The following is a 67,361-nucleotide window of genomic DNA, read 5'->3' as shown; positions in this document are numbered from 1 at the left end:
AAATTATTACTGGCAATCACAGGCAGCGACGGTAAGCGCTTATTGACATCGACCGATTTAACCTAATTCAGGCACCTGATTTACGCGGAATGGGAGGAAGAGGTTATGTTCTCCAGGGCGCACCACGCAATACAGCGCGAAGGTTATGGATTATTTTGGAGATTCTATTTCGTCAAATCGTATAACGCCCCCATAACCTCTACGCGAACAGTTGGAAAAATACTCTTGCGACGAGACCCAGTATTAAATTCTTGCCACGCGTGTGCTTGGATCAGAACCGATAATTTGCGGGAAAATCATTTACACAGACAGTCAACACAAAAAGCGCCATGTTAAAAGATATCCGGCAGCGAAATCAAAGATGATATAGTTAAAAAAGTACAAAGTGGATCGGGTATAAAAAGAAAACGATTGAGAAGATTAGTTCAGTCACAGAATAAAAGACGGAAAGTACGAGATATATTTACCGAATGAGAAAATGGACCCCCATTCGTGCCCCTGCACTAAAAGTGAGTTGGATTTATTTAGTACCGTTTCGACTCAACTCGCTATCGACAGTACATCGGAAGTTATAGTTCACCCAATTGCGACAATTTCTGACAGTCGTGCACCTATTGAATTTTATGTATCCGGTTCTGGTGAAAATTATATCGACTTACATTCAATTTATCTGCATGTTCAAGTAAAAATTGCCAAAAAGGATGGAACAGATGTGGGAGCTGATGAAAAAGTTGCACCTGTTAATTATTTTTTAAATAGTTTGTTTTCACAATGTACTGTTTTTCTAAACGACAAGCAAATTATTTCAAATGTTAATTACCCATATCGGGCGATTTTAGATGCCCTATTATTTTATTCAAAGGATGCTCAAAAAACATTTTTAACAAGTGCATTATTTTATAAAGATACTGCACAATATATGGATTCGATAGAAGAAAATAATGAGGGATTGACTAAAAGATTTAATGTTGCTAAACAAAGTAAACTAATAGATTTAGTAGGACGATTACATATTGATTTGTCGCATCAACCTAAATTGTTAATTAATAACGTAGATTTAAGAATTAAATTGGAAAGATCTAAGGATAATTTTGCTTTAATGGCATCTAATGATAACTATAAAATTATTATTAAAAATGCATCTTTAAAAATTAACAAAGTAGATGTTAGTTCATCTGTTCAAATAGGCATAGAAAAAGCATTGCAAACGGGTGTCATAAAAATGCCATTTCGAAGAGCAGATATAAAAGTTTTTACTTTAAGTAGCGGAATACAGTCTACTAATATCTCAAATGCAGTAATTGGGCAATTACCTTATAGAATGACTATCGGTTTAGTTTCTAATACCGCATTTAATGGAAATGTAAAATATAATCCTTTCAATTTTAAAAATTACAATTTAAATTATATATGTCTATTAAAAGACAACCAAATGATCCCATCAAAACCGTACACGCCCGATTATACAAATAGCATATACGCAAGAAATTTTATATCATTATTTGAAGATATAGGATGTATTAATCACCATAAATTTACAAATATATCCTACCGGGATTATAAAGATGGCTATACTTTATATTCTTTTGATCTTTCTCCCGATCGTTCGGCATCAGAATCGCATATTAGTGTAAGCGAACAAGGAAACATATCAATTGAATTAAAGTTTGCAACCGCTATATTAGAAACTGTAAACGTTATTTGTTTACTTGAATATAATAACACTCTTGAAATTGATCACTCAAGGACAGTATTTGTAGATTACTAATGAATACTATTACGTTATGGAAATTGGCCTCCAGTGACCAAAAAATTAAAAGAACTTTCGGAGGAGTTTTCGCATCCGATGATTTACCCGTTTGCATCGGTAAATATAAATCATTTATAATTAATCTAGACGAAAAAAATAAGCCTGGAAGTCATTGGGTATCCGCATTTTTCGATGGAAAAACCTGTTTTTACTACGATAGTTTATGGATGAAACGCAACTAAAACAAAAATTATTAACATTTGTTAACGAAATTCCAGAAATCTAGCTGTTGGCAAATGCCTAATAAATTGTTCATGGAAACAGAGTTATTATATTGCAGATTTATGAATTAGTAGGAGACTTGAATTTTGTCCTGTATTCCTATATAGCCAAAATAAAATTAGAACCAATATGCTTACCTAAAAAGAACACTCTGACTGAGATATAAAAAGTACATCAAGTACTAAATTTTAGATAATGATAGAAATTTGTAAACGACTCTTGATCGACAGGACATCCTAGGTATAAATTTAGTCGACTGCGCGAGACGGCGACATATTAATCGCGTAATATTCTTGCAAGTCAATTTTGTCTCAGTGAATTTACAAAGTGTATATAACATTTATTTATAACTATTTAATATAAATAAATTGTTTTATGTTTTTTCAATAGAACACAGCTAACAGTTATTCTAAAAATCTTGTCTCGAGTTGATATTTGCATAAACACTATAGCATTTACAATAAACTAAAACTAAAAAATATGAAATATATATAATCATATTTACTTAATTTTATTACATATACACTACTTTACACGAATAATAATAGATTAGTGCTACTTTATCCTTGACACTCCATGATCATGCAGTTAAAATGCTTTGAGACGAAGAAAACATAGCATAAGACTGTCGAATCTTTGAGTATGCTAAAACATTACGAGCGAGTGATGAAATGGGTCAAAATTAATTCCGCCAAGTAGTAAAATACTGTCAACAATGCATAAGGGCTAGCGATAGACCGAAACTATATTTTGCAAAGGAATCATTTCATGATGAAGGGATACAATTGGGCCTCCTCTTTTATTCTCAGTTTTCACGGAGCTAACTGGCAATAATCTGCGGATATATTTTAGTATGATAGGGACGCGATTAATGAGTAACTCGAATTATTTGAAGATTTTTGTGATTTCTTTCGCACACATCACACCCGTTTCTGTTTACAAGATCAAAACTATAATCTTTGGCTGTAAATATACTTAACACATTGAGAGAGAGTATTTAGTTTTCTCGTAAGTTGATAGTTCAAATTATAATTTTTTCAATTATTCTCACATAGCTTTTATATAGTAAAAAATTTATTTAATTTTAAAAATAAATATTGAGATATATAAAATTAATTATGCCACACATTATCACTTATTCTATACATCACCAATTCTTTTTACGGAATCGGTAGTGTGTTATACATTAATGCTGAAATTATATATATCCATGTCGAGATACACAACTTATCAATTGGCCAACATCCTGTTACACATTTGTTGATTTTTAATTAGCATAAACTTAAATCTTTATAAAAGATAATATTATTGTAATCATTATAAAATTCACACTCATACGTTATTTGAATATTCATTTCTACGATGATATTTTGTATGCACACAAAGATTCAAGAGTTGTCTGGCATAACGTATAAACGGTTAAAGGTGTCCATAGGCATCTATTGGTGAAGAGCTTGTTCAATAGTTCTATAAATGTACTGCTGTGTTCTGGCGCTAAGATTCCGACAACTTATAATCGCGTCCCATCACATTGCAGAGGAGATTGGAAATCTATTTTATATAGTTATGATGATGTAAATCTAGGTACATAAATGAAATAGCAGAGTAAATAAGTAGTGATTAGCATCTATGATCTTTTAAATATAAATTTATTGGATTAGCTCACTATTAACGTAAAATCGCACAAATGAATTGAAGTATGGACGTATCAGATTCTTTAGTACTCGCTAACGCGTCACTGAATATCCAAAGAGAACACTAGGTGGGGCGATAATCTAAAATATTTCCTCTAATTGTGATTATATTAGTTGAATTAGTAAGGTGAAAACCATTAGATAGGTAGTAATAAGAAAAAATAGTAACTGTAGTATAGAGGAAGAGATTTATACTTTACAATGACGGGATCAATTGTGTTAAGAGTCACAGATTTCTTATATCGGATGTTTCCGCGGATTGCGTGGAATGAAAACATTATATAAGCCGGAAAAAATTTCAGTGGGGGGTCGCGGGAGTTGGCAGGGGAGGGGGGAGCGTTAAGTTGATAGGTGGAGAGTTCTGGAACTGAGATTTTCCTATCCGGAGCCTCCCTAGGGTTGCTCACTATTGAAGACACTAATAGCGAGCTAATATTCGCAGTTGCTCTTTCCCGTCTTTTCGCTTTCTTCCACATGGCTTTGATCCTTTCTTCCCTTCTTTTCCCTTATCTTCGCCGTCGAGTACATAATAGCAAAACTGCGAGGCTGAGAGTTCACCGCCTTAATACTTTCAGTTTCACCGTAGTCCCCCCACTGGAATTATGAGATTCGCATGTCTGTCGTCTGAACACTTGTTCTCTGTTCTTTGGGTATAAAAATAATTATGTATATCCAACAAGATGCCTGTATGAGGAAGTGAGCCGCGTGTTGTTAATCACGGAATTCGTTCACTGTCAACTAATGTTTTATTATTCAAGAAAAGATAAAACAGAAACTTAGCTAAAAACCTGGCGTCACATCATGGGCAACGAGCTGACCCGAGATCAGGTACGATCGAGGCTGTCGCACTTCCTTCCTAGCTCCTTGTCGGTTTTCAATTAATAAGTTCAATGTGCGTCGCCAGGCATCATCCTGATCATCATGCATCTTCTCTGGCTTCTTTCTCTTCGTTCTTCTGACTTCTTCTTCTTCCTTATCCTCTGTCGCTACGGTTTTTAGGTTCTTCTTTCAATCTAGATGCCTGGGTATATAAATTTACTCTTGGTCATTTATCAACAATTTTTTTTTTACCCCCTACTTAACTTGTATTTAACTGAGTTTAGATGTTTATATGAGAAGTTTGCAGCTCATATCGATTAAATTAAATCTTATTACGATATTTCGGAGGTAACTCGCACTTAATTAGTATTTTTTAATAAATTATATATCATAAAATTAAAAAAATCTAATTGTAATTAACATATGTATTACTTAAATACTACATCAGGAGTAACTCATACGAATATAAGAGCATCAATCTCTCACTTGGAGAGAGTAATTAATTAAATCCATTATACGTACTATACTTGTATACCTTAGAATCATATAACACATTCTCTATCGGACCTTATATATCATCCACATAAATAACTTATATAGTCAATCAATTTTACTATACTACATTATACAGGAGTCATCCATAGTCTTGTCATAACTATCTCCTGATGGCTGTTATAAAATATAAATATATTTACAAAAATACAATCAAAAACTCTAATAGATATAAAAATTCATAAGGAAAAAACTTATATTGACATAAAAATAGGCACAGCAGGTTTCTCACAAGTTTAAAGTAGAAGTCGAAAAAATTCAACTTAGATCTCATTTATTCCCTGTCTAAACTGAAATAATACACGTTCTACTATAAATCATTCCAAAATTTTAAATTATACTGCATATGCAAACGTAAATAATATAATCTCTAAATACCTAACTCTTTACAGGAAAGAGACAATTTAATGTCCTGCTATGCAAGGAATTTGAATTTAACCATACTGTGGTACCTTTAAATAAAATGACAATAATTTTATATAGGACGATAGGGAATTGGTATGTTTTGTGAGCAGATTCTAAGATACATATAAATGTTTATGTGACAAATACTCATGAGCAACAGATACTGCACTAATTTGAAATTAGTTGATCACTTATTAATTCTTTTTTTCTGAAATTTTGATCCTTTGGCTTCACTTGTATTAGATTTATAAGGTTATGTTCTCATCTTTCTTAAGTTTATACTATCGCAGCTTGTAGTATTTTGTTGGACATTACGCTATCGGGTGGATCTAAATCTTTTTCTCGGGCCCCCGTGAGATATTCTCAAGTACGGACAGCTAACAACATTCTTTAATTGCACTTATTACACTGAGGATCCCCTCTTTCAATTCTTATGATCCAGAGACCTCTTTTCATGCATCACGAACTACATAACGCCCAAGAATAAATCTATTTCATAATTTAGGTCACAGCTGTTAAAAATGTCGACTCCACCAAAGATAGAAATCTATTTCATAATTTAGGTCACAGCTGTTAAAAATGTCGACTTCCAAATCTTCCCACCGCATTTATAATATGATATGAAGAGGCTATGTTTCCTGTAAAAGTCATAATTATTGATGTCAATATCAAAATGTACTCTGCTTCTATTCATTTCAGATTCTCATACGCATAGTCCTTTTCAGTCAACTGCTTACGCTTTCAGCACTTCTCACAAGATATATATTAAATATACAATAATTTACCTAATCACTAAAAACAATGATCATCTTCAAGGCTGGGACTTTTGACACAAAATGGTTGTGGGGTCTTAAACTCTAATTATATCAGTAAGATTAATGTAGGCACCTTCCCGCACAAAATTTTATATGGTACATAGTTATTTTTTACAAATATTGGTCTAACCGGCCACGACTGCGAGAAATGAGAAATATCTTTAATTACTTCGTATCATTAATAACACGTAGCCGCTACATGGGACCTCAAAGATATCCAAAAGCCAGTTTGACACGGTCCTTCTACTAATATATTTTGTATAAAAGCTGTAACTCCAGATTGAGAAAAATATCTTCTACAAGACTTCCAAAGACAACGAATAAAGCATCATGTCGTCTGCTGATGGTAAATATTATAATTTTTATTTAAAATATTTTTAAATGTTAAAATTACTTAATAAGTTAATATTACTTAATAAGTTACTTAATTACTTAATATTTATATAGAATGTAAATTTGATTTTAATATGAAACAGAATGTGGGCAAAAAAGAGGTCCAAAACCTAAAAATGTCGAAGATGAATCAAAAAAACAAAAGTTTGAACCTAGACCTTGTCACAAGATACTGCACCAAATGTTTCTAAAGAGGAGTACGGTTAATTATCTCCAATTTAAGACCATAAAAAGATACAATTGGAGCGAGGTACAATCTTAAAACAATGGTATTAGTCACTTTTTCGGGCGAATATCAATAGTACTAGATTTGGTTATACAGAAAGATGGTATATATTTCATTAAAAAAGTAAAAATATCAAGAATAGGTGACATCCACCAAAGACTTTCTACATTCGCTTGACTCAGATGACTTTCAAGATGTGACAAACAAAGTATTGCAATAAAATAACAATATAGTGTGTAAGCGGGGATGGTTATAACTTATATCTATGGTATGTAAAGAAAAGTTTTGTCGGAAGCTATCGCGATCTATTGATTCGACGAACATTTAGATCAGATATTCGGTTTAATTTCAAGGAATAATAGATTTTAAGAGGGTAATAGACCCATCGGGTGTATATGTGTTTGTCGGAGCTAATATTTATTTTTACTGAAAATATTATAGATCTCTAGCTGCTCTGGTGAATGTTTTTGTATATAAAATAAGCAGTCAGAGATAGAATGCTTTATGATATATTTTTTAGTATAAATGATAATTTTTGTTTGTGAATAGGTGGATATAAATTTAGAGGAGTTGATTTGAAAAAAGTACATGAATGTATTATAAAAAATGTATAGAAGAAGATTGATATTATAGAGTATCAAGATTGTACACTGATGTCGTATTTCTACGCCATAGGATCATGCAGGCGAGTACTTCTGTCCTCATATATTTAGATTTGGTAGAGAAGCTTATAATTTACATCGAAATTAGCATTTTGAGGAGTACAATTTCTAACAAATTTTATATTGATATAGTATGATAATATTATCATAATATTCTATCGGCTTATTCAAAGAGAGAGAGAACTACTTTAACACAGTGTTTAAAATTATATTTATCAGATGTCAAAATATAATTTGGATATAATTATAAAAAATTGTAAAATTGATGAGGCTGCGGCCATAATTAAGTTTCACGATCTCTTAAAACATCCATAAGTTCCTTAATCAAAACTGAGGATTGTGTATTAAATTATGAGACAGGCTGCCTCAACGAATAACCAATGTTTTTCTATTATATCTCGATTAGATTCAACTATTTTTAGGCCTTATTGTGACCCATAGCTATATTATCAAGAGTAGCAACCTCAGTTGAATTGGAGAGTTTATTTATATATTTTATTGAGAAAATATTTAAAATATTTAAATTTAAACCGTTTTAATAAATTTCCCATAAAATTGATGTAAAAAATATTCTACACATTTGGAGAAAAATCATTTGTCTAAGGTATTCATGTATATGGTTCAATGAAAAGTCTTAAAATTAATTATGTATCCACATATCATAATTTACTAACACTTGATGTTAATTCTTCTTTAATTATTTGGAAAAAGAAATTAATTTGTATTGTATAAATCTTCATTTTTTTTTAATTCCGGAGGGAGTTATTTTAATAGACTAATGTCTGATAAATCATCATCGAAGACTAAATTTTAGTGTAAACTCACTGTATTCAAAATGTGTTATTCTTGATAAGATATATAACACTACCTGGGATAAAAACGATCATGTATAAAAATTTTGATTCTAATCATAAATATCAAAAAGTATCTACTCCAAAAGGAGACAATTGCCATATGGCACGAGATTACACCTACAATATAGTAAAAATATCCAAAACTGAACACAACTGAACAAATGTCATTTAAAATTCAAATATAGCATATAACTGTATACTATATGCACTACTTTTGAATCAATTTGGAGAACAGAGAATCTTCTAGTTATTGAAATAGAAACCCTAAAAGATAAGTTGTATTCTAAATTATATTAGTTATTAGGAATATGGTCATAAAAACCTATATGTTAAATTATCACATTAGATAATTATTATGAAAATGTAGGATAAATAATAATATAGCTATTTTTGATTGTAGGAAGTTATAATGCTTTGTTTAAATACAGTTAATTTACCTTTTAAAATTGATATTAGAGGAAAGTTATTATTCTATCATGAATTTCCACAGGTGACTAGAATAACATACTCATTTTACATGTTAAGAATTAAAGTACCAAATCGCAACGATGTGAATAATTAAATCCTTATAATACCTGTTTCCGACATAATTATTAAACATTTTGTGTCATATTTGTAAAAAAAAATTTGTGAATAATTGATCTGCGTGTAATGGATCATGATCATCAGACAGGTCTTTTCTCCGCGGGGTGGGCCCATAATGTACGGCTAGGGTGCTATTCAATGGATCACGATCATCAGACAGGTCTTTTTCGGGGGTGAGCCCATAATTGCTGCAATTTAAATTACCGACTAAAAACGTTTATCCCCATTATATTGCACAATTTTTCAGGTTATGATTCGCATTTAATTTTTAAAAATATTCCCTCTAAATTATTTTCCAAAATCAAAATTATTCCTATAAATTCTGAAAAATTTACAACATTTTCATTAGATTATTTTAAATTTATTGACAGTTTTCAGTTTTTAAATTCTTCTCTTTCAGTTTTGACTGACAATTTAAAAAATGCAAATTATAATTTTCCAATTTTTAATCATTTTTTTGTCGCAGCAAATATAGAAAATTATTAAAAAGAAAAGGAATTTTTCCTTACTCTTTAAAGATTATACATGTCGCAAATATTATTTCATGACCGTCTAGAATTTTCAATGATTTTAATCATCTATTTTATATTTCACGTCGCAGCAAATATAGAGAATTATTAAAAAGGAAAGGAATTTTTCTGTATTCCTATTTTAAAAATAAGCAAATATTAAATGAAATACAACTACCCCCAAAAAAATGCTTTTATAATTAAGCAAATATTAAATGAAATACAACTACCCATTTTCTACATCGAACTAATTCACCTAAGGCACAAAAAAATGCTTTTTATAATGCGCATAGATTATTGGAGTAGAAACACTACATCTATACAGATGAAATAGTCTTACATAACCTATCAGTCAATGCACTAAGTGTTGGGTGTATAACGATTATAACTTGTAACAACATGGTCAAGAGAATCTATTTAAAAATATTAAGCACACCAATATGATTTGATTACACATTTGACTTGTAGATTATCCTGGCACGATTAGTGACTATTGAATTCAGAATTTCAGAGGAAAAATTAACGCGTTCTCCTTGGAAAAACAATATTTATATTTATTTTGCGAGTATATTCCCTGGGTAACTTAGAAATGAATTACAGTGTACACTTAACTACGGCCCGATTTTAAAACATGGAGAGTCTAGAAATGAGGTGGTTTAAATAATAGAAACACGTTGATCTTAAAGGCTCACAAATGTATGGATATTATTATTAAAAGGTCTGTAGAGTTATGATATGATACTCGTTCCAGTTCATTGAAAGTGGATAATCAGGATTGAGCAGGCGAGATAAGTAGAGGTTTAAGCGGGAAAAATGATTTGGCGAACAAAGGCGAGAAGCCATAAATCCGGTCAAAAATGAAAGCAAAAACTCGTTCGATCACGCACAATTTGGAATTAATGCATAGTATAAATCAACCTCATAACAATTACGAAGTAGTACTTGTCGATAGATGGAAATAACCTTTTCTACGGTTGACTTTCAGGAAAAATGAGTGCATATTTTATACACCACTGTAAATAACCTTATATCGGATGGCTGCACAACACTACGATGAAATCAGACTGCTCTAAGTTACATGAACCTTAAATCATAATCAAAGTAAAAATAGTACCATCGATTAGGATATATCTTCGAGAGGTTGATTTAAAGGTAACTGAAAATATAACCCTGAAACTCTCAATATATACATTGAAGACAGACATGATATAATGCCCGTACTACAGCGGAAACCAAGCCGGCAGCTGGCTCTCGCGATATTGGCACAGCAGCTAGAGAGACCTCGATCTAGGGACACGGAAATGATTAAAAAATAAAGCAACTATGTCTTCGCAATTTATAAATAAAATTTCATAATCACAATTACACGTTACAGCAGCAGTTTACGATATAAAATTATGTATCCAATTACCAAAAAAACAGTCTTAAAAAAATTAAATTTAAAATATAGTAATAATAAAAAACTAATTCCTACTCTTTTTGATAAAACAAACTATGTAATTCATTATAGAAATTTAAAATTTTATTTAGAGGAAGGTCTAATAATAACCAAAATTCATAGAGTATTGGCATTTTCCCAAAGTGCATGGCTTAAAAAATATATATATTTTAATAATAAAAAACGGCAAGAATCGACTAACGATTTTGACAAATCATTTTTTAAATTAATGAATAATAGTTTTTTTGGCAAAACGTGTCAAAACGTAAGAAAACGTATTAACCTAAAAGCAGCCACGACATTAAATCAGTATCGCAGATATCTAGCTAAGCCATCTGTAGAAAATTTCAAAATTATAAATGATAACCTTACTATTTTTAAAATGAAAAAACCTAATTTAATTCTAGACAAAACCAATTTATATTGGTTTTTGCGTATTAGAATTAAGTAAATTGCATATTTACGAAACATTTTATAAAATATTTAAAAATAGAATATGGCAAAAACGTACATTTATTATTAATACCGATACGGACTTCACTAACACTTCAAATATATACAAATGATGTATTACGAAGATTTTAAATCATTCCCGGATATCTTCGATTTTAGTAATTACCCTAAAAACCATAAATTATATAACGAAGCGAACAAAAGTAAACTAGGATATTTTAAAGATGAAACATTATCGAAACCTATAATTGAATTTTGCTCATTGAAACCAAAAATGTATTCCTATATTTTCGATAAACAAAATAAGAAAACTGCCAAGGGAATTAAAAAATCTGTTGTAAAAACATTTAATCATGATAAATATAAAGAAGTTTTGTTTAATACAGAATTATTAAGGCAATCAACAATATGGAATTCAAAGCACAAAATCATATAGTAACAACATATCTACAAAATAAAATTTCCCTTTCTCCATTTTACTGATAAAAAATTTATTTTAGATAATGGAATAGATGCACTATCATTTGGGCACTACAATTTTTACTTTTAATTTTGCAGATTCCTCATCATTTTCCACAATATGGCTTTATAATAGTATACAAAAGAAATATGCTAGTTATATAATACATAGTATTTGTAGTAAAACTTACTCGTGTTTAAAAACAAACATGTAATAAAGCAGCATCATTAAAATTACCAAATAATAAAATATACGAATGTAAATTTTTTGTAATAAATGATAAAATAACATTACCAATATTTAACAAATATTTCATAAAATGTAATTGTATGAAATGTAATATTTTATAAAATATAAATTTAATATTAATGTTTATAAATGTAATAATAAATATTTTATTTTCTAGAAATTGTATATTTTAAAAAATTAAGCGAGGCTGCTAAAATTCCCACTAAAGCTTCAGAGGGAGCAGCAGGATATGACATTTTTTGTGTCAAGGGTTTTGAAATAAACTCGAATGAACAAAAAATTATTTTTATTGATCTGGCCATCGAAATACCTAATAATAAATGTTATATCAGATTGGCTCCAAAATCTTCTTTGTCGCGTTTAATTAGACTTTTAACATATGAATAATATTAAACTAGCAGGTCACTCAATCTTGACTCTGCCGAGCTAATCTGTGGAAATTCATTCTAAGCGAGGGAGTGATGATGTATTTCAATGAACTCTTTCGCAGCCCCCTATCAAAATAGAATGTTGAATGACACGTGGAAACTGCCAATTGCATTAAAGGCAAATTATCTTTCTGAAAAAATATCACTCCAACATCCAGTTATTTTTAGAAATTGAATCATTAAGCGAGACAGACAGAGCAAATGAACAATAAGGGTTTTTGGGCGACTGTACCTTTTCCTCAAAAAATAAATTTTGATGTATTAGATGATAAGATAAATTACTGTCTGATTCTGATACTGAAGACTATAATATTACTAAAAAGAAAAAGTTAAGTTTTTGAGAGTAGTAGACGAAATTATCTGTATCTAGAGAAGATTATAAAAAAAGCGTAAGCTGTATAAGGCCAATTTTGATGCATTGTATCTGAAAAAAACATGAATACTTATTTGGACACTTATTAAAATGATCATTAAAACATAACTGTATGTCTAATCACCAAAAAATTAAATATTTGGCTGATTTATTTAATTAGATAAGTAATCATCAAATATAATATATGTAATCCTCATTTTATACTTCAAGAATGTACACTCTATATATGTATATAACAATTAAAATGTATACTTGATTAATTTAAGAGCAGGCAATATATCATAATAAGAAAAAAGATGTGTTGTATAAATTTAGAATATCTGTACTAGAATTATTTATTCTACTTTGATTAATGTACTTATACATTACAATATAATATCATATGTAATCCTCATTTTAACAAGCTCGAACAGAATGTTAACAATCTCTCTGAATATATGTGATGATCTCAACGCAAGTCGTACACTGTTCAAAATGGAAAGTGTATTAACAGAAAATATGTACTTAGTTGAATAAAGCAGCCAAATAATATAAAATGTTTTATTTCTTTATAGCCGCTACACCAATTGACTGGAAAGCTTTCTCAAATCTATCGGCCCATCAGACGAAAACGCGTATTAAACGTGCAATTTCAAAACTATAGTCCAAGACTGGGAGATACAAATTATGTAACGACTCAGAACAAATCATTGTAATGTTATCTAGAAGAGTTTTATTAGGGAAAATTCGCGAATAAAATTAAATACTATGAGAACCTTTAACATATGGATCACAAAATTACAAATTTACTACGCCTACATTGGCGTTGTTATTAGGGAGCATATTAACGCATTGCGAGGACAATTGAGGATTTCAAAATGTTCTAATTATCAAGTAATATTTAAAAATTGATCATTTCCAATTAGCAACTTTTTTTCGACCATCTTGATTGGAATAAAAGTAGCCGAACACCAAATTCTTTCGGATGCTTTTATTATTGGCTACGTACATAAATTTGATATTAAAAAACTCTTAAAATACCAACAATTAAAAACCTCAACTTTACGTCAAATACAAGACTTCCTAAACTGGAATTTTGTTTCCCGTTATCAAAAGCTTGACCAAGAGTTCATTGACGAATTTCAACGTCAGCTTTCTTGGTGTTACATTATAAAATATCAAAAATTAGATCGTAATTACATCATTACCAATCGTGAAAATTTATTCCTATACTTAATGGCAGAATTGTGTCTTGGTTTAGAAAAACTAAAAGAAAAAGTGGATACACTTAAATTGTAAAATTTAAATGATTTCTCTGTAATTAATGAAAGTAAAAATAAAAAATCTTTTAAAATACTTTCAGTGTCGGGCATTATTAATAACGTAGAATAATTGCAAAAACACCAAAACGTTATTACATATAACACTTATTTACCTAAAAATTACTTATAAATACAACAAATTGAATTTACTTGACAATTTTTTGTGATTCGTATGTGTCAAATTTTGACTACTTTTTCATTAACAATGAGCACTTATCGTATAGTAAAAATAGTTAATACTATAAATTATCATTATTATTATATTATTAATTGTATTTATTTTATTGTAATCAATGTATTGTATCAATGATTACAATTGGTCAGTAATTAATCAATGTAAATATTTCTTTATTTCTTATGTTTTTTATATAAGATATAAAGTTTGTCATTCAACACTATTTCATAAAAAAATATATTTCAACCCTGATTTTGATGTTATTAAAAATAAATTTTAAACCCCAATTCAAAGATTCTTAATCTAACAAAAAAATAAGGCCCCATTGGACTTCGATAAGCCCTAGGCCCCGAAAAACCTAGATCCGCCCCTGGCTCCTGGTATTTTATTTTGTCCAGTATTACCTGCATGTTGTTGGAAGTTTTTTCATATGACCAAAATGAGCGACCGGAACGGACGAATGTTTGTTGCTATTATGTAGCAAAGCTCCTTTCAGGCAGAAGTTGATAAGTCAATAAAAACCACCACTCGCAGGATTCTGTGGCAGCTGAAGCTCCTCCAACAAATGCGATATATCATTGAAAAAAACAGATTGTCCTTTATTGAAAAAAATTTTACATTTCCTAATTCTGTCTTTCGATAACAGGGCACCTTCTTTCTCCAAAACTTTCCACTACAGTTCAAACAACAGTAACAGAACGTTTCTCTGGAATAGGCATTTTTCAGAAAAAAAAGAAGAATTTTAAAAACACTTTAGGTAAAAGAAGGTTTTGGACTTCAGATTCATATTTAGCATACTAAAATACATTTTAAAAAATTCACATTTTCTTTCACCGAAGGATTTTGGACAGAACAGTGTTATAATTAGATTGTTAAAAAAATTTAAAATAATAAAGAAATGAGACTGCATCATTTACCTTACTCGTCTTTCTGCTTTGGATGACATCATTTAAATTTTTAAATAAGAGTTCCGTCGAAGGTAAACCAAAGAAACCTTTTATTTTATCCATGATTATTCGAAATATAGATAAAATCACTTCTAATTCTCTAAAACAAACTAAAAAATTAACAAGTTTAAACTTACTTATTTCTTCTTTCGTATTATAATAATGAGATAAATAACGTATAGTAGCAAAGCAAAGTATTAATTAAAACAATACTACGTCTACATACAGCTCAGGTACAGTACATTTTATCAATTTCTTAACATTTTTAAACCATCTGCGCTACCAGATTACCAGTAAATAATTATCATTATAAGATGTTTTTATCAGTCGAAAAACAGGCTTTTAGCATTCTACGTGTTGGCTTATAAACCAATGCAAATATTAATGCTGTCAAGCTTAACGGTTTTATTGAATATGGAAAATTAAGTTAAAGTGGACAAGACAATCCGGAATGACGCTCGTTATATATAAGTTAAAACAATCATACTAGGATATAAAATGTTTAATAGTTCGTCTTCTCATTACCAAACAGATAATGTAGTTGTTCCGAATAATTTGTTGTTTTTTAGGCACTAACATTTAAGCTACAGTATGCATGTCGTATTCTAATCGCAATGCTTACGATACGATATAACAAATAACATGCAGTGATAAAAAGATTTCTTCTAAAGAATTCGGACAAAATTTACGGTAATAAACAAGAAATGAATCACAACACAACAAATTTATTGCATTGTTAACAAAGTGAATTAGGATCTGTCAATGTTCATAAACACTGACTTTTCTGTAAATGGAGGATTAACGGGCTACTGATATTGACGTTACGCGACAGCGTTCTAATCAATGTTAACATAGTCGCTTTTTCTAGCCTGGTTGGCAACCACAGCCAACGAATAGAAAAGTGGTCTATTGCAATACTACTTTGGAAGTCTGTTTCATCGAACTGATTGAGCAATATCACCCTTTATGGAATGTCTATTTTAAACTATCTTCAAAAAACAAATATTAAGACTTGATGAGAAAATTTTGGTATTGACAGTATCTGCAATGGCGTAACTAGTGTACTCCATAGTTACACCAGTGCCGTCGTAATGAAAAAGTCTATACAAATGCTAAATATTGAAAACATAATTTAATTGTCGAGTTAACTACTGACAGTAATTTACACATATTTGTTATAATCCATTACGTCAATATTAAAAGCGAAAATTTATTAAAATGTGTAATGATCGATACTAGAATTTATCTTACGCCTCCTCCTTTCACGTGAAATCTGATTACGCTATTAAGTTACTGGTTTGCAAAGTTATTGGCTTTGTGTCAGATACTGTCTTGCTGAGGACTATTCATTTCCGATTTTTTAATTACAGTTTAATTAGTTAAAGAACTTAGCCTACTGCAACATGTGAAATGAGATAAAGAAAAAAACTTTACAATCGTCTATCACGTCATTACCCTAGCGCGATTGGTTTATATTTCCCATGTCACACAACCGTTACACATTGTCATCTTCAAAATGCAACATCAACAACTGCGGTTGCCGGCGCGCCTAGAAAGAGCAACCATATAAACAGTTTTAGGCTTTCTGCCATAGGAGATGATTGAAATCGATGATATATGACACTACGATACCTCTTCTAGTACCAGTTATCAATATATTTCAGACGGATATCCCATTTTTTTTCACTCGAGATACTTTTCATAACGTCGACACGTGATTCTAATCGTCTATTAAATAGCATTGAGGACGTAACTTGAAACTTTTCCCAAAGATTGCTTTGTTTGTTGTTATATTGAATTGTTTGAAATGCAAATATAAATTCTCTTACATAAACATCAGGCGAAAAGTGTTATACAGTGAAATGTTGGTATAACGAAATTGAGGGGACCATCGAAATATTTTCGTTATATTGAAATACCGTTAAAAATGAAGGGATAAAATAAATTTATTGATAACGAGCAATTACTTATTTTGACATCGTCATAATGCCGGGCTGCAATTTTTAATTATATTTTCATTTTTAATATGCTCTCCACTTCAAATTAGTAGTGGCTTCCCCTGTACATCATATTTTTCCTTCAACAGTAGAGTCGTATCGGTCATCTAACCCCTTTCTGGTGAAATTTTTGACTTGAAATAACGTGACTTTCAGTTTGCATCGTAAATGCGTATATAGTTAATCAAAGCTTTCTCTCCCTAATCTTTCCATTCTGGTTTCAGTTTTTATCTAACTAATTCCTTTCTTGAGATTAAGGAACGACAGAAGAACGGACAATTGGAGCTCAATAACAATTCGCTTACATTTTAATTAAAGTAAGAAAGTTTTAAACGCAATTTGTCTATTAGTATTTATATAGAACGAAATTTCACAGTTTCAGAAGTTTGTTATATTAAATTAGAATAAAAATTAATCTGTAATAAAAAAATTATCAAAAAATATCACTAGCAAACGACTACAATGACGATTTAGTAGTACCCATTAGATTGGAACCGTGTCTCTTTAATTGTTATTTCTACATAAAGCCATTATTTTCTGGTAAAAGAAGTCTAATTTTGTGTATTGTTTCATTCAAGAAAGCTTTTCGATAAAATCCGGTACTATGACACAGCATTCCAGTAAACCGTCAAGCAATTCTATTTGCTTAATTTCTTTTTGCACGTCATCTAATATGTTATTATTCTCTTCCATAGAAAACTGCACTCGTTTTTTATTTATCTCTAATTTTTCTCATAAAGTTAAAGGAAGTAACCATGACTAAGGATTAAAATTAATGTTGCCAGGTTGTGTGACATAATATTCATCATTTACTATTAACGAATGATCTGTTCTTTTATAGATTTCCTTCTAATAAATCTATTCTTTCGTAGCAAACAGATTTTTATCAGGTTGAACTGAAATTTTCGTTATAATGATATTTGTTGGCGTTCGTTATACCGACATTTCACTGTATTGAGAGAAACGTACTATGCATAACTTTAGATAATAAAAACCAATAGACATTCATTCTACCAGAGAAATTATTAAGTGGGAGTTGCCTGTACAATAGAGTTCGATTGTCTCAAAATAAATTATCTGAAAAAAATCGGTTATCTGAGATTGTTCAACTTCGTTTATCACATAACCGAATTTTTTCGTACTGCAGATCGTTGATTATTTCGGATAATCAACGCTCTTCCATACGAGTATTTGTAAAAATAATCGTACTTACGTATTAGCCAAACAGTTTTTGAGGAAACGGTATCTGACGAAATATATTTCACATTTTTGACGAATATATCTTCAGGATTTTTTTGAATATTAGTTCTAACGCCAAAAGCAGTTCTTCCGATTATATCCATCGTTAAAGTGTGATACATGGGGAATATATTAAATTCTTCTTTGTTGTTGGCTTTCTTCCAGATGATGTCTAAAAATACTTTAATCGCATCTTCCACCAAAGGAACTGTCTGCAATTCATTACGTAATAAATTTAAAAAGAAGTAATCATCAAATTAAACAAAAAAATAATTATATTATTCTAAAGAACATTGATTTTATATTATCAGCATTTTCATCAAACGAATTACTGTTTGGTGTAAATTAATTTGAGAATTTTTTTTTATTGAAACCCAAAAATGGGATATGATTTGGAATAGATTTTTTTCGCCAAGAAATCATCGTGAAAAGAGCTATATCACCGAATTGAAATTGGAACTAGTTGGACTCATAATGGAATCGCAAAACATGGACGAAATCTATTGTTGTCCAAACTGTTGATCAATTAACTGATTCACTAATCAGTCAGATTAGTTAATGCCAAGTATCAACACATTTAAGTTCTAAAAATTACATTAACAAAATATTCGGAATGAAATGATATCGAGAATTGCTGCTAAGTAGTGTCAGAGACAAATGCTTGTATCTCGTTTTCCCTTTTTGAAACCTTTGCGAAGCGAAAAACTTTAGTTTAATTAAATTTTGTGCTTGTTACTCGAAACTACATTATCCTATATAGTGCACTACTTCAAGAAAAACCCCGATTTCAAATAAACCCTCGGAATTTTTGAAATTGGGGGTTTACCATTAACTTTTATTTTACTTTTTAACATCGTCACGAGATTTATTCAAAGTCCAGGATTTAATCGCTGGAATACGATATATCGAAACTTGCTGTCGTTTCAATCGTTTACATCCAACTCTAATATATTTTACGAACGTTACTCATAATATTGTCTATCAGTAAAGTATTAAAAAAGTATACTGTTCTAATTCGTTAAAAGGTTCTCACATATAGTACGCAAACAATTCAAAATATTTGTCGTATATTTTGCTCGTTCGTGACACACAGATTCAAAGTTTAATCTCGAATTATTAATTGAACTATGAATTTGTCATCTCGAATTATTTTTGAAAACTTTAGTATTACATAAAATTTAATTTTAAAAATTTACTTTTTTTCTCAAGAGACAAATATTGACCCTACTCCTGAGATCTGTAGAAACGTTTCTCGCTTTGCAGAAAATAACAAGAAAACTAATTCGTACAGACAGATGATTTTCAAATAGAGGTCCGCGGCTTCCTACTGTTCCACGTAAAAACATGTCTATCTGCAGAAACCTCTACAGGAAAAGTGAAATCATAAATTTTACAACATATCAATTTTTCTATTATTTCTTGTTATTGAAATAAAATAACTTCCCATAATTTACGCAAAACTGACAAACGTGATAAGGCGCTAGATAGGAGGGAAATTGTCATGCATGCGCCAAGCATTTATATTTTTTCGTGGTCTTCTGCAAGGAAGATTAGAAGAATTTACAGAAATCTACTGGTTGCTAGCTGGAAGAGTTCAAATAGATCTGCATTAAACTTGTATCGCAGTATTTTTCATATCGATATATTCACACGAATATTTCGTCAATAAAAGTAGTTATAAAAACCGCTCTTTCTTTTCTAAATAGTAATAAAAATTGACACACCTGTTTTAGTTTATTTGTGCTGAAACCTGGTGACAAAATACTTCGAGCATTTTTCCATTGTATTCCTTCTTTCAAACTTAAGGTTTCTCTACCGTATTTGTGAGGGATTCCGCCATCCGAAATGAACAGCTGAAATAAACAGTATGTTGTCATTAGCATTAAACAATTTTTAAAAAGTTATTCATTTTTAATCTACTGTTTCCGTGAAAGCAATCGATGAAATAGATTAAAATGTCAAAATTTATAACAACACTAAATGAAATTTAATTTTACCAACACTTAGAATTGTTTTATTCGATTTAAAATAATAGATTATCATCAACTTTATACATATATATAATTTATGAGAAAACGTCAACTCCAACAGCACATAATGACTTCCGACAAAACACAATGATTCAGTGAAACCGTGTAGTCCAACAGACTAACAAGTTCTTAGAAACAGTTCCGTCAGAATAGTTTTGCAATCAGTTTTAACAGTTCTAGTTGCAGAAGCGAAACTGGAATTTTTCCATCTCTAATCCATAGTTCAAACATTATATTAATATACACTAATATAATTGAAATAAGTTCAGTATTGTGTTATTTAAAATTTTGTAGAAAATAAATAAATAGAAAAATAAAGAAAAAAATTAAAATTAAAACGACGAACACAACGATAAGCGGACATTTTGCGCAACGTATCTTTATTGACAAGAGAAAGAAAAGAATTTTTAACTGAAATAAAAAAATACATAAAAATTGATATCTCGGGAACAAATAGACGGAATTCAATAAATTTTGATACGTGGGTCAAAACCACAATTCGCAAATGATGCCGATACTCATATTTTATCCGGATGACGCATATATCTTAAGTTTTATTTTAATAAAATGTGAATTCGGATAGACAGATTAATTCCAGTATAGTAATGTACGCTTTGTCGTTCGTTTGTTCGCTCTCTTGATCGGTTCGTTTTACAAACTGATACGAATCCCTCACGTAGTTTAGTCACGTCAGGCATTCGAACATGGCAATAAACATATCGTAACGTAAAACCAGTGGTGATATTCGAAATATTTAACAAAGGGTTCGCTAGCAGAAAATTTTTCCCTGACAATCACCGACAAACGAAATGGAAGTTTTGGCTAGAAATAAATACAATACCTTTTCTTGCGATATAGGCCCTATCTAATAATCAGTGGCGTATTTGGAACGTAACGAGCCCAGGGCGAAGACCAGTAACGATAGTATATTAGTGCTGTCGACCGTTTTTTTTATAGGCAGAGAAATTTTTAACCCCAGCGAAATGAAAAGGAAAAAGGGTGTGAAAATTTTTCACACCCTTTCTCCTTTTTATTTCGCTGTCCATAGCCCGACACGTCTTCCACAGCCATCTTGTATTATCTCACGCGCGTGAGATTGTGGGATCTCTCTTATGACTGGATCTAGTTTCAAGAACCTCTCTTGAATCGATCGCGATTAAACCTCGTTTCGGTCGAGATTGAAACGGTCGAGAGAGATCGTACCAAGACATAGTCCCCGACCTTGCTCACAATCTAGATTGAAATGCTCGGTGCGAACGGGGTATAAGGCTCTGGTTTAGTAGTATTACAGAGTATAATACGTATATTTTAATATATTTTTTAAAAAAACAAAAACCACTGAGAAATGTTCCATGTGTTTAACAAGGTTCGGAAAACTGAAAATTTTACCAACGGGTTCGGCCGAACCTGTGCGAACCCGCTGAATATCACCACTGCGTAAAACTACTTAGTTTTCCATTACGGGTTAGTTTAACACAGCAAATTTATATATACAGTAGAGCGTCGATAAGTGGAACGTCGTGACTGGTTTCAGTCGGACTGTGTCGTGCTGAATCGAATGTTTTTGATACTAAATTTACTTCTAAAGTATAATTTTCATGTTTTTTATATTCTTTAATATATTTATTTTGTTTGTACAAAATGCAGAAATAATTTTTAACGATACGATAGCCTCGATGGTTATTATAAAAATTTTCGTTAGGCTTAAAATCGACGAAAATTCAACACGAAGCGACACGCAACGGAGAAAAATTTGAGCATCGGACAGGTTAATGTATTTTTTCGTACAAAATCGGAAACTGGAACAAATCATTAACTGGAAGGACCCCAGTCCCCAATTGGTTCCACTTATCGACGCTCTACTGTATTTAAAAAACGTTTACTTACATCACGATCCACAAAATTTTCGAAATCTTTAATCTGCACTAATTTCCAAAAATCCGAATCCGATACTAATAATACCGGTTTAGCTCCCAAGTAATATCTGTAATATAACATTTTTATCGTTTCTAATTAAAAACAGATAGGTTACAGTATATTATTACGAATAGAAGTTTACGGGAAAGAAATTAAAAAGAAAAATTACAAACAGACTAATAAATTGTTTTCTACTTTTTTTTTGTCAGCCAATTGAAATATCAGTAATGACAAAATAATGCCCGCTACAGATAATCAAGTTCGGATCAAGACTTGCTCTGTTGCGCCGATTCATCGTATCATTCTGAAGGACAAAGGGAAAAAATGCTCTTCTGTCAGTAGTTATCAATTGGGACTTCAGTAAAACGACTCGTAACATTACAAACAATATTTCCACATTTATCAGACAGCATTGTTGCTATGATTACATCCATTGTAAATATCGGCAGAAATTTATGGGCATATATTTACTAACAATTATACGCCTTTTATCTTGTAACGGTATTCTGTAAACCCCTGGAACCAGTTTTTTGTTTACGGGTGCTTTGTCATTTCTTAGCATTTGAAAAATCGTAGGGTTCCTCTTGAAGGCTATTTTCTTATTACTTGCTATACCTATTTTCTTGTATATGCTGGTTAGCGGTGCCCTGTACTCCATTACGGTGAACACCCCCCTCTTTCTTCTTCTCCTTGCATTCAATGCCCATTTTTCGTGCTTTCTGTACTAAGTCTTTTAGTTTACTTGCTTTATTCCTGCCTCTCTTGTTAGGTTTGCGATGTACTCTACTTCTTTTCTTGCGTCTTGATTCTTGCTACAGTGTGTGTATGTCCTTTTAAACAGCGCTCTAAATGCTGCTAGTTTGTAGTTTACTGGGTCATGTGACCCCCATGGTATCAGCTCCGGCACGTACGTCGGCTTTCGATATACTTTAGTAGTGATACGCCCTTCTTCTATTATCACATCAATATCCAAGATATGTATCCTTTTTTGTCCTTGCTGTTCGAGCTCTAGTTCTAGGCCATATTGATTACTGTTTATATCTCTTATAAATTTATTTATGTCTGTTATAGTCCTTCCAGATAATAAAGACGTCGTCTACATAGCATGCATATAATATTATATTCCCTTCATATTTCTGTAATACGTTATTCTCTAGAGCAGTGTTTCTCAAACTTTTTGGACCGCGACCCCCCTTCTGCACTTAAAAATTTCAAAGGACCCCGAAGAATAAGTATGTGTCAAAAAACATCCCGGAGGGAGGGGGTTAGGCTCGTATTTAAATATTTATATTATTTTTATTATTTATATGTGCAATTTATTTAAGTAAAAATTATTTTATATATTTTTTATTTCTATTATTTCTAAACATGAATCCATAGTAAATTTATAAAATATTTGAAAAAATTGATCTGGCGTCAATTTTTCAGCGACCCCCCAAATATTTTTCACGACCCCCTTGGGGATCTCGACCCCCACTTTGAGAATCACTGCTCTAGAGATCTTAGTATCATCTCGTATAATAACCCTGAAACCGGGCTTCCCATTGATACACCCTTGTGCTGCGAGTATGTAGTACCTTCAAATGTAAAGATTGACGAAAATGTGTACATGATCAAATAATATTTCCTTATTAATTAAATAGAAGATTTAAGTTATGTTTAATATTAAAAAATAAGTAAAAACTATATCTTACCCTACAATATTTCCATATTTCTCTATCCATTCCAATTGGCATTTTTCAAATCCCTACTCGTACAAAACAAATATAAATCATTATATGTAAGTGTAAAATTGCTTGAAAAAACGAATTATACAAAAATACAATTAACATAGATAAACAGACTTTTATTGGTTTCTGGGGTATGCATTTCGGACAATATGTCCCTCATAGGTCTTCTTTTAAATTTTACAGCAATCTTGATGACAGAAATGACATGTACTGTACGTGGTAGGAGGCGTCAAAAGTTAAATCTTAATTATGTTCCTGTATGATTCGTTCTCTCAAGCAATTGTTTGCTTACTCAACGAGAACAAAACGCATTCTAGTAGCCTACAAACATAAATAATATAATCGTGCTTATGCCTTTGATAACTTTAACTAATAATCGATATAAGAGGAAATGTCGTTTCATCTCAAAAAGAATTTTGCTTTTTCTACCAAACATTTCAATAATGACAAATATATAACATTGTTATATGCGATTTTTAGAATGTTCTGTCCTTGCATATTTCGAAATAAATTCACGATTATATTGGAAATTGTATTATTCACGTCCTTCCCAAAACACTCATCTCGACATACTTCTGAAGTTACGAAATAAAATCTATGCTAGTTTATATAAGTACACAGTAATCTGTTATTCTCGAAAAATTAATGTGTGATGTTCGGTGACCTGAGCTATTGCCATCTTTCGTAAAATCCATCTGGTAGTCCTGTGACAACACGAGAATAAACAACTCGCTCAATCGCGGGCATAAAAGGAACACAGGACTCAATGTTTAAAGCGATTGCTAGACAGAGATGTGTGAAAAGATTGATAGCAGGCCAATCTTTAATTGCTATGTTATTCATAATATCAATCTTAATTCATAATAACTATCCGGTGTCCTGCATTCAATGTAAGACACCGGATAGTTATTAGGTGTACGATGTAAGCTATAACTTTTTGAAAATCGAGATACAATTTTAAATGCTCATTATACTATAATTAAACAATGAAAAAAATAAAGAGCAACGTTTACAATTCTGCGAGAAACTCAAGGTAAGTACAACAAACACGGACACGTTAAGGAATTTTCATTATATTGATGAACTTATTTATCTCGCAGATTCCTATAAATTTACAGGATAAACTGCACTTAGCAGAGCTTATAATAATAATAATAAAACTTGAAAAGACCATAGAAGTCTAGTGGTTTAAAAAATTATTTTTAAAATGTCTGCAAGTGACCATATTAGAAACATCGTACTTCTACTATCATGATACAGACGACCATATTGGGTCGTGTTTATCAGTAATTTAGAAATACAGGTTTGTAAAGAAGAGTAAGAATTTTTTTTATCGGTTGTTATTGTGAAATTGTTAAATAGTAATTGTTTTACTGTATGAGATACAAACTTACAAAATTATATCATGTTATTAAAACTGAAAAGTTTTTAGTAATTTAGACACTTAATGGTCATATTAAGAACCCAAATAATGAAAGAGTAAATAAGTCATAGATATAACGAATTTTTCTAAAGTATCATGTGGTTTAAAACTACTATTAAGCAAGAGGAACGCCCAAAAAACCGAATGTGATTACCTGCAGCATTGATAGAATAAACAGCGAAAGAAACTTGTATCTTTATAGTAAACCTGTCAAAAACTTTTGTGTCTCTGCAATTTCGTGGTTAATCATTGTCATTATGGAAACTTCTCTTATGAATGCGCATTGATCGAAGCTATAATCTAGTGAATACCTCGGTCAAAAACGAAGAAACTGGCTTGTGGTTATGTCCATATTTGGTACACTTACCTTACAATTTCAAGTAATTTACATAGAATGTATTTTTAATTTTATAGATAGTTACTTAATTATTCGCATTCATATCTCACCTTTTCAGTATACTCAGAAAGATTTCCTGTTATGAAATGTGGTTTCGGTCCCGGTATGTTCAATCTTTCAAAAAATGTCATGTCGTTCTTACGCTTTCTGTAATAAATATTAATTAGATTTCGTTATTGAGGTCTTCCAAAAAAAGTAAAGATTTTAATTAATGAAGCATAAATATTTTTATATTTGATGAAAAATATTGATCGCATAAAATAATATTTAATATGTAGTTCTTATAACATAAGTAATTCTCTTGTGCACAAGAAATCCTTATAATTACCGTAGTTTACTGACAATAAAACAATCGTCTCTTTTCATAATCATAAAATTAGTTACAATAACAAATCAACATGAACAAAACATCCACTGAACACTGTTTGTTTTGGCGCCTATTTCATTTAATATCTCAGGATGGTTTAAGAAACGAAATTTGGCATGGTAGCTTGTGTGTAAAAGGCATTAATACTATTAAATTTTGGAGTTCGGAATCAACGGGGTAGTGCTATATCGACTTAACTAATGGGTCGACTTAACAAAATTTTATCTCGTTATTGACATTCACAATATTTTTTAAAAACTTCTCTACCCTCAAAATTAAGCCTCTGTTCCCTATTTATGATAATTAATAATATAAAATTTATTTTTAAATGACCTCTCATAACAGATGGTACAACATACAATTTTAACTTGAGCAACTGTCATAATGTTTTTAAACTTAAATATTTTGAAATGGAGATTTTTTTTATCATAATTCAACAAAATTTCCGTTTTTTAAACTTTTGCTATTATTTAAATTTTATATTGTAGTTTAATTAAAAATTAATAGACTATCAGATGGTCCCTTTAATCTTCTGTTTGAATGCTCACAAAGTCAACCAAGAACCAGCTTTTCGTCCCTTTAAAAGTATAAATAAATATGTTAGGATCAAAGACCGAAATCCCTCATTGAACAAAAAAAAAAAAAAAAAAACAGGGCTGTGGAGTCGGTAGATTTTTACACGACTCCGACTCCGACCAGGGGCGGACTTGTTAACAAACTAGGCCCGAAAATTCTGACGTCATCACGTGACATCGGAACATTAGCATCAATAAATATAGTTCTAGTGGCTAATTCAAAACGTCCACGACACGAAATTCGCGTCGTGGGTTTCATGATATTTGACCACGACGCGATGTGGTGATTAAGAAAAGTCATAACGCGTTCTGAACGTTAGCTGATGCAACCACGATACGAAGGATAGTTTGTAACTTGTCAACGAGCACATTGCAAACACTTGCGGAGTTTGTATTGTGTTCATTCTTAAACAGTGCTGCCGTTTCTAGAGTAATTATCCTTTTCTGGAGTAATTTCAACCTCTCAGAGTAATGTTTCGGGTAGTATTATATTTAGGGTAAATCTAGGATAAAACTATTCTGTGTTCTATGGTCTTATTACTCATCGCGTCACAAGTTTTGTTGGAAAAAGTTTTAGCCTAAAACCATTCTGTTTTTCCCTATAACTGGAGGGTTTTACGATAGGACAACAGAAGCTAAAGAAGTAATGCAGACTGATGCTGGGTACAAGAGCTAGGTACACTGTACAGTGATACCTCGGCTTTCGTCGATAATCCGTTCGAAAACAATCGGCGAAAATAACTCTGCAACATTCTCGATTCTCATAAAAATGACTGATTTATTAATAAAAGTTCCTGACAGAGTAATTGTTTTTAGTAAATTAGTTGTTAGAAAACGTTGATATCTCGAGCACCGCAACATGTTTTCCTGAATGATTAAATGTTGAAAAGTAACAAAGTTACATTTCTGTATGTGATGAATAATTTTGTTACCTACTTATATAAGATGATTGAAGATAGATAAATCATAATGAAAAAGAAAGTATTATCATCTTATCATCACCTCGTTATTAGTTAGCATCCAGAACGTGTGGTGGCTTTTAATAAATCCGTCGGACAGTGGTTTTTAACTTTAGCAGTTGATTTTTATTTCATCGTGTATAGTATATCACCTATAAGTAGTTAGACCTTTAGCACTCTTTAGCAAAACAAAAGAAATAAATGTGTATTTTTCTCCATACATTTTTCTTTAAAATTTTTTTAAGTATGAAAATTAAATTTCTATGAAAACTTATAGAACTAATGTTGTTCGGCGTTAAAAATTGTAAATAAAAATATTTCGAGGTTAAAATCCATATTTTAAAGTTACAAACTACTGTGCGTCATATGATCCTCTATCGTTGTTCTATCAGCTAACGTTCAGAACGTTAAAATTAAGAAACTAAAATTATTCAAAGGTAACAGTAACATTCTTCGAAAAACGACAGAGGGCACGTGCTTTAGTTCTCCTGAATCTGTCTTGAGCAGCTTCATATTCTCAAAATCTTGAATACGTCACTGGCGTCATCATTGCGGCTAAATTGGTAATTACTATTATGCCCTATTGGTGAGACATCACAATGATTGAGCTTCTATGAATTGCTACTGACAAAATTCTTATTATGATTGAGTTCTGTTATGGAGAAATCGGCGCGAATGAGCTTTTTGAATGGTTTCAATTTAGTTTATTACAACAGATAAGTGATCGAAAGTTTACTTACATTTAATTGTATAAATAAATATAAAATTGCACGTTTAACAAAGATAAATATACTTCGCTTCCATTATTCATCCTTCGTTTGCTCCAGTTGACAGTCCACAAATTCACAAACACAAAAACGTTCTCTGATGCTATCGCCATCTTCACATAAAATACATTTTTAAGTAAAAATAAATATAAAAACATGGCCAACAGGACGTTTTTACCATATTTGCATTTTATTGCAGAGGCAGTAGCCTCATAAGAAAGTGTTCGTGAAATTGTGGATTGTCAACTTGAGCGAACGACGTATGAATAATGGAAGCAAAGTACATTTATCTTTGTTAAACATTGCAATTTTATATTTATTTATACAATTAAATGTAATTAAATGTAATATTGTCGGCCATGTTTTTGTATTTATTTTTACTTAAAAATTACAGTTTATATTTACATCATTTGGCTATTCCAGAGAATTTGTAACTAGTGAGTTTGTTTTTTACTATTTAATTGTAAAATTAAAATGTATTCATTCACTAGAAACAGTGTTTTCACCTCTTCTGATAAGTTTCTTTTGTTTTTTTGGCATTTACAACATTATGGCATTGCACGCTTCAATTATCATCACGAGATCATCTACAGTATTTTGTATTACACTTTAGAGAATCCGTATTTTATAAGAATGAAACCGCAGTAGATATCAGAAAAAGTTTGAATCAATTAAAACAATTTATCTCAGACAACGAGACATATTTTCGACAGTCTATCGACTATCAGTAATATTCGTAAGTTTTCCTTAACAAAATTAAGATTATAACTGATAGTTAATACAAAATAACATCGATAACTTTTTATCAGCATTACTGTATAGATACGTCAGGGATAAAAATAATTTTTTTCTTCAACTCTCGAGTGCTAGGCAGTATTTAAAATAAATTGTTGTGGGGTGCCGAGCGAGTTCTAAACCCTTGGAGGTGACGCCTTTACAGAGTCGATAAAAAAAATATAGTAGTGGTCCAGTATAGGGGATTGGAAAACTTTTCGTAACTTATTTTATTTACGAAAAGTTAATTTTCATAAAAAGTAATAATGTATAAATAACATATTTGAGTACGTTTATGCAATTATAATAAAATAACGTATTTTTTGCTTTGCTATGGAGATACTGTTACAATAGATATGGCAGAATTATATTAAATCAGACGATTTGATATGTTAATTGTTTGACAAGAGTCATTACCTTTTCGGATTGAGACCTTGAAATTTACGAATGCTCTCGATCATATTTAATGTTTCCAGATAAACTGTATAATAGATTCCTTAAATCCAACAATTAAGTTTAATATTCCTTTATCGTTTTTTGTATCTAAACAATCTTGAAAAACTTTAAACCTTCCGAGATAAAACATTTGATATTTTTATTTTTTGTTAGAGAATTTGCACTTTGAGTATTCTTACATAAGACAAATGTAGATCAAAATGATTTTTTAACCGAGTTGAATTAAAATTGAAATCATTTTTATAATTATTCTCTATTACTTTTTAAATTTAGAATACCGTAAAATCTCAAGTCGAAATTTAAAGAATAAAACTAATTCGAGTTAACGAGTTTAATACTCGATTCTCTTAAAGTTTTCTAATGCCCTAAATGTCCCGTTATCAAACCGTTTCTCAAGAATCTGTTCACAAAATGATTACTAAGTTGAATACAGTTTATTGCGCGTTTGAATGAGTTGTCAAGTTTCCTTCTCTCCTAGTCAAAATTCTAGTAATATACTGTATCAGTAAAAGGATGTCAAGGCGAGGTTGTAATGGCGTGATGTTGTGTTCAGCATGGAGACGTAGTCTTTCTTTATCTTAATAGTCTCTATTCACACGAAACATTAGACAAAAGAAGATCACAGATCGGTCAAAGGACGGAGGATACATAGAAAAATAGGTTTGCGTTAAAAGCCCTGATAATTTCGACTTAAGGAAACCATGTTGTATCAAAAATCCTATATATTGTGCCTGGGACCTGTAGACTGCTTCGAATTAAAGAGGTTCGACTTAGCGAAATTTTACTGTAATTTTAGTCGAATTTTAAATTTATAATTTTGAAATCGTCAGTTTTACTCAAATTAGGCTATATAATTAGAAGGCTACTTTCAACGGTGTATTAAGACGAATTATTTGCTTATAATATTCATCATTATAGTTCTATTATTATATTCATATTTTTCTGTCTATTCTAAATACATTAATAATTTTACAAAAAGAAAAAAATACTTACCGATACCACAAAAATACGAAAAGAAATAACAAAGTGAAGAATATTGCATTTTCAATCATGTTTTTCTATATTTAATTAAACCGATTCTATTCGTAGGCCTACAGACAATTTCGCTTACAATATTATAGAGTATTTGAGATTGTTTGACAGCGTCACTGCCAGAAATTCAATAATATAACATCATTATCATTAAATGAAATCCCTATATTTCGATAAGATAATTCACGTGACGATCTTATCCAATCGTAATGAAAACCTACAAATTTATGACATGACTTTATAAATAGCTTTCGTCTTTTATACTATTTGTGCGTTTATTTTTCAAAACAATGTATTTTTTATTTATACCAATTTTTTTATAAAAATATCATATACGACTTTCATTTTTCAATCGAATAGTTTCTAAATGCTTGAAAAATTGCATAAATAAAATTGGAAAGTTCAATAAACTGTTTATCTGCTCATTTTTTAATCATTTAATTAAAAATTTACTATTCTGATATTCTGTGATAGATGAATGAATAGATCAGACCGTGTTAAAACAACACGGTCTGATCTATTCCATTCTTTTTCAGATTATACTCATTCAGTCTTTTAGGTACTAAGAGGGTCTTTTTCCTCATTATCATCATAGGTTCAGCCGGATGACGGGAAACGAGCCAGACATAATATCCAGAGAGGACCTCCTACGTAAAATCCTAAGGTTTCTCGACCGCCCAGTGGTCCCCAGAGCTGTTTAAACTGACAGCTTTCGTATAACCGCTTTGGTTATACGACCGTTTTTCCTTCTGTTCTACAATCAAAATATTCATATTCTAAATCAAATGTAAGTCTACATACAACACCACATATAGCCATTTTCAAAATATGCCACGGAAATACAATTTTATCAGTATTTCTCGATCGTGTAAATTTTAAAGGATGTTTTCTTTATTTCTCTTTCCGATCAAATCTGAAATTAAATGTTTGAAAAATTGTTAATAAAAGTTTGAAATATAATATTAAATTTACTTTTTTTATAACTCTCTCTACTCTGCGGTCATTAAGGGTGCACATTTTAGCAAGCCCATTATGGGTACGGCCTGGCCCACCATGAGATGGCCGGATGGTGAGGAACGGAACCCGACCACATCTCTGGACAACCCACTCCCGAAAAGTTCCTGGTTGTGTTCGAGAATTAACCGTTCGGCTATCTGACCGTGGTTAAATTTACTTTTGAATTGATGCTAATTTAATATTCAAGAATAGAAATGTTATATACTTATTTTGTTGTTTACAAGAAATATTAGAATACCAGAATAACTCAACTAATTTCAACTAATGAAGTACTTTGCAAAAAGCTAAGTAAATGCATTAAATTCAACAGAATAACCACGAAAAAATGCTTTTCTTAAACCCAACATAAAGATTAAATAATTTGATATTGTGAGTAATCGGGTTCAATAAAGTTGAATTATCGAACGTTTAACGGCTTTAAGTTCGTATAACTTATTCTCTATGTCTAAGGATGGTGATATTGAGTATTTTAATTGTTTTCCTGAAACCAGGTAAGATAGAAATTTCGCGTCTTATCTCGTGATATTAAGATATAAATAAATTATTTTCCGAGGAGGAGGAACTTAGGTTCCTTCATAAAGCATTCGGCATATAAATAAATCGAAACGAGGCCAATTTAAAATTAAACGAACAAAATTTAATGGATATAAAGTGAATACAAATCCCTATTTAAAGTCTAAATAAAACTAAAAATTTTCTTATATATTAGATAGAGAGAGAGAGCTAGCTTTGGATGTCTTACACAGACTACTAGAAGAGATGATCTGATTATGCGACAAGCACGAACAGTTGTAACCCAGCAACAGTGTATTTGACCACCATCCAAAAACAGGTAGAACCTCGTTACAAAATTCCATCTCTTTCTGTACCATTATCAGGTGACTAATACAGACAAATTTACATGCACGGCGACCACTGCCCGTCTTGCCTTTTATCGTTCTAACATCGTCGGCTTTTGTTTGCGATGGCGCTGTCACAGAGAAGCGTGCAACTAACAGCATAACGTGTTTTAGCGCCCAATCTCAGTTCTGTTTGGTAATGACTACTTCAGGCTACTATAGGTGTTAGGATGCAAAAAAATAGCCAGTACATTAATTTAGCCTTTATTGTTGAGCGGCTCACTGCGCCTACTGTTGACGTGTTATTTTGGGAAGCTATCAGCCTGGACAATCGATCATCCATAGTAGGATGGCAGGGACAGTAATGGCACAGAGATGTGGTCGGGTAAACTTGAGCCTTCATTGGGTTGCTTCTCTGGTCAGGACTGCGAACGGACATTTTGCATCAAGATAATGCTCTGTCGCACACAGCTAAAGTTTCTCGGGAATGTCTCCGTCACGTTGCCACATTCTCTTGCTCTGTTCAGTTTTCAGATATGTCATCCATCGAATTCTGTGGGGCCAGATGAGATGCCAGCTTCGGATATCTACGCGTGTGACGGATGTGGAGCGGCAACTGCAATATCTGCGGGATTATCTGTCGTAAGATGTAGTACCTGTATCCTGCACATCCGACCGTATCGCCGCTTATATCAAGGAAGTGGAGATCGTATAAATTTAAGGTTTTTTCTCGGTTCTTTGCTTGTCCCGGATTTTTCGAGAAAAAAATAATCTGTTTCCCGGGATACAGGACATCCCGGGATATAATTAATTATTTTTCAGATATAAAATAAATCTGGAAATCGAATGATATAATTATTTTTTAATTGTAAGTAATTTAATACATCCTGCAACCTCCAAAGTAATGATATTTGAATATGAATTAAAAATTACTTAAAATTTATTAAAGTTTGTTGGAAACTGTTTACAAAAAAAAGAAAAAAAAAAGCGTTTGAATTGAGTTAAAATTTAAAGAAAATAAACGAATTTAGATCAAACTTCTAACTTAGAAGGTAATTTTCCTTTTTTAAATAAAACATATTATAAAAATTTACAATAATATTTTGTATTAAGATTTTAAAATGCAAACATGGACAATACTCCGATCACTCAATTTGGTTCTTATTTTAGAAATGAAAAGTTCTACTACCGAAAACACCCTTTTCGATTCAATTGATGTGAATGGAATCGTCGTCTTTAATGACAGACGTTACGTGGTTTTTCATCTGTAGCCTCGAATATTTCTAGTTCGTTTTCGAGATGCGTTGCAGTACTTCTTTTGCCATCTAGTATTCTTGATTTGTTTACCTCGACTGTTTTAATAACGGCCTCAAGCTTATAGCCGATAATTCGGCAGTTCGTTTAGCTTTAATAATCAGGTTTATTAAGAAAAACTTCATACTTGCGTACTTCGTACTCGTTTGTATCCTTGCCTAATTTGCACAACCTATCATAATGCTATATATTAAAGCTACTGGGTATGGTTAAAAATTAAGACAGCAATGGCGAAATTATTCAAGATATTACAGGTTCTGACAAGTAAAGAATTTTCAGTCCTCCCACAAATAAGCTACATATTGATTATTGACCATTTGTGACATGCCATAACGAGCAAAAATTAAAAAAAACTAATAAGTAGACTTAAAATTAATAAATATAAATATCTTCTGACAGTTTATACGTTAATTTACTTTCTATTTGCAAAATTTCTTCAACCTTATCACAAAATAAAAAAAGTGACCTTTTAAGAAATTTGCGGTATTTCTCTGGTTAAAAAACAGCATCGATTGCCGGGATCCCGTTAGAGAAACTTTATACAAGATATTAAGGTTTGTTTTAAATTGTATAGTTGTTGCACAGGACGTTTTTGTTAACAATTGTCGTTGTTACACTCTCTTTACCATGATTTTGTAATTACGTATTTACATGGTCATTACATTTGCACTAATAAAGTTTCGTTCGATTTAATCGCCTCTTTTCTGGTCGACATGATGAGTAAATTAATTGCTCATTAATTAATTAATGAGTAATTAATTTAATTCCTTTAAATTCCGGAACACTCACGAAACAAGTATTAGCATCAAACTGCACGGATGCTAATTTGTTTTCTGTCTAGCACATCGAGTTTACTGAATTGGCAACGTGTAATGAATAAGATGGCGGCATTTACGGAATATGTTCGGACTTCTCTAGACAACATCAAAACAAAAGAACGTGTGCAAAGAAAGGTGAGAGTAAAGTTGTCACAAGAATATCTCGGATAAATGTGATTGACGTAGATATATTTACGATTATACAATTTTTTAACGAAAAAGAATCATTATCGTATGATAGTTTCTCGGAAATATATATTAGTATACCTAGTATATGAGATTACTGTAATTATGTTTTATGATATTTGATAATTTATGAATTTGTAACAATTCATAAATCATAAAATGCTATTTTCGAGATATTCACCATTATCAATGTGAAGTACTCTACCTGTGTTGCATGAAAACCGATTTTACAACACAAATGATTTGATTAAAGGGTACAAGTCCTTTTGATAATTTAAAAGTAGCTTCTTTCGTCTCTTTGTTAAGATCGTAGAATAATCGATAAATGCGAACGAAAAATGAATTTATTTCCATATCTGTTACACAGGATGCCATCTCTATCCAGGGCTGTCGAGAGCCCGGAGTAGACCGGCTTCTTTAATCTTGCAGCAGGCCTTCTTTTTTGATACATTGAAATATCTAGAATGCTTCCTTAAATTAATAAAAAGTTGTATTAAATTGTTTTTATTTTTTGTTAATTCAATAACATTCATTTATGATGATGTGAAGTGATATGGGTCCCTAAAACAAAGAGGGTAACAAGATCCAGAGTCGGTATAGCGAAGAAGAACGTACAGTAGGTGATCGGTTAACGAACATAATCCGTTCCAAGATTTTGTTCGCTATCCGAATTGTTCGTTAACTGATTATCGATTTACCATAGGTTTTTATAGGAATTTGATTAATTCGTTCTGGAGACCCCAAAAATAAAAATATATATATATACTTTCTTACTACATTTATTTATATGTAATAATAAAAATATATGCACAGCCTATAGAAATGTAAAAGCAAAATATATATAAACAAGTCCAGTATATGTATTATTCGTTAACTATAAATTATTCTTATTATTATTCATTAAATACTGAAATTAATTAGCAGAATACTCGATTAATTAATAACAAAAAGCGAAATTTAAAATATACAAAATCGATTTCACTAGGTAAATTATAATTTCAATTTTCCGATGCTTAAAATTTTTCAGAAAATTTTCTAAGTCGGGATGAGGATCTTCAGACGGAAACCATTTTAAGGTTAATTCCATTCAGAGGTTTCATTTGGAACAATCGGAATTCCAATTGCGGCGGATCCTGTAAATGTATATATTCAAGTAACAACTTATATTAACAATAAACAATAAATTACCGTAAGTGAAATGTTTTCATTTCTGGGAAGCCAATATTTTGCCCAGCTGTGAATCCCACGGGACAAAACGTAAAACTATGAACGTCCTAATCAAGTTTTTTTTTTCCTAAAATTTTAAGAAAATAAACACTTAAGAAAATGTTATAAGGGTAATTTAGGGAAGGAATTCTCCGAAGATCAACGAATCAAAGAGATAGCGATGATCGGATAGATTGTTACATAACTCTCGTATTTAACGGGAATGCGTTCATTTTCATACATATTCATGGTCCGATGGTTGAGGTAATTAAAGTGCTAGTCATCCTCTCAGAGAAACTAGATTCTAATCCGGGTAACCAACTCCAAGAAATTTTCATGGTAAGCTCTTATGACATATCGGGCTAGGAACTGCCAGCTGATAAGATGCCTAATATATCAGGCCCCTCTTATTACTTGACACTCCTAGCGTAGGCATGGCCGAACACATGACGACCATGGAAAAAAGATCCTTTTACTGCGCATAGGTAAATATTTGCGAAGATTGTCTTGACCCGAAAGTTATCCGGTTCTAAATAATTTAAAGAAGGACTTGTTTCTACATGGGTAATTGCTATTAATAAATAGCAACACGTCGTCAGCATGACTAGAAGTTCATCCAACCTGTCAGTTTAACCTGTAGTTTATTTCTTAATAAACCCACATAGACCGTAAGCAGAGCTAGCAATAAGTGAAAAACATTTTAAAAAAAGCTCTTTCCTGGGGAATTAACAGGAACTTCTTAACAAGCTCAATATGGATTCGGCTAAGCCCACGATAGTGCACCAAGCTGGTGAGAAACAAGACCACACATTTTTCGACGACCATCCCTGAAAAATTACTGATGTTTTTCAACCCGTCCTAATTCGATCCTGGGTCTTTCAGAATGGTAGGCTGCACCATAAGCGCTCAGCCTGTTGATCGGACAGTTAACGTGGCAATTTGGAAAGCTGTTATTAGGTTGTAGATAAAGCTAGCGAATAATAAAACAGTTATACGAAAACCAATTTGAATCGGAAATGATGACTCAAAATTACTGCTTGTTTGGCTATATTTTACGTCATCATTTCCGATTTAATTTGTTTCTCTAAGAACGCTTTGCTAACTGATAAATAAATCGCATTATGTACAGTACGACGTAATAATTTCTTTGACTAGGATGCTAAATGAAGTAACCAGTTATTTAAAAAAATGACAAAACTGGAAGATGAGAGGATACGAAAACACGACGTATGGTATATTAAATTCTCTTTGTTGACAAAATGTTATTTATCGTTTGGCTAGTCCCATTTATTGAAGTCGCCGAGAGGTTAAAATGTCAACCCTCGGGTGATAAAACTTCAGTAACAAGAAAAGTTCTCGAGTCATTAATCGGAAGACATAAAAACAGATTAAACTACCTTTTCAGTGTTTTCACCGGGAACGAAGCGGAAAGACCGAAGAAGCGAGGCCAAGATCATTTTCATGACAAGAAAAGCAAATCTCATCCCGATGCAGTTCCTCGGTCCATTTCCAAAAGGTTGATAAGCATAAGGGTCGATGGAATCTTTCCGTTCTGGACTAAATCTATAAAGAATATTTCGGTGTTATCAATATAACCATCGTTGATTTTAATAAGAATTCGTTTACCTGTCGGGATCGAAACTCTCGGGATCCTGCCAAATTTCTGGATCTCTCTGACTCTTCCAGATAGCCTGTTGCAGAGCCAAGTCCTTCGGAATCGTCAAGTTTTTATAGGTGAACGTTTTCCCTACTTTCCTCGTCGTAACTCTGCGCGAAAGGAAAATAGATATGATTGTTAGGAAAACAAAGAAAGAAAAGTTAACGAATCTATCATTTTCATTAAAACGACATCACAATTTTATTTTGAAAGCGAACATTTTGCAAAAATATTTCGGCGAGAATGTTGGTGCTTAACTTTTTTTCCCACTTGCTAAGAAAGAACTGGGCCGATTTCTTAACAACGTTTCTGCTAGATTTAAAAAAAAAAAAAAAAAAAAAGGAATGCCGGTTTTTTAAAATTTTTTCTGTCCTGTGAGCATTCAGAGGTCTTTTTAGCAAGCCCATTATGGATTTGGCCAAGCCGACAGTGGGCGCCCGATGGTGAGAAACGGGTACTACATATCTGGACAAACCATTCGGATTCAATCCCGAGTCCACCAAAGCGGCAGACTGCCATCTCAACCACCCGGCCATCCGGCAGTCAAATAGGGGCGCCGTTAAAACTAGCATGTTTTATCAGAAGTTCAAGAGTTTTTGATTATTTGCCAAGCAATGACTCAAATTGGCGGTTTTATTTTTGAAAACCCAATTTTCTGATATTATAAAGTAAGTAGTGTATTATTCTTCAGTATAATTATTTACCTTAACCTAATTACTTTTAAAATATTTTTAAAACCGCTAAATCGAATTACTGCATTTTATCTTCTGAATGCTTAACATCAATACGATTAAACTATCTGGCAGGAAAGTAGGCTACATTGGCTTCAATCCCATGTGGATTGAAGAAAAGCATGAGCGTAGCGTAGTTTTATGTTTAATGACCAGAAAATTGCAAAAATCTTCATTTTTCTGATGCGTCTGAAACAGTTTAATAATCAATAATGGTTAAAAACCACAATAAACACCCGTATAATTTTGAATCCCTGAAAAAAATTTTCTGAGGCACCCATCAATCTACGAAAACTGAAAATCCTAACTTTTACAATAGTCTTTCTCTTTCTTTCTTATATTACAATACAATAAATTTTCATATAATTTTTAAAAATAATTATCATTATTTTACGGCATTTAAATAATATATCAATATAAATTGTTAAAAATAGTCCGGACAGTAATAAATAGCTACGATTGTTTCGCTAAAGAAAAATTCTTCAAAAGACGACGACGCTATGTTATAAAGTACTCGATGTACTGAAAACGCCACTTAAGATGCAAGAAAATAACTTAGACTTACGTTAAAACGGGAGGATACAATCGAAGCGATTCCGAAATGACTTGGTTCAAATACTGCATCTTGGATACGGCGGAGTAACTCAGTTCCTAAACGAAAAACGACATCTTAATTCTTGAATGCTGCAATTTTTCCTTCGACAATTTCAAAAGACGAATATTTAATTTTAAAAATATTCTGGTCTACTGTATTAAATTAATGTAGTGCGCGAATCCATTTGCATTATATTAATTAATTAACGTAGATTTGTCGACTCAAACGTTCATCTCCGAACACATTTCCGATAGTCTATCATTGCCTTAACACATAATAAAATTTTGCAAAAATTTCGCGTTAAATGTATGAAAATGTTCAAATTGATGAAGTATGGGCGTAAGATTATTCGAAATGAAACGATGAAGTCTTTCCATTTATGGCGCTGCTTAGAAGGTCCGAAGCACACGTACTGTACGTTTGTCGTTTAAATATTTTACTTTTCTTCCATTGCTTATTCCTCTGAGTAAAATAATTAAATTTGATTTTTTAAAAAAATTTTACCTCATTTTCGAGAACGACATTAATTTCTTTCCTAACTTTTTCTTGTATTTCCGGATAATTCATCAATAAATGTGTGACGAAAGAAAGGGTGGCGCCCGTTGTTTCGTAGCTGAAAATAAAGATCCCACACCAAATTATAACAAAAGAAAAGGCTTTATGTTTCTCTGATTGTTAAAAAAAACTAACTTTTAAGATTAAAACAAATGCAGATTTTACTTTGTATTCTGTTTTCCTATTAAATTACTAGAAAAAAATCACTAATAAATTATATCAAATTAATGGATGAAACTCACAAATATGTAATTTATTTTTTATGCAAAGAAACAAATAAACTTTAAAATATTTTTCAAGAAATTTTACATTTAAACAGAAACTCATTTATTTTGTTTCCATGTGTAAAATCTATTATAGATTTCAATGGAGAGAAAATCTGTCTTTCATCACACGAATAATTTTTTAACGCATTGGCTATCATTAAGGTCCGGATTTTTGGGTCATTTTTAGAATGGATTGGGTGCTTTTTCCCCGTTTTGGGCGCTTTTTAATGCTGTATTATTAAGACAAAAATCAACAAGAAGTATTATATTTACTACATAGTTGTTTATTACAATTTACACATAAAGATGAGCATTGTAATTTACAACAGAAACCATTTCAATGTCAAGTTTTCTCGTTTGGAGGATAGAATGTCTATATAAGGAAAAAAAACTTTTTACGTCGACCTAGACTAAAGGGACATGTTTCATTTTTACTCGAACTTCTAGTTCAGCGCGATCCAAAATATTTTTCAAATTGGGATTTTTTCATAAACTATATCCGAGTTTGTCCAGTTAATAAACGCATTAATTTTTTCAAAGTTCTCGCAGTAGAATTCCATACTGTTTATCCATGACCCCCAAAGGGTGACCACTGGCTAGGTGGTAATGGCAGCCCAGTTACGTCTTGGTACAAGCGCTACTGACTAGGGCACTTGAGAACAACCAAGGCCTTGATATATTCTACACGAATACGTTCACATACACGGTGTAGGGCATGGGAAGACAAGTCATGCTTTAGGTTGATGTAGATGCACTTCAAATTTGAGAATGCTGACATGTAGGATGCTTGATCTGTAACAAGCTAAACCTTTTCGTACTGGGCACCATTTGGCCACAACTCGACGCAAACATCATTGAAAGCTTGGAAAACTATAGTTGAGTTCGTATTTTCAAGTTGGTACATTTTGAACAACATTGGTTGTACATAGCATTCCGTCGGTGTTGCAACAAGAACGTTCAGCACGTACCGTTTTGTGGAATCCGCACTACAGAATTGTCTTCGACAACGTCCAGGATTTTAGATATTGTTTGATCATAAATTGGTTTCACGTAGTTTAAATTTATCTTTGTATACTAAGTACATTTATCAATTAACAGGACTTATTATACTGGAAAATTATGGATGCAGATATTTAGTCTTACTGATCAGAAATAATATTTTTTATTTAGTTCACCTGTCTTAGGTGATCGTCCTCCTCCAACTGAAGTTGCACTTGCAGAAGCTGGCATACTTACTGGTAAGCTCAAAGTTGGCAATTTTATGGCTTCCATTTTACATTTCTTTAAATACCATATTTCTGTTTTTAAGTTTATTATTTCTTCAACTGTATTCCCTATTCTCTGCATTTTCCAATTTTCCAGAAATTCGGCTATAGATTATTAAATATCATTCAATTATTGCATTCAATTATTATATCATTCAATAAAATGCAGAGAATAGGGAATACAGTTGAAGAAATAATAAACTTAAAAACAGAAATATGGTATTTAAAGAAATGTAAAATGGAAGCCATAAAATTGCCAACTTTGAGCTTACCAGTAAGTATGCCAGCTTCTGCAAGTGCAACTTCAGTTGGAGGAGGACGATCACCTAAGACAGGTGAACTAAATAAAAAATATTATTTCTGATCAGTAAGACTAAATATCTGCATCCATAATTTTCCAGTATAATAAGTCCTGTTAATTGATAAATGTACTTAGTATACAAAGATAAATTTAAGCTATAATTAAGGACACAAAGGCATAATAATTGGTTTCACGTAGTTTTTTCTGAGTGCTATCGTCGAGGACAAGATTTCCCGTATATTTCTGGAGAAATGATTTAAAGGCTGGATTGATTACCTTATGTAAGAATATATTTACCTACAGAAGAGCAGTCGTTAAATCTGCATAAAACGTATTATTATTAGCCTTTTGAGACTCTTTTCCTCTTTGAAACGAAGCTCCTATAAATGTCTGCCCGAAATTCCTTCTTTTCTGTTTGCCTTCTCTATGCTTTTCTGAACGCGTGTGTCGCCTGATTTTCGTTTCTTAGTGTTTCACATCAACCGAAATCATATAATCGCAAATGGAACAGCGATGAACTTTTCCGTCTGTGCATACGCCTTCATCTTTAAACTTATTTGCTAAAATGTTTAGTTTAGATGCGAACAATTTTGTCATTTTCTAATGTCGCCGACACCGAACAAAGGAAATTGGAACTGTTGCGCTCACAAGTCAGGATTTTCTAGATTGTTTTTTTCTCAGAAAAAAAAAACGTGTTGCAGATTTTCAGTGAATCTGTTTACATTTTTAGAACAACCCTAATGCTTAATTGTTTAGTTCAGAAAATTCCCCTTTACCTCCTTTAATATCAACAAGAGAAGAGAGTAATCTAATTATCGTATTTTTTCCTCAGCATACGTAGTCCGGATTAACGAATTTGTTTTTTCCCCTCGAGTAAATGAATAAAACCCATCAAAAAAGAGATAATTGTCAACATATTCTTTGAAAATGTAAAAAAGGGGGAAGTTGGATGCAAAATATATAGCTTGGGTGCTAGTCACCGTTTTGAAAGCAGGTTTGCGTTTTAGGTGCATTTGGGTGCTAAACAATTTAGCAATGAGTGGACCTACTGCACTAAACCGATATAGTTTGTCTTTTTACATTCTGCCCCTTTCAAAAACCGAGTGGGTGCAGCACCCAAAAATCCGGACTTTAGTTATCATACGAACTCAATTGAATTTAACTTGTCTGCGCATCAATAGTATAATTGTCATTGAATATTTTAAAAATACTTTTCAAAGGTTTTGTGTAAATTCGTACTACCCGTTACATAATAAATACAGGGTGTCCCATAAATTTATAAATAGTTTAAAAATTCATAAAAGTTAAAAGAATTGGTATATTTGGATTCAGTTTGCATAAAAGTTATTCTCACAAAGAGGGATATTTTTGGGTAGAGAAAAAGAAAATAGTTCAAATTTTTGTAGACAGAGGGCGCTGAACGCAAGAAAATCACTGGAATTGTGCAAATCTGAGTCTTATAAAATGCAGGGTGTACCATTAACAGCTCATTTCTGAATTTTCCTGTTACTGGCGCTGACATACTGTTTTCATTATGATGTTGACATTGGTGGATAAAGCACTATTGGTAAAGTTTTTTTTGCCTCAGCTACGAACCACCGGCTGAAACTTTACAAAGGTTTAGGACACAGAAGAAAATGAAGGTTCAGGTCCATTGAAGCTACATCGAACATACGAACCTCTGATAAACGTGGTGCAACACTGCTTGGGTGCAACACAAACTTCCCGTGGTGCAACACAAACTTCCCGTTTCTTTGAAATGTCGTACTAAGGAAACCAATCCGGCAGGAGTGATTGAACCTGAACCTTTCTTCATTCTCATCTGTGTCCTAAACCTTTGTAAAATTTCAGCCTGCGATTCGTGGCTGAGATAAAAAAACCTTCACAAATAGTGCTTTATCCACCAATAATCAACATCATAATGAGAACAGTATGTCAGCGCCAGTAACAGGAAAATTCAGAAATGAGCTGTTAATCGTACACCCTGCATTTTATAAGACTCAGATTTGCACAATTCCAGTGATTTTCTTGTGTTCAGCGGCCTCTGTCGACAAAAATTTGAACTATTTTCTTTTTCTCTACCCCAAAAAATCCTCTTTGTGAGAATAACTTTTATGCAAACTGCATTCAAATATACCAGTTCTTTCAACTTTTATGAATTTTTAAACTATTTACAAATTTATGGGACACCCTGTACATAACATAATAAATGGCGACTCGAATTGTTTTATTGTTACAATAATAAAGTAAAAAAGATCTTAAAAACAAATTTTCTTATTCTCTGGAAATATTTTCTAAAATATATTTTTAATAATACAGTAGAAACCAATGAGCTAGAATATACTACACAATGGGGCTACCGCAATGCCATGTTTAAAGAAAAATGAATAAACATCCGCCATTTTCCTTTTAGTCAAGGAGCGTGCCATTTCTGTTGTGTAAAGCGCTCGAAGTGGCAGAAATATTTATTACGCCAGCAGGAGCGGATCTACATAGAAACTAATAGGACTTAAGCCCTGGGCCCTAAGTGTCAAGGACAAACACAAAAATTGAATTATCATAAATTTTTAACACTTTTTCCTTAATAATGAGCATTTATCGTATAGTAAAAAAAGCAGTTAATATTAATAACATAATAATAATAATGATGATTGATAGTATTATTTGTTTTATTGTAAATGGGGCCCCATTAGACTTCAATAAGCCCTAGGCCCCGGAAAACCTAGATTCGCCCCTGTACGCCAGTATAGCAGTATTAGAGCTATTGGCAACGTAAGGACCAGTACATCTATCGACTCTGATAGTACAGTACCTATCGTTACTACTAAGAGTCACAGCCAATCTATGTAGTATATTCTATCTCATCGGTAGAAATTGTACTTACCCTGCTACCATAAAGACAGCGGAATTTGCCATGATTTCTGGATTAGTCAAATAATGCAACTTTGACGTCGAATCTAAATAAAATAGAATTTCTGTATTAATGAGTGTGATATTTTTAAAAATATCAAATTTCATTAAGATCGAAAAATGGGACGATAGTAGATAAATTTTCCAACGCTAAACTGTGCCAAACCTTTATATATGAATATACAAATACGTTCATAAATGTTTTTCGATTTACTTGTAGAAATTTTCAAACAAAGAAAAGTAAAACTTTATTCATTATTTCAAAACTGTTTTTTTTTTATTAATATACGAGGGACTGAAGAATATTGTATCATAGTATTGATATGCATAAACTAAAAAATTATGCAATTTTTAATACGTAGTCATGAAGCTCCTGGCATAATCATCCTCCATCTCAATCACCACACCGAATCCGGTGTCTTCAAATTTCACAAAAAATAGTCATTTAAATGTAGAAATATATAACTCGGAAAGGATCTTATAACGAATTTTATTAATTAATAATCTTTTTGTTGGCTTTAGATACCATTCGCTGATCATTCGAAAATTTTTTCGAATAAACACATTTTATGTACTTCCGAAGGACAGCTTCAGAAGAAGCAGACAAGTTATACGTACTATTCGGACATGTGACAAAATTTAAACTATTTTCTCTCTAACATTAAATTTAGACAGAGGAGTATTAATTTCGTACGCTTCTCGAACAGATATAAAACGGTATGAAGAAACAAAGATTTCGTTTAACTTCAGGCATAATTACAATGGCAAAATTACGATCGTTGTCAATTTGTACATTCAGGAGTTACACTCTCTGCAGTAAAACGATTAACAAGAGTTGAAAGGCACTTTCAACTCTTGTTAATCGTTTGGATCTCTCATCCACTTTCTCATTGAGTGGCGGTCATTTTCAGCATATAGGGGCAACGGGGATGGAAGTACGTCTAACGCTATTGCCCTTCAAAAGCTGGCAGTTAAATCAGTACAGAGAGACCTTAGGTGGATCATGTTAGCTGCATTTACACTATTCATACAGATACGCCTCTATAATTGTTTAACCTGCTGAAATTATAACTGTAATTTCATTGACGCGTATCTATTTCAAACGATGCACAAACATAAAATTAGACATTTCTGACGAACAAAAATGAATCAATGAATATTGTCTTACTTGAGGTTTGTTTAACCGTTGATGATTTTGAGATATTATCAGGGTTTAGACTGGCAGTCAGCTTTTCTCCAGTTATATTTTGTAATTCTTCCGAAGAAATATTAGCGTCGAGCATAATTTGAAGCAAATCTTGACGAAAATTCTAAAATAAAGTATTTATAATTAAGTGTGTAATATAAATTTACACAAAATATGAATCTGTTATACATGTACATGACGTGACGTATTCTTTTTAATCCATTTTATAATAAAAAAACTTTAAGAAATTAAGCATTCGCTTTGGTAAATGAAATACAAAATTTATGATCGAACTTAAGTGAATTTAGACTATTTTACAATTTAAATAAATAAAAAAATTTGAAAAAATATAGTTTTTATATCCATTTTATAACTTCACATATTTAATAATTAACGAATAATAATTCTGAACAATCGATATGAGATTTAATACACTGGCATTCTGCGCCATTTTATGAACCTGGCTATTTGATTTCTTCGTATGGAATTTTGTTTTTAATCTTTAAAAATCCTAAATATAAACAAGAAATGACTCGACTTAATAATATAGAAATAATTTATTTTATTCAGATTACACTGTTCTGTAAAACAAGAAACAAAAATCCGCTTCCGTGAAACATTTTCACTGATCATGCTGAATCTGAATCTAGTGACATCGTTAATTACCTAACATCCATTTTTGAGAGAAATAAGGTTTTTGAAGTAAAATCTTTTCTGTTCAAAATATATTTATTGGCTACACACATTGCTAATTGGCTAATTGGATAAAATAAATTTATGTTAATTACTCCGTTTTCATAATTTAGGATAGATTTAAGAACTGAAACACTTAATAACATGTTTTTTTTCCGTTTATGTTATTTTTCTGAAGTCTCTCGTTGTAGAGTCCAGCAACAATTCGTTAACATGTTCTCGTTCCGTCTTCCGCTATACCGTTTATATATTTGAGAAAGAGCATGTTGGAAGCTTTCTCCATGTTCAACAGCTGACGGGAAAAAATATAAATGGAAATGCAGGAAGTGCATCTTGAGTAACATATTGCAATTTAGTGTTTGGTAGGATGAACTTCAACTATCAACGTCTTCACTATTTCCTCATACTTGTTATCTCGTACTTTTTCCAAAAAATTTTTGCTCACGTTTTCGAATGCCTCCCACGCTATCCTTTCCGCTGAGTTGTTATTCCTTAAAACTAGGATCATTCTAGAGCTGTCTCACTTCGGGACTAACAAATTTTCCTCCTTTACTTTCACATAGTTCAGATGCTTTGGTTATCTGAAGCTTTTGCTTCAGATAAGCAAAGCATTCTCCCTCTCTATCCATAGCTTTCACAGTTTTTCATCAACCGAACTTGACATCAAGAGGAGGTAACAGAATTTCTAGTTTTCTCCAACAGAGCAAAAGATGCAGTATCCTTCTGAACTTGTACGTTTGTTGCACAATTAGGCCACTTTTTTTGCAGAGTAGTGACAGTGGTGAGTTCATGGAGCCCAGGAAAATTTGAATTACCGACCGCCTGGTACAGAGTTGACTTCACACATTTTTCTTCAAAGAATTTTTTTGAGAAATAATTTTTTTATAAAAGATTCGTTTAGGCTCAGTTAGTTGGGACCCCAGACATTTGCCTTTTTTATCCATAGGATTGCGCCACTGAGTAGTGACTGGTTCTTGACCGGCTCTCTCACTCACTTAAACAGTAGACGACAACCTGTTAGCAACGCAACAACTTTCAGGTCAGCACAAACATTCCACTTATGCTCCTGGTATTTTATGTTGTCCAGTATCACCTTCATGTTATCGGATGTTTCTTTCATATGAACAGAATGAGCGACCGGAACAGACGGATGTTTGTTGCTATTGTGTAGCAAAACTCCTTTAAGGCGGAAGTTCATGAGTCAATGTAGAAATACCACTCGCAGGATTCTGTGGTAGCTGAAGTTCATCCAACAAATGCAATATATCGTTGCAAAAACAGATTGTCTTTTATTGAAAAATTGTCACATTTTCTAATTCTATCTTTCTATAACAGGTTACTTTAACTTCTTTTTCCAAAAGTATTCACTACAGTGCAAACAAGAGTAACAAAGTTCATCTGGAAAAGTTAGAATTTTAAAAACACTGGTAAAAGATTTTATACTTCAGATTCATATTTAACATACTAAAATACATTTTAAAAATTCACATTTTCTTTCACCGAAGGATTTTGGACAGAACAGTGTTATAACTACATTGTTAAAAAAATTTAAAATAATAAAGAAATGAGACTGCATCATTTACCTTATTCATCTTTCTGCTTTGGATGACATCATTTAAATTTTTAAATAAGAGTTCCATCGAAGGTAAACCAAAGAAACCTCTTATTTTATCTATGATTATTCGAAGTATAGATAAAATCACTTCTAATTCTTTAAAACAAACTGAAAAATTAACAAGTTTAAACTTACTTATTTCTTCTTTCGTATTATAATAAAGAGATAATTAACGTATAGTAACAACGCAAAGTATTAATTAAAACAATACTACGTCTACATAAAGCTCAGGTACAGTACATTTTACCAATTTCTTAACATTTTTAAACTATCTGCGCTACCAGATTACCAGTAAATAATTATCATTATAAGATGTTTTTATCTGTCGAAAAACAGGCTTTTAGCATTCTACGTGTTGGCTTATAAACCAATATTAATGCTGTCAAGCTTAACAGATTTTATTGAATATTGAAAATCAAGGAAATGTGGATAAGACAATCCGGAATGACGCTCGTTATATATAAGTTAAAACAATCATACTAGGATATAAAATGTTTAATAGTTCGTCTTCTCATTACCAAACAGATAATATAGTTGTTACGAACAATTTATTGTTTTTTTAGGCACTAACGTTTAAGCTACAGTATTCATGTCGTATTCTAATCGCAATGCTTACGATACGATATAACAAATAACATGCAGTGATAAAAAGATTTCTTCTAAAGAATTCAGACAAAATTTACGGTAATAAACAATAAAATAAATTACAACACAACAAATTTATTGCATTGTTAACAAAGTGAATTAGGATCTGTCAATGTTCATAAACACTGACTTTTCTGTAAATGGAGGATTAATGGGCTACTGATATTGACGTTACGTGACAGCGTTCTAATCAATGTTAACATAGTCGCTTTTTCTAGCCTGGTTGGCAACCACAGCCAACGAGTAGAAAAGTGGTCTATTGCAATACTACTTTGGAAGTCTGTTTCATCGAACTGATTGAGCAATATCACCCTTTATGGAATGTCTATTTTAAACTATCTTCAAAAAACAAATATTAAGACTTGAAGAGAAAATTTTGGTATCGACAGTATCTGCAATGGCGTAACTAGTGTACCCATAGTTACGCCAGTGCCGTCGTAATGAAAAAGTCAATACAAATGATAAATATTGAAAACATAATTTAATTGTCGAGTTAACTACTGACAGTAATTTACACATATTTGTTATAATCCATTAAGTCAATATTAAAAGCGAACATTTATTAAAATGTGTTATTGTTATCGTCCGTATTAGAATATATCTTATCCTCATGCTTTTACGTGATATCTGGTTACGCTATTGGGTAAGTTACTGGTTTAAAAAGTTATTTACTTTTAATTTGTATGGGTGCTGTATAATAATCATATCTTCTAAATCAGTTTAATTCCTATTATTAGGTAGATTTTTCTCACAGCAATTTATATTGCTGTGAGAAAAATATGCCTAATTAATATTCCTACCTAATCTACCTAATAAATCTACCTAATTTAGAAGATATAAATATTCGTTTTGTTTCAGATACTATCTTGATGTGGGCTATTCATTTCCGATTATTTAAATACATTTTGATTAGTTGAAGAACTTAGCCTACCGCCACATGTAAAATGAGATCAAAACACATTCCAATCGACTATCACGCCGTTACCCCAGCCCGATTGGTTTATATTTTAGATGTCATATACAATCTGTGCAACCGTAAAAACATTGTCACCTTCTTCAAAATAGAACAGTAACAACTGCGGTTGCCGGCGCGGCTAGAAAAAGCATCCATATAAACAGTTTAGTTTTCTGCCATAGGAGATGTTTGTATTATATGACACTACGATACCTCTTCTAGTGCCAGTTATATTCCAGAGGGATATTCCATTTTTTCACACTGTGGGTACTTTTCATAACGTCGACACGTGATTCTGATCGTCTAACAAATTGCATTAAGGACGTAACTTGAAACTTTTCCCAAAGATTGCTTTGTTTGTTGTTATATTGAATTGTTTGAAATGCAAATATAAATTCTCTTACATAAACATCAGGCGAAAAGTGTTATACAGTGAAATGTTGGTATAACGAAATTGAGGGGACCATCGAAATATTTTCGTTATATTGAAATACCGTTAAAAATGAAGGGATAAAATAAATTTATTGATAACGAGCAATTACTTATTTTGACATCGTCATAATGCCGGGCTGCAATTTTTAATTATATTTTCATTTTTAATATGCTCTCCACTTCAAATTAGTAGTGGCTTCCCCTGTACATCATATTTTTCCTTCAACAGTAGAGTCGTATCGGTCATCTAACCCCTTTCTGGTGAAATTTTTGACTTGAAATAACGTGACTTTCAGTTTGCATCGTAAATGCGTATATAGTTAATCAAAGCTTTCTCTCCCTAATCTTTCCATTCTGGTTTCAGCTTTTATCTAACTAATTCCTTTTTTGAGATTAAGGAACGACAGAAGAACGGACAATTGGAGCTCAATAACAATTCGCTTACATTTAAAAGTAAGAAAGTTTTAAACGCAATTTGTCTATTAGTATTTATATAGAACGAAATTTCACAGTTTCAGAAGTTTGTTATATTAAATTAGAATAAAAATTAATCTGTAATAAAAAAATTATCAAAAAATATCACTAGCAAACGACTACAATGACGATTTAGTAGTACCCATTAGTTGGAATCGTGTCCTTTAATTGTAATTTTTGCTTAAAGCCATTATTTTCTAGTAAATACCGGCTTGAAGTCTAATTTTTGTGTGTGTTGTTTCTTTCAAGAAAGTTTTTTCGATAAAATCCGGTACTATGACACAGCATTCCAGTAGGCCGTCAAGCAAATCTTTTTGCTTAATTTCTTTTTGCACGTCATCTAATATGTTATTACTCTCTTCCATAGAAAACTGCATTCGTTTTTTATTTATCTCTAATTTTTCTCATAAAGTTAAAGGAAGTAACCATGACTAAGGATTAAAATTAATGTTGCCAGGTTGTGTGACATAATATTCTTCATTTACTAATAACGAATGATTTGTTCTTTTATAGATTTCCTTCTAATAAATCTATTCTTTCGTAGCAAACAGATTTTTATCAGGTTGAACTGAAATTTTCGTTATAATGATATTTGTTGGCGTTCGTTATACCGACATTTCACTGTATTGAGAGAAACGTACTGTGCATAACTTTAGATAATAAAAACCAATAGACATTCATTCTACCAGAGAAATTATTAAGTGGGAGTTGCCTGTACAATAGAGTTCGATTGTCTCAAAATAAATTATCTGAAAAAAATCGGTTATCTGAGATTGTTCAACTTCGTTTATCACATAACCGAATTTTTTCGTACTGCAGATCGTTGATTATTTCGGATAATCAACGCTCTTCCATACGAGTATTTGTAAAAATAATCGTACTTACGTATTAGCCAAACAGTTTTTGAGGAAACGGTATCTGACGAAATATATTTCACATTTTTGACGAATATATCTTCAGGATTTTTTTGAATATTAGTTCTAACGCCAAAAGCAGTTCTTCCGATTATATCCATCGTTAAAGTGTGATACATGGGGAATATATTAAATTCTTCTTTGTTGTTGGCTTTCTTCCAGATGATGTCTAAAAATACTTTAATCGCATCTTCCACCAAAGGAACTGTCTGCAATTCATTACGTAATAAATTTAAAAAGAAGTAATCATCAAATTAAACATAAAAAATAATTATATTATTCTAAAGAACATTGATTTTATATTATCAGCATTTTCATCAAACAAATTATTGTTTGGTGTAAATTAATTTGAGATTTTTTTTATTGAAGCTCAGAAATGGGACATGATTTGGAATAGATTTTTTTCGCCAAGAAATCATCGTGAAAAGAGCTATATCACCGAATTGAAATTGGAACTAGTTGGACTCATAATGGAATCGCAAAACATGGACGAAATCTATTGTTGTCCAAACTGTTGATCAATTAACTGATTCACTAATCAGTCAGATTAGTTAATGCCAAGTATCAACACATTTAAGTTCTAAAAATTACATTAACAAAATATTCGGAATGAAATGATATCAAGAATTGCTGCCAAGTAGTGTCAGAGACAAATGCTTGTATCTAGTTTTCCCTTTTTGAAACCTTTGCGAAGCGAAAAACTTTAGTTTAATTAAATTTTGTGCTTGTTACTCGAAACTACATTATCCTATATAGTGCACTACTTCAAGAAAAACCCCGATTTCAAATAAACCCTCGGAGTTTTTGAAATTGGGGGTTTACCATTAACTTTTATTTTACTTTTTAACTTCGTCACGAGATTTATTCAAAGTCCAGGATTTAATCGAAGGAATACGATATATCGAAACTTGTTGTCGTTTCAATCGTTTACATCCAACTCCAATATATTTTACGAACGTTACTCATAATATTGTCTATCAGTAAAGTATTAAAAAAGTATACTGTTCTAATTCTTAAAAAGTTGTCACATATAGTACGCAAAAATACAAAATATTTGTTGCATATTTTGCTCGTTCGTGAAACGATAAGGGATTAAACTTTGAATCGAAGAATGACCACGAAAGAATATAAATGCTTGGTGCATGCACGACAATTTCCCTCCTATCTAGCGCCTTATCACGTTTGTGGTCATTTTTCGATTCAAAGTTGTATCGCATCAGATCAATCTGTCATCTCGAATTATTTTTGAAAACTTTCGTATTACATAAAATTTAAGTTTTAAAATTTACTTTTTTTTCTCAAGAGACAAGTATTGACCTGACTTCTGAGATCTGTAAAAACGTTTCCCGCTTTGCAGAAAATAAGAAAACTAATTCGTACAGACAGATGATTTTCAAATAGAGGTCCGCGGCTCCCTACTGATCCACGTAAAAACATGTCTGTCTGCAGAAACCTTTGCAGGAAAAGTGATAAATTAAAAGTTTTACAACATATCAATTTTTCTATTATTTCTTGTTATTGAAATAAAATGACTTCCCATAATTTACGCAACGAACTGACAAACGTGATAAGGTGCTAAATAGGAGGGAAATTGCCGTGCATGCACGAAGCGTTTATATTCTTCCGTGGTCATCCGCAAGGAAGACCAAAAGAATTTACAGAAATCTACTGGTTAGTAGCTAAAAGAGTATTTTACATATCGATGTAATTACAAAACAATTTTGTCTATAAAAATAGTTGTATAACAATGTTTTTTTTCAATAAACAGTAATAAAAATTGATATACCTGTTTTAGTTTATTTGTGCTGAAACCGGGTGACAAAATACTTCGAGCATTTTTCCATTGCATTCCTTTTTTAGAACTTAAGGTTTCTCTACCGTATTTGTGAGGGATTCCGCCATCCGAAATGAACAGCTGAAATAAACAGTACAGTATGTTGTCATTAGCATCAAACAATTATTTAAAAGATATTCATTTTTAATCTACTGTTTCCTTGAAAGCAATCGATGGAAAATGTTTAAACGTAAAAAATTTATAACAGTAAATAAAATTAAATGTTACCAATACTTACGATTATTTTGTTCGGTTTAAAATAATAGAATATTTTCAACTTATAGCTATCGTATGTCGGTTTAGTTGTTTTATATAGAATAATAACAAAAATCAAAGTGTTATTATAAAATACTGCGTAAGGAATACATTACAGTTGGATAAGCTTTTTGTTGTAACGCTTAGAAATTCTTTGGTATATTTTAAAATATTTACTACTTTAAGAAGGATGCACACATGCGGCGCGGCAAGGAAAAGCGATGTCGCAAACGCGTCTTCGCCGCGCGGCAGCACAACCACACAAGCAGCAATCCGTTTACATTTCGGCGCATGCGTTCAGTATTCAAGATGGCGAACGATGCTGACACTGTCGCTATCCACGTGTTTACAAATTTTGTTTTGTACGGCTTGTTTTATTTAGCTAGAAAATTTCGTCGAAGATTTGAATGAAGATTTTGGATTAGAGATATCATATTGGCAAGAATCTTGCCGAGATATTTTGTTGGATCGATAAAGAACTGATGTAAAAATAGGCTTATTCTTCGATTAAGATCTCTCGATAAAGAATACTATTTCGAGTAAGATTCGGTTGTTTTGTTCTTTGAATTAAATAATATATGATTACTGTATTTGTGTACAATTTGTATTAAATTTATTATTCTTGCCTCTTTATTCTGATGTTAGTTATATCGGTTAACCACGTCGAACTTTCCGCCATTAAAACACCACGTGATTGTATTTTCTCACGTGACTGCCAGACGAATTGTTATTGGCTGATAGAAACGCGTCTTGGCGGCGACCTCCGCCAAAGATAGAATTCGACCAACTTTTGCGGCACGAGAAAAGCGGCACAAAATCGACTTCTGCGGCGAGAAAAAGTGACGTCATTCTGCCGCTTTTCCTTGCCGCGCCGCATGTGTGCATCCGGCTTTACATTGTACTTTGAAATAATATTTTTTATTTAATATATTTTTACTTAAAAACTAATTAGTTTTGTTTTTTCTGGGAACCGCAATATTAATGTCTCATATCTTCCATAAGCCATACCCTACGTGCCTGCCAGGTTTCGCTGGTCACTCAAAAATCTTCCATCTCCTTGTCCGGCATATCGTAATCCCTTTCTTCCCTACCAGCATGGACAGCCCTTTACAATAGTTGTTTTATCATTAACAGACAGTTCGGTAAATAAATGATCCACGATTTAATAAAACTGGAATAATGAAATCAATCTCATCGAATTTTTTCAAACTTCTAATATGTATCCAATAAAAGATAAAGATGCAGTGGTATCTTCTAATTTCGAAGCATTCAGAGATAGAGGGGGATAGTTCTAGATAAGAACTATCAAGATGCTGTATCAGTGAGTCATATCTATGACTCACAGATACAGCATATTGGGGAATCAGTGATCACCGATACAGCATATCACTGATATGCTGTATCGGTATGACTCACTGACAGAGTAAATTGTACTGCACTCTGAGCATGACAAGGGTGGGGTGAAACCAGCGCCGTAACTAGCCTTTTATGCGCCCGGTGTGAGCATCTGTAACTACGCCCCAAAACTATGACCCAAAACTTGGTCCAGGTCATTTCTGCGCCCCCAGGGTCTACGCCCTGTGCCTGGGCACCACTGGCACCGCCTTAGTTACGGCACTGGGTGTAACAAGCCAAATCGGGCAACGTTGCCCCACAATGAAACGAATTCAACTCGAATGATGTCCTGGAAGATGATGCTTCGAGGACTTCATTCGAGTTGAGTTCGTTTCATTGTGGGGCTACGTACCAGATTTGGCTAATTTGACCAAATTAAGCTACTTTTATCCAGTTTGTCGTAAAAAAAACATTTGGCGCACTGCAAAAAAATATTTCTGTGTATTATAAACATATGCAAAGAATAAATAAAATAATAAATTTAACTACATTGTTTCACTAATGCTCCACTAAAAATTACTAGTAGCACTACAATTAACAAGATTGTTACACGCTGAAATTTGGCTTCGGAAAGGATATATTATCGTTGTTAATAGGGTGCCTGAATAAAGGGAAATCTTGATGAGATTTATTATGTTTTATCTCCTATTTTAAGGGTACTGCAGTTGCGCTAGATTAATTTACTGCGGAACGATGGGCGGTTAGAAAATTTTACTACCAACAGAGATACAAAAGTAGACGGTCGGTATTAAGAAAATGACTATCCCAACAGATTAAGCAGTTCCGAGAAACCGTTCCGTCGAAATAGTTTCACACTTCAATCAGTTGAAACCAGTTCCAGTTGCAGAAGCGAAACTGGAATTCTTCTATCTCTAATCTATAGTTCGAACATTATATTAATACAGACTAATATAATTTAAATAATTTGAATTTTGTGTTATTTAAAAGTTTAAATTTTGTCAAAAAAATAAAAAATAAAAAAAAATAAATTTAAAATGACGAACATATTGACAAGCGGACATTTTGCGAAACGTAACTTTATTGACAGAAGGAAGAAAAGGATTTTTAACTGAAATTAAAAATCGATAAAAATTGATATCTCGGGAACAAATAGACGGAATTCGATGAATTTTGATACGTGGGTCAAAAACAAAATTCTCAGATGACGACAATAATAACATTTTCTCCGTATGACACATATGTCTTAAGTTTTATTTTAATAAAATGAGAATTCGGATAGACAGAGGGTACTAATTCCAGTATAGTAACGTTCGCTTTTTAAGTCGTTCGCTCGCTTGATCGGTTCGTTTTACAAATTCATACGAATCTCTCATGTAGTTTAGTGATGGCAAACATTCGAACATGGCAATAAACATATTGTAACATAAAACTACTTAGTTTTACGTTTACATTACCGTTTAGTTTAAGACAACAAATTTATACATGTTTAAAACTAGTTTACTTACCTCACGATCCACGAAGTTTTCGAAATCTTTAATCTGCACTAATTTCCAGAAATCCGAATCTGATACTAATAATATCGGTTTAGCTCCCAAGTAATATCTGTAGTATAAAGATTTTATCGTTTCTAATTAAAAACAGATGGGTTACAGTATATTATTACGAATATTTTACGAGAAAGAAATTAAAGAGAAAATTACAAACAGATTAACAAATTGTTTTCTACTTTTTTGTCAGCCAATTGAAATATCGGTAATGACAAATTAATGCCAGTTACAGATAATCAAGTTCGGATCAAGACTTGCTCTGTAGCACCTGTTCATCAAGAATTGTATTAATCTGAAGGACAAGAGCGGAAAAATGCTCTTCTGTGAGCAGTTATCCATTGGGATTTGGGTAAAACGACTCGTATTAATCAGACAGGATTGTTGCTAAGATTATACTATTATAAATATCGGCATATGACTGGAAATTATACGCCAAACGAAAGCCTATAAAATAACAAGAAGCTGTAATAATTGCTAATTCAGTTGATTGTTTGGCCATTAAATAACTTGAGCCTTTAAAATTACTGTTGTAAATGTGATTATTCAGTCATGACCGTAATTGACGTTAATTTTAAAATGTATTTTTCTTCGGTATCATTACTCTATTAGTATTCTTCCACTTCATTATTTATAGGCAAGCTTTCTGCATCTACTGATTACTGGTTCTTATCCCCTCTAATGAAATTTCACAACAGTAGCAAGCCTAACAAACTAATACGTGTGTACCGATTTGAAACTGCTAATAAAACCTTAAAATACTAATAAATAAATGTAAACTAACTTATCTACGTTTTAAATTCTTAGCGAGAAGTTGTTCGGCTGGAACTTTTGACCAGAAAGCTACTTAGTATGTCAAAAATACAATGCTTTTTAAATCTATAAATCGGAACTACGAAACTGACAAATTTTCGCCGAAATAAAAAACACAACTGTAAACAAGAATAAATGTTGTCAAGCATTAAAATAACTCTACAATTGTTTTCAAACAGCAGTGTTCCACTTCTCCCAAGTATCCTCTATTACTTTGCGGCATTAACAATAGATATGTGCCGGTCACCCATCTAATACCTTTCAGGGTAAAAGTTTTCAATTGAAATAACATGAGTTATCAAATATTCGTGTATAGTTAATCCGCGCCTCTTGCACCTAGGGTTTCCCTATCTGCTTATGTCTTTCATCTATTGAACACCGTTCTAGAGTTAAAAGACAGTGAGAATTGACAGGTGTAGAAATTTTTCTAACTGCAACCCAATAAATGATTGAAATAATCTTAGACTATAATATTAACTTTCAGTGAATAGATACGAATCTCAAAATATTATTATTTTACAGGCGAAAAATATTACATGATAATTAATGCAATGACAAAAAATACAGATACTTCTTTGAAAACAAGCACCCAATCTGACGTGATTAGAAGAAAATATATCCCTTTAAAAAATTATTTGTAAATAATACCCTAACAGGTATTATTGATTACTTGTCATATAAAATGAGTAATAAGGAAATTTTTCATTAATTTTGTAATCGTATCAAATTATAAAATGTTTCCTGACCAAACATTACATTTATGACTGCAGTGCATCTGCTAGATTCTCGTGTAAATATACTGTACTTTACGGCAGTTTGATTGTACTGTAGTTCTGAACTGCGGTTACCGACTTAAAAATTTACTGACATTCTCATAGTGTTTTTCTAACAGTGTACCAGAGATTTTCAATTTCATATTTCCTATCATACATCAGGAAAATATGATGGTTCCAAGATAACACGATACAATTGTGTAGACTGTTTAAAACAATATCTTCAAAGCTACGTCAATATTAATGTTAAATACTGTAATGTAAATTTATAAATAATCATAAAAATATAATTAATTTCATTTCTAGAATTAATATCTTAAGTTTATTTTCACCAGCTTATGGATATTTTTAACTTTTACAAATTGTTTTAATGTATTCTAACTTTTAAAAGTGTACATGATCAAATAAATATTTCCTTATTAAGAATTAAATAGAAGATTTAATTTATGTTTAATATTAAAAAATAAGTAAAAAGTATATCTTACCCTACAATATTTCCATATTTCTCTGTCCATTCCAATTGGCATTTTGCAAATCCCTACTAGTACCAAACAAATATAAATTATAATGAGTAAGTATAAAATTGCTCGAGAGAACGAATTACATAGGAACACAATTAAGATGAATAAACAGACTTTTATTGGTTTTTGACAATATGCATTTCGGACATGTCCCTCATAGGTCTTCTTTTACATTTTACAGCAATCTTGATGACAGAAATGGCATGTACAGGCTCCAAAATTTACCGGTTTAACTATAATTTAGACAAGATAGGAATAAAGTATTGATAGTATCAGAGTACAATTTGTATGTGGACTAATAAAAGTTTTTCCCGCACAATTTGTATAAGACGTCTGGAAATATTTATTTTAGTTAACAACATCTTATAATATATAGCGCCACATACAAATTAGTAAATTATTTTGATTAAAAATACAATTGCTATTTTTAAAATAAAATCCCACATAAGCCGGAAAGGTTACGCAACTTATTGCTAGATTGTTTAATGTTTTAACAGAATTTTACCATAACCCTCTTTTATAAAATACTTATATTTATCATACATTGGAATCCAGTTTTCACTATTATCTGCAACGTATATGAAATTTCAGTCTTCGAGATTGTTGTAAAATTTAAAAGAGATCTGTTGTATAAAATGCATATCTTCAGAAACCAATAAAAGTGTTTATCTTTGTTAATAATTGTGTTCCTGTATCGTTCTTTCAAGCAATTTTATTCTTACTCATAACAATTACAACGAGAACAAAAGGCGATCCAGTACAAACATAAATGATATTAGCGTGCTAAAGAAAAATTTCACTCCGGATTTCAGAATGTTTTATCTTCCAATATGTTAGAAAGTTTCTCTTTTTACAACTAAAATTCATCTGATATGTCGAAAGTATTTTATTAAATTTTCATTGTAAATTAATTCTACTTTCTTAGTAATTTCATTCAAAAGACAATCATATATTTAGCAACATCAAACATTTGTTGTATAAATTTAGTAACGAACTCGGATTTATTTCTTTGATAACTTTAACCGACAATCTATATAACAGGAAGTGTCGTTTTATCTCAAAAAGGATTTTGCTTTTTCTACCAAACATTTTAATAATACCAAATATATAACATTGTTATATGCGATTTTTAGAATGTTCTGTCCTTGCGTATTTCGAAATAAATTCACGATTCTATTGGAAATTGTATTATTCACTTCCTTCCCAAAACATTCATCTCAACATAATTCTGAAGCTACGAAATAAAATCTATGCTAGTTTATATAAGTACATAGTAATCTGTTATTCGCGAAAAATTAATGTGTGATGTCCGGTGACCTGAGCTATTGCCATCTTTCGTAAAATCCATCCGGTAGTCCTGTGACAACACGAGAATAAACAACTCGTTCAATCGCGGGCATAAAAGGAACACAGGACTCAATGTTTAAAGCGATTGCTAGTCAGAGATGTGTGAAAAGATTGATAGCAGGCCAATCTTTAATTGCTATGTTATTCATAATATCAATCTTAATTCATAATAACTATCCGGTGTCCTGCATTCAATGTAAGACACCGGATAGTTATTAGGTGTACGATGTAAGCTATAACTTTTTGAAAATCGAGATACAATTTTAAATGCATATTACACTGTAATTAAACAAAGAAAAAATTAAAGAGCAACGTTTACAATTCTGCGAGAAACTCAAGGTAAGTACAACAAACACGGACACGTTAAGGAATTTTCATTATTTTGATGAACTTATTTATCTCGCAGATTCCTATAAATTTACAGGATAAACTGCACTTAGCAGAGTTTATAATAATAATAATAAAACTTGAAAAGACCATAGAAGTCTAGTGGTTTAAAAAATTATTTTTAAAATGTCTGCAAGTGACCATATTAGAAACATCGTACTTCCACTATCATGATAGAGACGACCATATTGTGTCGTGTTTATCAGTAATTTAGAAATACAGGTTTGTAAAGAAGAGTAAGAATTTTTTTTTATCGGTTGTTATTGTGAAATTGTTAAATAGTAATTGTTTTACTGTATGAGATACAAACTTACAAAATTATATCATGTTATTAAAACTGAAAAGTTTTTAGTAATTTAGACACTTAATGGTCATATTAAGAACCCAAATAATGAAAGAGTAAATAAGTCATAGATATAACGAATTTTTCTAAAGTATCATGTGGTTTAAAACTACTATTAAGCAAGAGGAACGCCCAAAAAACCGAATGTGATTACCTGCAGCATTGATAGAATAAACAGCGAAAGAAACTTGTAACTTTATAGTAAACCTGTCAAAAACGTTTTTGTGTCTGCAATTTCGTGGTTGATCGTTGTCATTACGGAAACTTTTCTTGTAAATGCGCATTGATCGGTGCTATAATCTAGTGAATACCTCGGTCAAAAACGAAGAAACTGGCTTGTGGCCATGTCCATATTTGGTACACTTACCTTACAATTTCAAGTAATTTACATAGAATGTATTTTTAATTTTCTAGATAATTACTTAATTATTCGCATTTTTCATATCTCACCTTTTCACTATATTCGGAAAGATTTCCTGTTATGAAATGTGGTTTCGGTCCCGGTATGTTCAATCTTTCAAAAAATGTCATGTCATTCTTACGCTTTCTGCAATAAATATTAATTAATTAGATTTCGTTATTGAGGTCTTCCATAAAATAAAGATTTTAATTAATGAAGCATAAATATTTTTATTTTTAATTGAAAAATATTGATCGCATAAAACAATATTAATATGTGGTTCTTATAACATAAGTAATTCTCGAGTGAACAAGAAATCTTCTCTCCCCATAATTAGTTTACTTACAATAACAAGAAATCGTCTCTTTCCATAATCATAAAATTAGTTGCAATAACAAATCAACGTGAACAAAACATTGAAATACCTACCATTGAGCCGGTGGATAAAACTACTGAACACTGTGAGCGCGTGACATCTATTTCGTTTAATATCTCAGGATGAGTAATGATTAAGAAACGAGACTTGGTATGGTATCTTGTATATAAGAGGCATTAATGCTATTAAATTTTAGAGTTCTGAATTCAGTGAGGTAGGGCTATATATAGGGTTGCCATAATTGCCAAGCATTGATACAAGACATTTATTTAAGTGCTAAAACATGAAAAATGTGAGTAGGTAATGGTTTATTTTACTCTGATAAAAAATCTATAAAATTTAAGCAATTTAATAAAATGAATACGTAGAATAATAAAAATGATGCAAGGCTAATCCTTTTTAGCCCAATCATACTGACGGCCGGATGGCCGAGCGGTAAAGGTGGCAGCCTACCGCTCTGGGGGACCCGGGATCGAATCCGAACGGGTCGAATAATCCCCAGGAATTTTTCGGGGGGTGGTCCGTTCGGATATGTCGGGCCCCGTCCCTCACCACCCGGTCGCCCCATTGTGGGCCTGGCCGAACCCATAATGGGCCTACTAAAAGAGGCCCTCTTAGTGCCCACAGGGCGGAAAGAGTTAAAAAAAAAAAAAAAAAAAAAAAGCCCAATCATATTTTTAAAGTTGATTTTACTTTCTTAATTATATCATTTGCTTCTTTCACATATTTATAAAATTGGGTGCAAGTCATTTTAAAATTATAATGATAAATCAAAATTGCTTCAATTGTCTTCACTGACAACCTATTTCTTTCGTCCGGCCATTGAGTTGACATCAGGGAAAATATTCTCTCCATATTTGCATTGCTGGATGGAATGGCAAACACGTATTCAGCAGGGGCGAATCCTGACCAAAATTTTTGGGCATGCTGAAAGTTATAGTAAGAATAATAGGCCTATCTCTAGCACTAAACAATAGGCAGAAACGTTATTTGGTGTGAATAAAAAAGTGTGGACTATTATAAAGCCCATTATTTCTACATTATAAATATAATGAAAAAGTATTAAAAATTTATGATAATAATCTAATTTTTGTTGACCTTTGACAGGGCTTAAGCCCTATTAGTCCCTATGAAGATTCGCTCTGTACAAAATACATGTATGCTGACTGAGTACCGCAAGATTTCGATACAATATGCCGTGTTAAATGCTTCGAATGACGTCATGTGTGCGCACTTGTTTGCTGTGCAAATCTCCACACGAGCAAGCGATCGAGTTCCCGCAAGCATCGCACTGACTTAAAACGGCTAGCAGCCAAGGGCGTCACCAGAGGGAGGGGCAGAGGGGCAGTTGCCCTCCCCTAGAAATTCGAAAAAGTTATTTAAATGCTAAGTTTTAATTAAAATAATCTTCTTAGGCTTCTTGTAAGTTAAAGAAAATGTTTTATTTGAGATATTTCTTTTCCGGTACATAGTGAATGATTAAAACTTTATGAATCGTTTTTATTTTACCTACATACAATTTATATCCTCTATCAATTTACATCATCTTGCCCCCCCTTACCCATTGGCTGGCGTCGTCCTTGCTAGCAGCTAGCTGCCAGACGGCCGGATGGCCGAGCGGTAAAGGTGGCAGCCTACCGCTCTGGGGGCCCGGGATCGAATCCGAACGGGTCGAATAATCTCCAGGAATTTTTCGGGGGGTGGTCCGTTCGGATATGTCGGGCCCCGTCCCTCACCACCCGGTCGCCCCATTGTGGGCCTGGCCGAACCCATAATGGGCCTACTAAAAGAAGCCCTCTTAGTGCCCACAGGGCGGAAAGAGTTAAAAAAAAAAAAAAGCAGCTAGCTGCCAATGTAAAAACAAACACAAATGATAAAAGAGTTTACACGTCAGGATATATTATTATTGGCATATTTGTTCTCATATAAAAAGTATATTGACAGTCAAAATTTTCTCTTAAGCATGCGGCGCATGCTAAGCAAGCCCAGAGAATTCGCCCTGGTACTGACATAGTTTATTAGACATGACTTCTGAATCAGAAGTCTAATCAGAAGTTCTGATCAATGCTTTGTATCTGCAAAAACTTCAACCATTTCACTTCCATACTCAATATCATAGTTGCTTCGCAGTTTTCGTTGGTATTATTTTTCTCTAAATAATTTTTTAGATATACAAACTGATTGAATAGAACGTCAGTGTGGCGGCTGGATGGCCGAGTGGTCAAGGTTAGCACCCTGCTGCCCTGAGGGACCCGGGATCGAATCCGGACAGGGTCGAAAAATCCTCAGGAATTTTTCGGGGGGTGGTCCGTCCGGATATGTCTGTGCCCGTCCCTCACCACCCGGCCGCCCCATTGTGGGCCTGGCCGAACCCATAATCGGCTTGCTATAACAGGCCCTCTTAGTGCCCACAGGGTGGAAAGAGTTACAAAAAAAAAGAAAAAAAAAGAATCACAGTGTTGCCAATATCGATGTTTCTTACTTGTAAATATGCAATAGTACGTTCTATTTCTTCCATTCAGGAACTTGGCTGAGAAAACGGGATAAAGAGTAATACAGGACTGAGTAGTGAAATACGGTGACAGTCTCGTATATATACGGGACGTATGGCAACCTAGCTATATATCATCTCGAGTGGGTCTTACTTAACGAAAATTTTTCTCGTTACTCACATTTACAATATTTGTTGAAAACTTCTCTACTCTCAAAATTAAGCCGCTTTTTCCATTTATGATAATTTATAATATAAAATTTCTTTTTAATTAACATCTCAAAACAGACAGCGCAACATACAATTTTAACTTGAGTGATTGGCATAATGTTTTTAAACTGAGAATTTTTTTAAACATATAATAATGATAATATATTATTATTATTATAAAATATTTATTATATATTATAATATATTATTATTATTATAGTTATTACTATCTATATAAATAAAAATGTACATGTTCGTTTGTTCCTAATAGCTAATCTCCGAAAGTTCTTCACCAATTTCTTTGAAATTTTGACACAACGTTGCATTCAAATATGCGCGTGTTTTTATAAAATATAGATGTCGAAATTCCCCTCGTGGGGGAGAGGAACAAAATTAAGGCTTACGGTGAAGAAATGGGCTTCTATTAGCCTATACTATTTTAAATGCAGTTTTTTGCGTTTTTGATTGTGTTTTAATAGGGCACGTCAAAAGAGTGTACACTAAGAAGGGATTTTTTCGAAATTCCCCTCGCTGGGGAAGTGTTATACATTTATAATAGATACATTTTGAGCCACAGCAACGCGTGGCAGGTACTGCTAGTTTATAATAAATTATTGTGGGGGTGCCGAGCGAGTTCTAAACTCTTAGAGTTGACGCTCTTAGAGAGTGGATAAAGAAATATAGTAGTGGTCCAGTATAGGGGATTGGAAAACTTTTCGTAACTTATTTTATTTACGAAAAGTTAATTTTCATAAAAAGTAATAATGTATAAATAACATATTTGAGTACGTTTATGCAATTATAATAAAATAACGTATTTTTTGCTTTGCTATGGAGATACTGTTACAATAGATATGGCAGAATTATATTAAATCAGACGATTTGATATGTTAATTGTTTGACAAGAGTCATTACCTTTTCGGATTGAGACTTTGAAATTTACGAATGCTCTCGATCATATTTAATGTTTCCAGATAAACTGTATAATAGATTCCTTAAATCCAACAATTAAGTTTAATATTCCTTTATCGTTTTTTGTATCTAAACAATCTTGAAAAACTTTAAACCTTCCGAGATAAAACATTTGATATTTTTATTTTTTTGTTAGAGAATTTGCACTTTGAGTATTCTTACATAAGACAAATGTAGATCAAAATAATTTTTTAACCGAGTTGAATTAAAATTAAAATCATTTTTACAATTATTCTCTATTACTTTTTAAATTTAGAATACCGTAAAATCTCAAGTCGAAATTTAAAGAATAAAACTACTTTGAGTTAACGAGTTTGAGTTAATACTCATTCTCTTAAAGTTTTTTGATGCCCTAAATGGCCCGTTATCAAACCGTTTCTCAAGAATCTGTTCACAAAATGATTACTAAGTTGAATACAGTTTATTGTGCGTTTGAATGAGTTGTCAAGTTTCCTTCTCTCCTAGTCTAAATTCCAGTAATATACTGTATCAGTAAAAAGATATCAAGGCGAGGTTGTAATGGCGTGATGTTGTGTTCAGCATGGAGACATAGTCTTTCTTTATCTTAATAGTCTCTATTCACACGAAACATTAGAGTAAATGAAGATCACACACGTATAAAAGGATAGAGGGTACACGGAAAAATAAATTCGCGTTAAAGTACTGATAATTTCGACTTAAAGAGATCGTGTTATATGAAAAACCTTATATGCTGTGTAGAGACGAATTTACATAGGGACTAATAAAACTTAAGTCCTGCCCACCAAGTGTCAAGGCTCACAAAAATTGAAATTGAATTATTACCATAAATTTTTAATTCTTTTTCATTTTTTTTTTTTTTTTTTTTTTTTTTGTAACTCTTTCCGCCCAGTGGGCACTAAGAGGGCCTCTTATAGCAAGCCCATTATGGGTTCGGCCAGGCCCACAATGGGGCGGCCGGGTGGTGAGGGACGGGAACCGACGTATCCGGATGCACCACCCCCCGAAAAATTCCTGAGGATTTTTCGACCCGTCTGGATTCGATCCCGGGTCCCCCAAGGCGGTAGGCTGCGAACCTTGACCGCTCAGCCATCCGGCCGCTAAATTCTTTTTCATTAGGAAAGATCACTTATCGTGTAGTAAAAAATAGTTAATGCTATGTGTAAATGGCGTAATGGTATATTTATTTTATTAAAAATTTTGTTTGTTGATACGTTTTTGTTAATGATAGTTCTTTACTTCTTATGTTTTATATATACATATATATATAAGATATAAAGTTTGTCATTCAACACATTTCATAAATAAATATATTTCAACTCTGATTTTGATGTTATTAAACTGAATTTTAAACCCCAATTTAAAGATTCTTAATTTAACAAAAAATGAGGTCCCATTGAACTTCGATAAGCCCTAGGGCCCGAAAATCCTAGATCCGTCCCTGATACTGTGCCTGTAGAATGCTTCAAGTTAACGCGGTTCGACTTAGCGAAGTTTTACTGTAATTTTAGTCAAATTTGCGAATTTTAAATTTATAATTTTGAAATTGTCAGTTTTATTTAAATTATATAATTAGAATGCTGCTTTTAACGGTATATTAAAACGAATTATTTGATTATAATATTCATAAATATTTTAATATACGGTAGTTCTATTATTATATTTATATTTCCCTGTCTATTCTACATTTATAACTTTAGAAAAAGAAAAAAATACTTACCGATACCACAAAAATACGAAAAGAAATAACAAAGTGAAGAAGATTGCATTTTCAATCATATTTTTCTATATTCAATTAAACTGATTCTATTTGTACAGACAATTTCACTTACAATATCATAGATTATTTGAGATTGTTTGACAGCGTCACTACCGGACATTCAATCATTATCATTAAAAGAAATCCTTATTGGAGACCAATATTTCGATAAGATAAGAATACCAGAATAACTACTAATTTTAAATAAATAATGAAGTAATTTACAGAAAGCTAAGTAAAGGCTTTAAATACAATAGAATACACAAGAAAAAATTCTTTTCGAGAACCAAACATAATGATAAAATAATTTGATATTATAGCCAAATAATTCGGAGAAACTTCTCGAATACTAAAACTATAACCAAAGCTTAATAAGAAATGATGTCTAACTCTA

At 32.0% G+C, this 67,361-nt stretch overlaps 3 protein-coding genes across 3 annotated transcripts; 1 reads left to right on the top strand and 2 right to left on the bottom strand.

Moving 5' to 3' along the window:
* The first annotated feature begins 478 nt into the window (after positions 1-478).
* Positions 479-1,768, top strand: LOC136989795 (uncharacterized protein F54H12.2-like). The gene has a single exon (XM_067288073.1). It carries the CDS (start codon positions 479-481, stop codon positions 1,766-1,768), a length of 1,290 nt encoding a protein of 429 aa, XP_067144174.1.
* A 12,048-nt stretch (positions 1,769-13,816) lies between these two features.
* On the bottom strand, positions 13,817-31,118 carry LOC136989785 (cytochrome P450 3A14-like). Its single transcript, XM_067288062.1, has 8 exons — positions 30,995-31,118; positions 26,154-26,250; positions 24,248-24,300; positions 22,524-22,620; positions 20,331-20,459; positions 18,581-18,818; positions 15,341-15,480; positions 13,817-13,927 (listed from the first exon to the last, which is right to left on the bottom strand). Exons 1-8 carry the CDS (start codon positions 31,051-31,053, stop codon positions 13,817-13,819), a joined length of 924 nt encoding a protein of 307 aa, XP_067144163.1. The 5' UTR covers positions 31,054-31,118.
* Positions 31,119-36,175: 5,057 nt separating this feature from the next.
* On the bottom strand, positions 36,176-67,073 carry LOC136989604 (cytochrome P450 3A4-like). The gene is made up of 14 exons (XM_067287823.1): positions 66,929-67,073; positions 61,231-61,327; positions 58,668-58,720; positions 56,558-56,654; positions 53,394-53,522; positions 51,579-51,816; positions 48,156-48,295; positions 45,862-46,003; positions 44,668-44,740; positions 39,901-40,009; positions 39,367-39,452; positions 38,040-38,180; positions 37,811-37,976; positions 36,176-36,340 (listed from the first exon to the last, which is right to left on the bottom strand). The coding sequence occupies exons 1-14, from the start codon at positions 66,985-66,987 to the stop codon at positions 36,263-36,265; spliced, it is 1,608 nt and encodes a 535-aa protein (XP_067143924.1). The 5' UTR covers positions 66,988-67,073; the 3' UTR covers positions 36,176-36,262.
* Between the last annotated feature and the right edge of the window lie 288 nt (positions 67,074-67,361).

The sequence above is a fragment of the Centruroides vittatus genome, unplaced genomic scaffold (genome assembly GCF_030686945.1).
Source record: "Centruroides vittatus isolate TY-2023 unplaced genomic scaffold, ASM3068694v2 contig_13, whole genome shotgun sequence".
In the NCBI taxonomy this organism is placed as follows: Eukaryota; Metazoa; Arthropoda; class Arachnida; order Scorpiones; family Buthidae; genus Centruroides; species Centruroides vittatus.
The sequence above is the reverse complement of the archived record's forward strand: the minus strand, read 5'-3'. Positions and strand labels throughout refer to the sequence as shown.

Coding starts and splice junctions, on each gene's coding strand:
- LOC136989795 (XM_067288073.1), top strand. CDS start 479: ATGGACCCCCATTCGTGCCCCTGCACTAAAAGTGAGTTGGATTTATTT.
- LOC136989785 (XM_067288062.1), bottom strand. CDS start 31,053: ATGATTGAAAATGCAATATTCTTCACTTTGTTATTTCTTTTCGTATTT. Junction 18,819..20,330: donor GCACAAATAAACTAAAACAG/GTGTGTCAATTT, acceptor AATGAATTGCAG/ACAGTTCCTTTGGTGGAAGA. Junction 15,481..18,580: donor AAAAACTGTTTGGCTAATAC/GTAAGTACGATT, acceptor TTAATTTTTTAG/TTTGTTTTAGAGAATTAGAA.
- LOC136989604 (XM_067287823.1), bottom strand. CDS start 66,987: ATGATTGAAAATGCAATCTTCTTCACTTTGTTATTTCTTTTCGTATTT. Junction 56,655..58,667: donor AAATATGGAAATATTGTAGG/GTAAGATATACT, acceptor TTTATACTACAG/ATATTACTTGGGAGCTAAAC. Junction 48,296..51,578: donor AAAAACTGTTTGGCTAATAC/GTAAGTACGATT, acceptor TTAATTTTTCAG/TTTGTTTTAAAGAATTAGAA.